Source organism: Pyrus communis, chromosome 11, assembly GCF_963583255.1.
Source record: "Pyrus communis chromosome 11, drPyrComm1.1, whole genome shotgun sequence".
Lineage (NCBI taxonomy): Eukaryota > Viridiplantae > Streptophyta > Magnoliopsida > Rosales > Rosaceae > Pyrus > Pyrus communis.
The window spans coordinates 12,695,879-12,767,967 of record NC_084813.1 but is presented as its reverse complement, the minus strand read 5'-3'; the positions used below and the strand labels follow the sequence as shown (position 1 = coordinate 12,767,967).

Sequence of the window (72,089 nt, the reverse complement as noted above, 5' to 3'; positions counted from 1 at the left end):
ATAAGGCATAGCTAAATCCAAGTAGGAAAGGGATTAGGCGTTTTGAATTATTTTAGGACTCTAAGAAATAGGTGGAGAGTGTTGGAATGTGACTAGGATTCTTCCTTGCAGCTGGAGATAAAATAAGATAAGATAAGATAAAATAATATAGGATAAGATAATGTTTCTCTCCAACTAGGATTCCTCTTTCTTGTGTAATTCATTGCCTTCCAAGGCTCAACTTTAATTTCTCTAAATTTTAGCACATGTTTAACATCTTTTAAACACCAAAAACGCCCAGCCCATATGTTATCCATGCATGCTATCCAATCAAAGTCCAAAATTGCTCCAAATTGCTCCATTTGACCATTTATTGTCTTCTTTACCAACTGGACCTACAATAAAACGAAAATAACTTAAATTACTATAATAAATGGAAATTAACCAAGTAAATGCAAAGAACTAAGATAACAAAGTTGCATAAATATATTCTTATCAAATTCCTCCACACTTAGCTTTTGCTAGTCCCTGAGCAAAACAAAGAAAACAAAACAAAACCTAAACCTGCCAGCAATTGCCTCAGGGATTTCCAATGAAACATGACATGTTAAAAATCACTACTTACATAGATTTTAGCCATCCTTACTCTTGAGCTTATACTTAACCGCAGTAACCACGCACTAGCTCGCATTTAATCAATTAAAACAACATTTGAAAGTAGTAACATGCCTTAGAGAATTCACTCAATTCCTCATACTCTCTATTTTCACACAAATTTTCTGAATACACTCCCTATACTAAGTATATGTGAGAAGATTGATGTAAACATGTAGACTAGCACTTACATATGTTATAACAAAAAAGGCACTTTCTGAAATTATTTATACTAACATGTATAGGATCTCATGAACGGAATGTCACTACTTAGAAGCGAGAACCAAGATTTTCATATGCTCGTAACAAATTCAAACTCCACATATTGAAACACATAATGACAATTAAGATAAAAGTCTATGGGTTGTAATGATGCTACGGTATTAGCTAGACCCGGCAGTTTCTAACACGACACGGTAACACGATACGAAAACGACAAGAAAATAACGGGTTTTAGGTCAACACGATAACTAATCGAGTCATTATCGGATGACCTGTTAAGAACCCGTTAATAACGGGTTCTTAACAGGTATTGACACACCCCGACCCGGGATGTCCACTAGGACCCCAAATCGAGCTGTGTTGGCCGACACCTGGAAGGTGACGAAGCCATAAAGTGTGATAGTGTATAAAATATGAATAAATTTGAACCTAAAAGAGTCTAAATACCAGAGTGCGCTACGAGTGGGAGCGAACCCATTTCACACGCGATGTCAGAGCATAAGTAAAGTACAGTAGTGCGGGTAAGAATCATACCCTTAAAAGTAGCCACCAATACTAAGATTAGCCATTATCCTCGTCGATACAAACTCAGCAGTTAAAACCTGAAGGGGTACAAAACAGAAAGTGTGAGTAATTAGTAAAACCAAGCTTCCCAAAACTATTACCTTTCTAACAGTAATAACCCCTCACTGTAATTCCCTTATCATTTTCTATAGGACAGTACTACATACACACACACACACACACACACACACACACACATATATATATATATATATATATATATATATATATATATATATATATATATATATATCCACCCATGCTCAAAAATGGCCAAAACCACAGGTATGCTATGTCCATAGACTCTACAATGCATTAACAAGTAGGCCAAATGAAATTAATCAATATAAAATGATACATCAGCCGGAATCACCTAACGTGACCCGAACGACTGTACTCATATCTCATCAATCAATGCTAGCATATAAGTCGGGAGTCACCCCTAGTAACCTGTACGACTTATCCATATCTCATCAATCATCCTTGCACACGAGTCGAAACCACCTCTAGTGGTCTGTACGACAGGACTGGGTGTAAATAAGTACGCTCAAGTGCTACGATCACGTGAAGACTGTGCGAATAATCGCGGGTCACCTACGAGTCGAAACCACCTATAGTGATCTGTACGACAGGCCTGTGCACCTACATTGAGTCCAAGGTGAGCGTAAGGTGCGGAAGGTGAACATCACGTGAAGGACTATGCCCTGGCCACGGGTGGGAGCACTAACACCGGGGTGCAGGTATCCATATCACATCAATCAATACTAGTATACAAGTCGGGAGTCACCTATAGTGAACTGTACGACTTAATCTATAGCTCATTAAATATCCCTGCACACTAGTCGGAACCACCTCTAGTGGTCTGTACGACAGGACTCGGTGTAAATAAGTACGCTCAAGTGCTACGATCACGTGAAGACTGGGCGAATAATCACGGGTCACCTACGAGTCAAAACTACCTATAGTGGTCTGTACGACAAGCCTGTGCACCTACCTTGAGTCCAAGGTGAACGTAAGGTGTGAGAGGTGAACATCACGTGAAGGACTGTGTCTTGGCCACGACCGGGAACATTAACATCAGGGTGCAGGTTTATGAGCTCTCAATGCATCTCAATATAACATGTACAACTCATGGCAACCAGTACGACAGTATCGGAGTTGCCTAACACATAAATGTAGTCATGCTATAACTCTATCGATTCAACTAAAACCATAAACTCACCTGAACTTACTTGGGTGTCCCGCGTTCACCTTTGCACTTGAAAGCATTCCCAATAATTATGTGCAAGTAATATACATATGGATATACCATGATGCAATCTAATACTCAACCATGTTGTAGCATTTTCAATTATATACAATACGGTGTAAAATGTACAATCAATAACGCCCTACTGCCGAACTACTTATTTTCAGGGATAATTATCCGTGACAAACCCAATTAATACTAATTTAACTAACTAATTCACAAAACTAAAACTTGCCTTTACCAATTTCCTTCACATTACTCAATTTCCCAAATAAGGCTTTTATCTCAAATATATTATGGCTGCATCTAACATCTCGTTAGACTGCCTACGTACCCTAAACAGGGATCAAGCCATTCGTAGTTCATATTAGTACTTCAAGCATTCACAATAATTATATGAAGGTAATATACCTAATCAATTTAAAAGTGTCGATGGAACTATCAATAATATGTACGATAAAAGGAAAATATCCACTCACTTGGAGTCCATGCTATGTATTCATAGCGCACGCATCGAGGCGTCCCGAATGATTGGCGCCTGTGACCAATTATCGAATCACATTTCGGAACTCTTATCAATAGAATACGTAATTTACGTAAAACACATCCTCAAGGACATTCTAAAATAGTTCGAGATCCATTGACCACAAGTCAACCGTCGATCAAAGGTCAACGGTAGGGTCTACACACTGTATAACTCGACTCGGAAGATCCGCATATCAGATTTCCAATCCACAACTCCCAAGTATCCACAATATGCTTCTAGAATAACATATTAAAATTTCATTACGATCCAACGGTCGGATCTCCGCCAATTGCCCAAAATAAGTGGCCGTGAACATTTATTTTAATAACTTACAAATCCAATTCGGGAAGATCCGTACGTCGGATTCCCGATCCATCTACGATCTTTAAATATTACGTATTATAATGTATCCAATTTTGGTGACGATCCAACGGTCAGATCATCGATTCACATTTTTATCAAGTAACGTATCGTAACGTATTTAGGTTCCAACGATCACCCTACGTCATTCAAATATCAAAACTGAATTCAAGACATTCAACATAGCCTAAAAATAGCATTGGCGGCCCACAGGCCACGCGCCGCAGTACGCGCCACCGTGGGTGGCGGTCGGCCACCCCGACTTGCCGGAAAATCCAATTATTTCCAAAAATTCTCAAACTTCACAGAAATGAAGATCTCAATGATTGGAGCAACTTTCATACCTGCCACGAAGTCCAAACGTGGACGGAAGATAGTCAATTTTGCCCAGAAAGCCGGCGGGTGCCTAAAACTTCCCGGTGTCGATTCGTCTTCTACAGTGGTCCAACGGGGTCAAGGTTGGTTGGGTTTTGCTCCTGGGATGATGGGCTACAAAGCTCAAGTGGTGGCATCGGCCATCGCTTTGCCGATTTGCCAGAAAATTGAAAAGAGTGGTCGGAGCACTGTTGATTTTCGTCTACTTTCGTGGCCTCCAACCGCCATATACCATGGTTAATCAAGGTGGTTCTTGGGTGAGTTTTGTAGAGGGGAATGAGAGCTTCAAGATGGTGGTGGTGGCGCCGAAAAACTCCATCGAAGTTGGCCGAAATCGGCCTTGGAAAATGGGTGGTCACATAGGGTTGGGCACGGGTGCACGGGAAGCTTTCCCATTTTTATTTTTATTTTCTTTCTTTCTTTCTTTTCTGATTGGGTCTCACCCTCTCCCTCTAATTCTAATTGGTTCCTTGACCTTATACTTGATTGGTCATTCCTTTTTGTGCCTAAAATTTGATTGGCCACTTTCCCACAAGGTGGGAATTCAAATAATTTATAACTAAACTTTAAATAACCATTTTCAAACGTCCATAACTATACCGTTATAATCCGGACTCGCAAACAGCTTTCGCCTATGCGTTCATACCAACGAGTACTACGAGAATATGTTAAAAGAATAAGTCATACGTCTCTCTAGACGATGGTCAACGTAAGTCAACATCTTTGCCTCTAGGGCATTTTCGTAAATTCACGCTTTTAAAATAAAATAAAAACGTAAAATTTGGAACGGGTTGTCACAGGTATACACACGGGTAACACGTTGGTAACCTGTTTCGACCCATTAAGAAAAAAATTGTTTTGATAATTTTTAAGTTTAATTACTAAAAGATTTATTATAAAATACAATAGCCATATTAATATATAAAATATATTCTATATTAAACATATAGTTTTGTATTATTATTCTATATAAGTTATAAAATAAATAAAATAAAAAAGAAGTTTTAGTCATCATTTATTTTTATTATGAGAGTTGCTTATTATCATTACTATGATAAATTTTACTTAACATGTTGTTGTCCAAAATTAAAATAAACTAGTATAGTATTTGTATAGGCAAGAACTAAGAAGACATACATACAAGTATGAAAATGTGAAAGAATATATAAACACTCGCGATTCATCATTATTCCTCTACGAGTAGATAATGGTTACACTTACATTATCATTTAGATTTTTAAAATCCTCCAAACCCTCATGAATAATGTTTTTTATTTGAGGGAAAAAATAATAAAAATAATAATAATTATTGTAGAAGTGTAACAAATGTAAAAAATATATATACAATCACTCATAGTTACATGCTTTACAACTTTCATGAAGGGGTCAGCTTTGAAATCCAACACTATAATCCATAAACCTTAAATTTATATTTAACCATTGATTGTCATTTACGCTTTATTCATCTTACTGAAATTCATTTTAAAAATTTTTCTTTTTTGAAAACATGATCATCTGGCAGATGTAAGAAGATGAACGGTTCATATTTTTGATATCACATTTCAATATTTACGGTTAACTGAAATATGAGTCGATGTCATATAGTTTGTAGAAACTTTATAAACATCAAGCCATATTTTCATTAACCGTAAAACTCTAAATATAATATCAACGATCCAAACCGTTCATCTTCCTGCATCCTCTAATAGATCATGTTTTCAAAAAATAAAATCTAAAAAATAAAATTTTATGAGAACAATGAAGCATAAATGTAAACAATAATCAATAGTTAAATTATAGTGACGAATTTCAAAGTTAAGCTCTTCATGAAAGTTGTAAAGCTTGTCGTTACAAGCGTTTATATATTTTCTATATTTTTTACACTTCTACATTAATTAAAAAATTATTAAAGACTTTACTTAAATAACAGCCGTAAGATAAATGAGAGTAAATCTATACCGTTGGATTTTATTTCACTTATATTATTTGAACTTTTTTTGGACGAAAAAAACCCCTTCTCTATTCCAATATTTTCCAATTTTACCATTTGATCAATTTAGGTAAGCAAAAATATACTTAAAAGAAAATTGTGTTTTTATGTTTTGGATGTGACAATATGTTATGTATATATTTATTTAGTATTATGTTTTTTTCATTTAATTATTTATTGGTTTAAAATATATTTTATTTAACAGTTAACAGGTCGGATCATATTACCTGTTAATATTATCGAGTAGATTTCGGGTCGGGTTATTTTACCTGTTTATTTTAACGGGTGTGACACGACATGACCCTTTAAGATATCGGGTATGACACAAAAATGACACGAATGCCAGGTCTAGTATTGGCGAACAAAGGAAGGTTAAGGATAAACAAGGGTGTTTAAAGTGATGGTAAGCAAAGTAATGAAATCAACACTCAGAATTCAATTTTTGATTGCAACACCAAACTATAAACACAAAAGGGAGATTCGTACAAACTTTAGGGTCAGATTCACATTTTTGGACCCTTCTTCAACAACCAACACTTATGAACTCATTCTCACTTCTTTTCAACCTTTTTTTCTTCTTTTTTCTTTTCTGTTTTTTTTTTTCAACGTTTTTCTTCTTCTTCCTTTGAAACATAAAACATAAACACTACTCCATTGGATTCAAAAGAACAATCCTTCCCCCAAACTTGTTTTTCTACAAATCGTAGATCAAAAGGAATTCCCAATAAGACATGCTTCACTATTCTTTAAGAACAAGGGTATGGGATATTCCTATACTAGGCTAGGTAGGGATAATGTAGACTAACAAAGAAAATAAGCTAAATAAGGCTCAAATGGGTTAAACCTACAATACAGATGCAATGGATAAGGCTTTTTGGCTCTGGTGGTAACTAAACACCTTCATCTTGTTATTTGTTATGCAATCAATTTTATGCTTTGAATGAAACGGGCCTGAGTTTTAGTATTTGGAACTAAAATGATGAAAAAGCATTCTAAGTAGCAACCAAGCAAAGAAATAATGAGATCATGCAACGACTTTAGAAAACAAGAATATCACAGACTAATAACTCTCCAAACAAAGAATAGGCTCAAGTCTCACGGGGTTGTAATGTTAGTTTGAATGTCTTCCCTCAAGCATGTTACAAAAACTATTTTTTTCATTATGATTACATGTGAATTCGTAAATGACAACTACAACTAAGTATTAACCAAAGAGCATATCAAACTTCCACCCATGTTTGTAACTTTCTTTAACAGTCATGCAATTAAAAACCAAATCCTCATCATTGTGTTGGAAGGTACCCTAAGACACAAACAAACATACAAACAAATAAAAAACTTTTTTTTATTATATTTTTCAAATTTTATTTTTATGATACGCAATAAAATACTTTAAAATAGTGAATAACAACATTAGTAGTGATAGGTGTGAAATTCAAAGAGAAATTATGAAAAGCAATCTATTTACCCCCCCTCCCCCCAACACTTAAACCAAACATTGTCCTCAATGTTTCAAAAATAAACTTAACCAAGAAAGCAATGAAAGACCACTAGCAAACAAGACTATCATGGCAAAGCAAAAACAATAAAGAGAATGGTAAAAGAGAGCAAATCTGGTTATAGGAGCCGAAAATTCATTGTCTCTTTATTTGAACACATGGGTTGCCTCCCAAGAAGCGCTTGCTTTAACGTCTTACAGCTGGACAATACCTCCATTTAAGCTTCACCATGGCCTGCAGCATAGAGGGCTACATCCGCCATGACATGCTCCTCAAAACACTCATAGTAAGGCTTCAATCGGCGTCCATTCGCTTTGAATTCGTTTATAGTCTTTAAACTTTGAATTTGGACTGCACCATGAGGAAAAATATTAGTAACAACAAAAGAACCAATCCATTTAGAATGCAACTTACCTGGAAACAATCGAAGGTGGGAGTTGAAGAGTAACACTTTCTGCCTTACATAAAATGTCTTACTATGGATCATCTTGTCATGGAAAGCCTTTGTTTTCTCCTTGTAAATCCAAGCATTCTCATAAGCCTCATTCCAAATTTCCCCAAGCTCATTCAATTGTAACTTCCTATGAAGGCCAACATCACCAATGTCCATGTTGAAAGTCTTGACTGCCTAATGTGCACGATGCTCCAACTCAATTGGAAGATGACATGGTTTCCCACAGTTTTCTCCAAGATTTACTTGATTTCCTAGTTAGAAACTTCGACTTGTCCACTTGTTTGAGGATGATAAAGTGTCAAAACCTTATATGTGACATTGTACTTTTTGAGCAGTGCCTCTATGGTACGATTACAAAAGTGAGAACCCCTATCACTTATATTACTCGCGGCATTCCAAATCTTGCAAATATGTTAGTTTTGACAAAATCAGCAACCACTTTGGAATCATTAGTACGGGTGGCTTTTGCTTCCACCCATTTCGAAACATAATCTATAGCAAGTAAAATATAAATGAGATCAAGAGAGGAAGGGAAATGACCCATGAAATCAATGCCCCAAACATAAAAAATCTCAACAAAAAATATAGGAGTCTGCTGCATTTGGTCTCTTGAACCTATATTTCTTGTTCTTTGACAACGATCACAGGTCATGCAAAAAAATTTAGCATCCTTAAATATAGTAGTCCAATAAAATCCACATTCTAAAACTTTAAGTGTTGTTCTTTGAGTACCAAGGTGACCTCCACAACTATAAGTGTGACAAAAAGTTAAAATTGGATTGAATTCAGAATCATGCACAAACCTACGAATAATTTGATTAGGGAAATATTTTCACAAATAAGGGTTATCCCACACATAAAAACGTGCTTCTTTTTTAAGTTTATCACATTGGTGCCCGTTTATGGTGTTTGGAACTTGTTTAGACACAATATAATTCACAATATCAGCATACCATGGCTCACTTACCTTAATGGTCAGCAGCTGTTCATCTAGGAATGCCTCTGGGATAGGTAATAGGTCTTCTCCAAACGACTCAAATGGTCAACTACTACATTCTTGCTTCCTTTTTTGTCTCGAATTTCCACATCAAACTCTTAGAGAAGAAGCATCCAACGAATAAGTCTTGGCTTGGCTTCTTTCTTCATAAGTAAGTACTTCAAAGTTGCATGGTTAGAGTAAATTATAACTTTAGTTCCAAGTAAATAAGAACAAAGCTTATCTATAGCAAACACAATAGCAAGAAGTTCTTTTTCAGTTATGGAGTAATTCAATTAAGCATCATTCAAGGTCCGAGAAGCGTAATAGATGAGATGCGGCTTCTTGTCCTTTCTTTGTCCCAAAATAGCCCCTAAAGCATAATTTGAAGCATCACACATAAGCTCAAATGGAAGACTCTAATCTGGTGGGACAATGATAGGGGCTAAAGTTAACATCTCTTTAAGGTGATTGAATGCCTTCTAACATTCCTCATCAAACACAAACGGCACATCCTTTTGTAGAAGTCAACACAACGGTGTTGAAATCGTTGAGAAATCTTTGATGAATCGTCTATAGAATCCTGCATGTCCAAAAACAGAACGAACCCCTCTCACCAAAGTGGGAGAGGGTAAGTAGCGTACAAGATCTATTTTAGATTTATCAACTTCGATTCCCTTTTTTGAAACTATATGACCTAAAATGATGCCTTGTTTTACCTTAAAATGACATTTTTCCCAGTTTAAAACAAGGTTAGTTTAGATGCAACATTTCAATATCAAAGTGAGATCAGTTAGACAATCATTAAAAGAATCACCAAAGACACTAAAATCATCCATGAAACTTCAATAATTTTCTCAACAAAATCTGAAAAGATACTCACCATGCATCTTTGAAAGGTGGTTGGTGCATTACATAAACCAAATGATATTTGACGATAAGCAAAAGTACCGAATAGACAATTAAAAGTAGTATTTTCTTGATCATCTGGAGCTATAACAATCTGATTATATCCTGAATAACCATCAAGAAAGCAACAAAAAGAATGACCAGCTAACCTTTCGAGCATTTAATCAATGAATGGTAGAGGAAAGTGGTCTTTCCTTGTGGTGGCATTGAGCTTCCTATAGTCAATGCAAACTCTCCAACTCGTTTGGGTATGAGTGGGCATAAGTTCATTCTCTGCATTCTTTACCACATTGACTCCAGATTTCTTTGGTACTACTTAAACCGGTGAAACTCAACGGCTATTCAAAATTGGATATATGACTCTACAATCAAGAAGCTTGAAGATATCATTTTTCACAACTTCCATCATTGGAAGGTTGAGTCGGCATTGAGCCTCTCAAGTTGGTTTAGCCCCTTCCTCTAGAAGTATGCGATGCATGCAAGTTGTAGGACTTATTCCCTTAATGTCGGCCAAAGTCCATCCAATAGCTTTTTTGTAGTCTTTCAACACCCTAACCAATTTATCCTCCTCTAATGTCGTAAGTGATGAAGAGATTGACCGGCAAAGTCTCTTTGTCTCCCAAATAAACATACTTCAAATGATTCGGTAATGGTTTAAGCTCAAAAGGGGGGGTGCCTGAATCACTGAAGGTAGCAAATTGTTAGTAGAAACGCAAATTGGAATTGGAAGAGTAGGCTTACAAATATTTTATGGCAAAGACTCAAGGGCAGCCACAATATCGAAAATTTCTACATGATTAGTCTCGGCCAGATTGGTTTTAAGTCCAATTCCTTAGGCCATGGTTGTCTCAAGTGCATCCCTATTTAAGAATTCAAGATATTCTTGCGGCAAAGAATCAAATATATCAATAGAAAAACAAGAATGATCATCAATAGAATACCTCATAGCTTCAGAAATATTAAAGTCAATGACATCGCCATGAAATTCCATTGTTAACGTCCCCTTGAACACATCTATCTTGGTTCGAGCTGTTTTCATGAAAGGTCTTCCAAGTAATATTGGCAATGATGTAGAGTGGGTTAAATCCTCCATCTCAAGCACATAAAAATCTGTTGGAAATATCAAGTGGTTGACCTGCACCAAAACATCTTCCAAAACTCCTTTCTAGTATACATTAAATCGATCAGCTAATTGAATAATAACACCATCGTTTTTAAGCTTTCCTATATTCATAGATGCATAAATAGAATAGGGCATGACATTAATGGAAGCACCCAAATCTAACTTAGCACATTCAAACTTGGTATTACCAATAAACAAGGGATAGTGAAACTACCTGGATTTTTGCATTTAGTTGAGAGCTTTCTTTGCAAAATTGCAGAGACATTCTCACTTACCCGTACCACTTCCTTTTTTGAGATCCATTTTCTTGTTGTACAAAACTCTTTAAAAAAAATTAGCATACTTCAGAACTTGCTTTATTGCATCAAGAAGCGAGATATTAACTTGTACCTTTCTGAAGGTTTCTAAGATGTCTTTTTCACTCTTTTCTTTCTTAGATTGCATAAACCTGGGAGGAAAAAGTACATTTGGTGGAATGGGGTTAGCAAGAATAGAATTTGGACCAACCTTACCTGAATTGGGTGGCATAAGGGCTTTAGAAGGCTGCGGCAAGGTTTGTTTCTTCCTTGTCATGGCCTTGTCTTCTTCCTCTTCTTTGGGCAGCAGCGGTTCGTCCTCTTTTTGGCTTTGTTTGGATGTTTTTGGTTCAGTTCCAACCTCCTTACCACTTCTGAAAGTGATAGCTTTAGCAATTTCAAAACCTCCATTTAGATTGACAATGGTTAAACTAGGAAGTTTGCCTTGTTCTCTAAATTGTCCCATGAATTCTACTATTTGTCCAATTTGATTCTTTATGTTGCCTATCTCTTTAGCTTGGTTTTATAAACCCTGAATCAAAGAAGCTAGTGTTTGAATAATTTTATCATAATTCATTAACGAACCTGAATTTGGATGGGAAGGTTGTGGGGAAGGATATGGTGGTGCAAATAGCCTTTGATAGAGCTCTGGAGGTGGCTGTCTATATCCGCCTTATTGTTGAGTTTGTTGAGGTTCCCTCTACTTCATATTTGGATGATCTCTCCAACCCAGATTGTTGGATTTTGGAAAACGGGTCACTCCTTGGTTGATTTTGGCCTTGGTAACCCACGACATTGGCATTTTCCCATCCCCCATTCTCTATTAATTGAGGACATTGATTAGTAGGATGTCCTTGCATAGAGAACACACAACATGCAGCTACAATTTACACTTTGGACCCTTCGACAACCTGTGATATAAGAGTAGAGAGATTAGCCATTTGAGATTGAAGTTCTGAAATAGTACTTACCTCATTAACTTGAATTGGGCGTGCATGTTCTCGTTCTCCAACTCCTTCATATTATTATGCATTCAAGCCATGATTCACTATTAAAATGTTCGCATGAACTAGGGTTTTGTCAACTAAAACACCTCCAACTGAAGCATCAAGCATTTGTCTTTCAAGTGGAAGTAATTCTTCATAGAAATATTGAATTAAAAGCTCCTCCTACATTTGATGTTGTGGATAAAATGCAACTGAAGTCTTGAAACACTCATTATACACTGGAAATGATTCTCCTGGGCCTTGTTGAATTCCACTAATTTTCTTTCTCAAAAGAATGACTCTTGAAGTTGGGAAAATTTTCTCTAAGAATGCTTTCTTCATGCTTTCCTAGGAAGTGATGGTTCCATGTGCTAATTCAAAGAGCCAATCTTTAGCCTTTTCCAAAAGAGAGAATGGAAACGCTTTCATCTTTAAAATATTCACATCCACATTAATTGGTTTCATGCTCGAGCACGCTACTTCAAATTCCTTAAGATGCTTGTTTGGATCTTCCATGGATAGCCCAAGGTATTTGGGAATGTGATGTAGCAAACTAGACTTCAATTCAAACTCATTAGTTTTGCCTTGAATTGTCGTAGGGTATTGAATGTGAAAGGGAACAGTATTGTCCAATCTCGAGGAAGAAAGTTCCTTGATTGTTCGATTGTCAACAGCCATATCTTGTTCCTCTTCCGATTTCGTTTCAATTTCAGTTTCAACTTCAAATTCGGATTTAGAACTAGAACTAAGTGGATTGAATTCTAGCTGCTTCCTCTTCTTTCTCAAAGTTCATTCAAAATCATCATCAAATTCTAATTTATTCTCACGAACATGTTGAGAACTTCGAGTCATAAACTAGTACCTAAAACAAAAAAAAAACAAAAGACACAAACAGCAACAAAGGGGAAGATTAGCAATTTTGCTAATCCCCGGCAACGGCACCAAAATTTGATGTGGTAGAAACTAGCATACATATTAAACCTAGTACGAGTCAGTAGTGATCGTTCTATTCCGGCAATTAGAAGGGATGCAAGTTAACACAAATAAAACTTATAAAACTGAAAACTAAGTTAAACTAACAACAAAACAATGACCGGGGATTTTGGACGAATTTAATTAAAACAAAATTAAATGACAGCAAGTAAATTAAGTTGTAAATGAAATATGGATGAAAGGATAGCTAAAAGATTCTTCTCCACACATGAATCATATGCATACAAATCGATTTCCAGTTATTCTTCCTACAAACCATGAGTTACAATGCCCCCAATTAACTGTGAACATCACTAATTAACTCTCAGATTTTCCTAAGTTCATTGAATTGGACTCAGCGACCCAACCAAATTATTCATCTCAAGTTCCCTAACTATGAAAAGTATGAGAGAGATACATCTCGAAGATCACTAAATTCTGTGAAAATCAAAAGCATTGACAAAGCATTCGTAACTATAAAAAACTTGATACTCTTGTCAAGGATTTACTTAACTCAATCATGACTAGTGACTTTTACTACTTACAAATATAAGTTCAAAACGATTAGGTGAAATTCTCTTATATTCTAGCATTAAATCCTTGCATGCAAACTAAGTATGCATCCTTAATAAACATACAAGAATAAGTTTTCTATAAACCGGATAAGTAAATCGCATTCATGTTTTATGAAGCAATAACTAGATGTAATCAATTTATATAAAACACATGATCATGGCTTCGAATTCACCTCTAACTAAAAAGAAACTTAGTTACATATGTTCATCACAATTGAAAAGAAATCTAAAATAAACATTGAAACTTAAAACAAAGATAGAAAGAACTCTGAAAATTCCAACAACTTTAATGAATGAATGGTAAGTGCGGCAAACTTATAAAATGTTGCAGGACACTTTATATATATACGGGGCACGGCTGAATCCAAGGAGGAAAGGGATTAGGCGTTTTGAATTATTTTAGGACTCTGAGAAACAGATGGAGAATGTTGCAATATGATTAGGATTCTTCCTTGCAGCTGGAGATAAGATAAGATAAGATAGGATAAGATAATGTTTCTCTCCAACTAGGATTCCTCTTTCTTGTGTAATTCCTTGCCTTCCAAGCCTCAACTTTAATTTCGCTAGATTTTAGCACATGTTTAACACCTTTTAAACACCAAAAACATCCAGCCCATATGCTATTCATGCCTGTTACCCAATCCAAGTCCAAAACTGCTCTAAATTGCTCCACTTGACCATTTATTGTCATCTTTACCAACTGGACCTTCAATAAAACGAAAATAACTTAAATTACTACAATAAATGGAAATTAACTAAGTAAATGCAAAGAAATAAGATAACAAAGTTGCATAAATATACTCTTATCACGTACCTCAATCGGCTCTTCTTTGAATGGTACAAGTAGTGGAAGAGCAACCTGCACCAGTATTTCAAGATGTTTGATGATTCGCAAGTCACTATCGAGGAGGGTTGTCTGAAGGAGTTCGAGGACTGGGAAGAAAGTTGGGTTTGGCTCTGCAGTTATTTTCAAGAGCCTACTTTTTTTGTGCTACTTAATTTATTTTACTTTTTGAAATTTGTTACGAATGTTTATTAATTTTTTTATATTTTCTTTAAATATTACAACTAATACGTTTATTTTTTGTATAACAGAAGAAGGCGAAAGGGAACAAGATCAATCCGGAGAAGAAGACTCTTCTCCACCATTCGGGTTTGAGGTCCTTCTCATATAAGATAGAGGCGCGGCGAAAGGTATATATTAAAGCTTTTACTTCCAATTTTAAAATGTCGCTCATAATTGTTGTTTTGTTTCTGTACTAACATTTTTCTTATTTTTTTCTATTCCAGGGGGTTCTAAATTCTTGAAGATCGACGTCTTTGCTGACGTTTATGTTTGGTCCGGGGATGAGTTGGTCGAGTCCCTTCATGTAAGTATTATTCAATTTTAATTAATGTCTTATGCATTCAAGTATTATAATAATTAATTCAAAATGTTTATTATTAATATTACATATTTTATTTCATTGGCGACTATGGTGGAGAAGAGCCAGTCGGTTCTTCAGGAGTCTGCCTCCCAGCTTCCCCAGAATATGCCGATCAAGTCTGTGGATCCTTCCAAGGATGTGGGCTTTCACATCCTTACAGAGACGTTGGACTAGACCCTCGGTTGGAAGCCAATGACGTATTGTCAGGGGATGGGGAATGCTAGGCGGTGGAAGAGTGAAGCCTCTTCATCCTTACAGTCGAAGGGCGAGGTCACGACTTTGACGCAGGAAGTTGCTGGTCTGAGAAGTGAGCTCGCATCGTGCAAGACTTAAATGTGGTTGATCATACAGGCCCTCAGTTCCTCCGTGATCCGTCTCCTCGATATTTCTACACCACTAATATTAGAGCCCCTCCATTCCGCGCATACCCAGTAATCAGACCTGTCGACCTCCGACCCCGTCCTCAACCCCTAGCCTATCCCCAACCCTGACCCCTTCCAGCAGCTTCCCGCTTTCTTTTTAAACTTTGTAGTTGTACATACATTTTCATTGATATTATATATAAATTGTATTTCTATTCATTAATTTTTATTTTTATTTTTTTTTGCAATTTTATTAAATTTTTTTTTATTACAGAATTGAAACCATAAAAAAATTTAAAAAAAAAAATTTCACTTGCACGACGAAAATAAGTCGTCGTGCAAAACTACATGCATCATAACAATTTCATTGAGCAAACATTAAGGCGACAAAAGTATGTCACTAAATTATTTCAAAATTCCGATTAATTTGTTGCACAAATATTTTTGAGACGAATCAAAGACGTCCCCAATAATTTCTCATCACGCAAAGTGTTTATTGTAGTAATATATACAGAGAAAATTGTGTATATTACTAACTTGCAAAACTAGCATATCTTCTTCACTCTCTATTTTCACTACAACTTTAGGCTGTGCACACATCTCCACCTGCGCATTGAAATAACACCAATACAAGAAACATAGAAAGGAACGCAAAATTCCACATTGTCTGACAGAGAAAAAAAATTAGAGAGAAGTGTGTTGCTTTACCTATTTAAAGCTTTTTGTGCTTGATGGAGGACCTTTGTGTACAGGCCTAAAGTCGCATGGCTAAACAATGAACAAACATTCTGATAACGAGTTTGAATAAAAAATTAATTCGATCAATAGAGAAAAAATAACTAGACAATAAGGGCTCGTTTGGAAGTGTTTGTAATATGAATGAAAGTGCTTTTAAAGAATATGTTTTTGGGTATCAAAAGTACTCGAAGTGTACCAGTTATGTACTTCTTGCATGAAGTATTTTAAGGGTTTTTTCATGATTTACTTGCATTTTAACTAAGTATTGATTTCAAAAACATTTTTACCAAAAACACTTTCAGCCATTTTAAAAACACTTCCAAATGAGCCCTAAAATTATTATTCAAGGAAAAGAAGTTAATCATTTAACAAACATAACACCAATAATTGCTCAATTTGAAAATATTTAAAAGGGTGGAGATGAAGGATTTGGCTTAATTTTACTGCACCAAACATAACACCTATACATGCATGATGCATATGAACTTGTTGCTATTTTGAATAATACTCATTCATCATCAAAATATGCACTCAATTAAGCATTCATATTAAGGAAAGCGGCTGAGATGATAGCCCTGGAAAACTCGTGAAAACCGATACGGCCATCATGCCAAACAACTCCTGAATTGTGAGTGGGTTGGCCCAGCTTGGCCATCGAGTGGGCCAGTTCCACCGGGATGATGTACCCGTTGCCGTCCCTGTCAAACAGGCTGAACATGTCCCTCCGCTGATCCTCGCTGTACTAACATGGGCAGCTGGCGTCGGCTTGTAAGAGTCCGTTGATGTCCCGCCTCATCAGCGCCACAAACTCCGAGAACTCGACCAGTACGTTGTGGTTGGTATCCGACTTTCGAATCAGAGCCTGCAGCTGCTGATGGCTCGGCTTCAGCCCAAACGACACAGCAGTGAGCCCAACTCCGACTCGGCCAAGCTGCTGTCTCTGTTGCCGTCAAACGATCGGAAGATCTCGCGCAGCTGTGCCATCTGCTCCTCCTCCATATTCGCCGCCGCCACCGATTTATATTGTTTGCTTCTAGTGCTACTACTGGTACTACTCATGATCTTGCATGAGTAGGTTATTGCGACGAGAGTAAATTGGGGTGAAGATATATAATGCATAATACGGCCATGGCCGCCACAAATAATTCAACTAACATTGTGATGTGGGTGAAGATAAATATAAAGATCACTAAACGACAGGAAATTAGGAACAAAGACTTATTAATTAAATATTTAATTTAAAAAATGAGCAGCCTGCAACATCATCAACAGTCGCCTTGGCCAAGTGGTTAAGGCGTGTGCTTGCTAAGTGCATGGGGATCCCCGTGAGAGTTTGAACCTCTCAGGTGACGATTTGTTTTTCATTTATTTTTAAATATTCTTTCCATAAATACTTGCCTCCTTCCTAAACATTATTTCAAATAGAAACAATAACTATGGCTAGACATTATTTAAAGCAGAAACGACAAATATGGTAATGTGTGATAGCCAGTGGATCAAATTTAATGCAAGCGTTTCACAGTTGTAGTTGTAATTTATGACAGCCATGCTTGTGGTGCTATATCAAGATCATGTAAATTGGAACAGCCAATCTCTGTAGGGAGTATAGGTTTTTTTTTTTTTTTTTTTTTTTTTTAATTTTTCTTTTGATAAATACTTGCCTCCTTCCTAAACATTATTTCAAACAAAAACGGCAAATATGGCTAGACATTATTGAAAACAGAAACCACAAATATGGTAACGTGTGATAGCCGGCGGATCAGCTTTAATGCAAGCGTTTCATAGTTGCAATTGTAATTTGTGTCAGCCATGCTTGTGGTGCTATATCAAGATCATGTAAATTGGAATAGTCAATCTCTGTAGGGAGTATACGTATATGTATATATATATATGACTATTCTCTGTAGGGAGTATACGTGTGTGTGTGTGTGTATATATATATATATATATTTTTTTTTTCTTTCGATAAATACTTGCCTCCTTCCTAAACATTATTTCAAATAGAAACGGCAAATATGGCTAGACATTATTTAAAACTGAAACGGCAAACATGGTAATGTGTGATAGTCGGCAGATCAGATTTAATGCAAGCATTTCACAGTTGCAGTTGTAATTTGTGGCAGCCATGCTTGTGATGTTATATCAAGATCATGTAAATTGGAACAGCCAATCTCTATAGGGAGTATACGTATTGTTTTTTTAATTTTTCTTTCGATAAATACTTGCCTCCTTTCTAAACATTATTTCTAACAGAAACGGCAAATATGGCTAGACATTATTTAAAATAGAAACGGCAAATATGATAACGCGTGATAGCCGACAGATCAAATTTAATGCAAGCGTTTCACAGTTGCAATTGTAATTTGTGGCTGCCATGCTTGTGGTGCTATATCAAGATCATGTAAATTGGAACAACCTATCTCTGTAGGGAGTATATGTTACGTTGCGGACGTGGTCATACATTATGTTCGCAACATGGCCACACAAAACTTTTTTATCATTGTCCAAAAACTTAACAAGAAACCAAGCGTCTCATGATAAGATGATGAGACAATGCTGCAAATGCCAAAACCAGGAACATGGTTTATGTTCTGAGTTTCAATTTCTCTGCCAAGTAATGGATGAATTCAAAAAAAAGTATCCTTACATTAGTACAGAATAAGTTTCATAATCATAATAAATGATGCAATTTCAGCGACTTTTCATCATCATCATCATCGTCATAATCAATCCTTGGGATAGAAGCACACGTAGATTTCTAAGTCAGGGCCTTCAGAGAATGGAAATTGACCATGAAATTGAACCAATTCTCTTCCGGTATGGTTGATGTTGCTGCCCATGGCATTGACTTATCCTTGAAACTCTCATCGCAAAACGATATGCACCATTGAAATCAAACAAACTACAAGAGCTTCAGTACACCTGTTACATCATCAACCACTTCAACAGGTCCTGCATATGAATGGGTTGAAAATTTGGGATAAGTGAAGTACAGGTAAAGTGATGAGGGAAAATCAAAGTTACATTTCGATATTGTACATTTTGCCAGACATAAGAATTCCATATGCTACATTCACAAGCTCAAAACCTCTCCTACCCAATATCCTACCAACATAATATAGAGGGGGTTGGCCTCCCAATCAACCAATCTAAGTCGACAACACCCCACGCATGGGGACTATGCTTAAGAAAGGCTCATCAACAAACAAGATAATGGAGATGAGAAACATACCAAGAATAGCCATCACTGTCCTTGAATCTGGAAGAAAACATAGGACCAAATAAGTAACTTTGGAAGGTCAACTCAATAAGAAACAAGTTAAGAATATAAATTCATGGCGCATATGGGGAACAAATATGACAAGTTAGAACGGATCAGTTTGCAGCAGTACTCAAAAAACAAGTAACACCAAAATACAATTACAAAATGTCAATGAGGATGGCGGTACACAACTTGGAAACTCTCATTCTTCAAGAGCATTACGCTGATCGACTTAATTCAATCTTTCTCAAGTTGTGATCATGAAAGCCTCCGCTTCTCAGTAATATATTCAAATTTTTGTGAGTAAAACTAGTTTTTTATTTGATTGACATTAGTGACATGAACATCACCAAAGGCTAAAAGAATTTTAAAATCAAGATTAACGTCAGCTATAGAAATGTAACCAAGCAACTCACTTGGTGCAATCTGAGTCCTGCCAGCATCAATTGTAATGTGTGTCGGTAAGTTCAGCAATTTAGCCCTTTCCTGTCAAAATCCACAACAATTTTTACATCAACCATAAAGTTCAACTCACGGGAAATATACAGAGAAATTTGTATATGATACTGACTTGCAAAAGTAGCATGTCTTCTTCACTTTCTATTTTCACAACAACTTTAGGCTGTGCACACATCTCCCACCTGCGGATTGGAAAAACACCATTACAGGAAACATAGAAAGGTATGCAAAATCCCATTGTCTGACGAAGAAAAAAACACAGAGTAGTGTGTTGCTTCACCTGTTTAAAGCTTTTGGTGCTCGATGGAGGACCTTTTTATAGAGGCCTAAAGTCGCATGGCTAAACAATGAACAAACATTCCGATACCAAGTTTGAACAAAAAAAAAAAAATTCGATCAATAGAGAAAAATTAACTAGTCAATAAAGGCTTGTTTCAAAGTGCTTTTAAAATGAATGAAAGTGCTTTTAAAGAAGTTAACCATTGAACAAACACAACACCTATAATTGCTCAATTTGAAAATACATAAAAGGGTGCAGATAAAGGAGTGGCTTAATTTTAGTGCCCGAAACAAAAAGATATAAAAAAAAAAGAGTATCTACAGCTACCTGCATTGAGCGGCAATTTTCCCTTTACCCATCTTTAGATCATTCCTGACCACCAAAACCTGAAGAAAACAATCAAGAAAGTGAATACAGGAATTCGGAATCACAGGTGCTTCGAAATCATCAAGTATTGAAGGAAGAGAGAGAGAGAGAGAGAGAGATGAAGCTTGAAGCAATACCATTTTGAAATCTTGGAGAATGTCGGCGAGGTTTTCAATCTCGAGGGGATCTTTGGGCTTGTCCTTGTTCTTCTTCTTCTTTCCATTGTTAAGATCATTGGCAGCCTGCTTAGCGAGTCTGGCTGAGAAAATAATGCGAGAAGGAGGGTAACGAGCGCCAAAGCAATAACCCAAAGCAAGCCAGCCCGCTCCTACCAAAATCGCACCCACCCACCCCAACCCCAACTCCAACCCCATCATCATTGATCTTGCATCTGAGTACCGATTTTCGGAAGTTTGAAACCCTAGATCGGACGGCTGTGAACGTGCTTGGGGTTTTGCAGTGGAGGAGGAGAAGCGGAACAACTAGTGCCAGATTCGCGTGGGTTGTATTTTCTTCTTATTTCAAAAAGACAATTGAGATTATTTATCTATTTTTTTGTATATTTGCTTGAAATAAATATTTCATCAGCAGTATTTAGTCAATAGAAATTTATTTTTCAACGTAGTTGACCTTGAAAATGTTGAGCTCGATTCCTAAATGTCCAACTCACAATAAATTAGAAAATTTGAGTTCGTTCAAGTGTTAATTTTAAAGAAAAATACTAAAAAAGATTTGAAAACTTTGAGTTTTAACGATAAGGACAAAATAAAAGGTAAAATGGATAATACCAGGTTTGATTTTTTAGTGTAAAAATGTAATTTTTCGTTAAAATGAACAGTATCGCAAATTTTTCGTTAAAACTCCCTAATTTTAATAAGCGAGTCTCATGAGTTTGACTGATCCTTATGTTCTCTTACAACTTTTAAACTCACACTACTTCAAAATCCATTCATACATTTAAGTAGGTGTGGTTAGGTATGAGATCTTAAACCAAAAAAAAGATGTCGAATCTCAGATTAAAAATTTTCGAGACGAGAATTTGAAGGCTAATCTTGAACCAAAATTCCTGTATTTCGAATTTTTAAGATTCCCGAAATATTTTCGGTATTTCAAGATGGTTCGATTTTCCCAAATTTCATACAAATTGAAAACCAATCATTTATACCAAGTCAAATTAACATGTAACCAAAATAAAAGTAACAAACCCAAAAGTAAAAAATTAAGTTACAAACCTAACATGTTCGAAAATTAATAATACAATTTTTTTTATTTCGGGTTGAAGAAATAGACACATTTGGTGGGAGGTTGGCGATAAAGGGATATGTTTACTATCTGTAGACCACACCAATTATATTGCTACTAGTAGTTAGCAACAAATCAAATGTATACACACACACACACACACACATACATATAAATATACACTAATATATATGTAATATTTATTTTCGGTTTGGTTTGGGATTACTGAAACATCGATGAGATAATGTCGATTCCTGTACCGAAATTTCGAGATTGGTTCAGTATGTCATCCAGAAAATTTCGGGACTTTTGGTTTGGGACTTTTTGGGGTTGGGATTGGGATTTTTTTTTGTTTGGATTGGGATTTTCGGGAATTTTTTCCAGCCCTACAGATTTGAGTCGAACTTATATAAACAAACGTAATAAGCCCTTATCATCATCAACTTTGGTCGACACCCTATTTACCAGTTTCCAATACGCATTACCTATTTCCAAAATACGAATTATCAATTAACAGTACGCAGATCTTAAAATATATATTAAGCTCATGAATAACAATACTGTCGGAATCCAATTTGTGCACCTCCATAAGCAGCGGTTGAGCACAATCTATGTAATCTTGAGCAACCTGCAAAACAATGAATGATCTTAAACTCAAGCAGTGGGCAGTATAGATTGTGTTACTATAGATGAACCCTAGATGAGTGTATTTATATCGTGGGAGAGAGACATTTTTAGGATAGAATCCTAGAGGATATCTAGTACGTACATATTGCATCATCTTAAGAGTTGTGATTACTTGTGGCACACGCCATCCCTAAATTATAGGGACTCCAAGACTTATACGATCTGTTTGTATCCATATCCAAATCAAGTCTCGTGTCTTGCGGAACAAGTATGGTCATCCAACGAAGCAACTTCACCTATTGCCCTAGAGTAGAGTGATGGTGGCACCTTGCTCCATTTGTACAGCTCTACCCTGAGTTGGCGAGTCCATGACAAAACTTATGAGGTAACTGTATTCAAACCAATCTTACTTCAGCCCTAGAAAATCATGGTCCCACAAATATCATGAATAACAATATTGGAGCTATCAAAACGATTCATCATCAAGAATTGAATAGTATAAGATAGAACGATCTTTTATCCATACTAAACTCAAAATTTAATTCCCAATATTTAAAAAAAAAAAAAAAAAAAAAAAAAAAAAAAGGGTAAACGCAAGTGCAAGATTTTGCCTTTTATTTTAGTATTATTTTTCGAATGGAAATCAAAACACTGTCATTAATGAATTTTTTTTTGTGCTAGCAGAAGACGACAAAAGCGAGCTACTGAGGAAACAAACGAAATAGCAAACGACAAAAAATATTAGGGAACTTTAACGAATAACTTCCGGTACTGTTTATTTTAACAAAAAATCACATTTTTACACTAAAAAGTCAATCATGGTACTATTCACTTTACCCTTTATTTTGTCTTTATCGTTTAAACTCAAAGTTTTCAAACCCTTTTCATTAGTTCTCTTAACATATCATCCAAAGAATAAAGAAACTTTTGCAATAAACAATCACAAGTAAATCATTTAATTGACACGTAGAGCAATTTTAGTTTCTTTTATGGAAGTGGAAGAAGAAGAAGGGGAGAGAGACAGATTGGGAAGTGAAGAAGGTGGGGTGACGTGGAAGGGTGAGAAAGAAGACAGAGATCGAATTTGTGAGTGCGTTTAATGCAAGGAAATTTGTCGTTCAACTCGCAAATTTAGCCGATACAACTGATAACATTCAAAAAAAAATTTATTTCAGTATTTGAATTTAGTAATTCGAATGTTTCTTTTATTAGTTTTAATAGAGGGAAAAAAGGGAATGAAGAAAGATAGAGCATTTAACATTAATGTTAGGGATATTAAATTTGTAAACTAAATTAGTAAACTAAATGAGGTGTTACTAATAAAAAATGAGCACTTTTATCAACGATTAAGTAATAATCTAATTACCAACCTCCATGTCATTTAGTTTACAAAATTTAATCTATAAATTTAATCTATCTAGTATTACTCTTCACCAAATAAGCCGACCCAAATGAGTAAGTTTTTTAGGGAAGAGAGAGAGAGAGAGAGTTTTTGAGAGGGGAGAGAGGGAGAGAGAGAGAGAGAGAGGAAGGCATGCAGAATTCAAAGCTTACAGCAAAACCCATTTCTTAGTTTCCAATCACTTTCACCATATATTATCTCAAAGCCAAAGGTGTCTCCTCTCCCTAACTCCCTGACTTCCTGTAAATTTCATGACTTTTTTTCCCTTTTCTGGACATGGGTTTGTTTTATTTTGTGTCAACTTCATTGGTTTATATTTACTGTATGTTAGTGAGCCTTTGGTTTGGTTGCATGTGGAGCTTAAGATGGTGAGGCTGATCTTGTAGTGCTTTTACTGGGTTCAGGTGAAGGATTTCTTATTTCGGTAAGACTTGTTTTTTATATCATTTTTCTTTTGATAATTATTTTGGGTAAAGATTTTAGACTCATATGTTTTGCTGATTTTACAGATATTCCTGTTCTTGGATTTTTTTTTTTTTTAGTAGAATTTATGTTCTTTGATTGTTTAATTGCATGTATAAAATGGTTTCCTATTTGAGGATGGGATTTTCTAAAAATCATGGAGCTTTTTGTCATTTCATAATTAGTGTAAATGTTTGATTTTATTACTTAATTTATAGAATCAAAAGAATTTTGTAAATGTAGTGATTTGATTGTGTTGTCTTCCTTGCTTTTTATGTAGTTGAGTGAAAGTTAATTTAGGATGGAGGGAGGGAAAAAAGGGTTTGTTAGCATGTACATTGAGTTTCTACGTTTTATGAATGATTCGAATTAGTACTGTGGTTTAAAAATAATCACTACCCCGCCACATTAGCCGTGATAATTGCTCGGGCCTTGTAGTGAGTGCTAATTGATAGGACGGAGGTCTTGTTATCAGTATCTTTGTTCAGTCAAGTAATTTTCTATTTGATTGAACAGTGAAGCATCAATACGTGCATAAAATGAGTGTAGAGGAGATGAGAATGCTTTGTTGGATGTGTATCGAGAAATGACAAGATTAGGAATGAGGATATGCGATGTGACTTAGGAGTAGCCGAAATTGAAGATAAGATGAGAGAAAATCGGTTAAGGTGGTTTGGACATATGAAATGAAGACCTACAGATGCTCTGGTTAGAATATATGATTACCAGACAAAGGCTTGGGGCCAAAGGGGTAGAGGAAGACCTAGGAAGACTTAGGAAGATTTGGAAGGAGACTCTAAGAGAAGACTTAGACTACTTGGATCTAAGGGAAGACATGACATAAAACCAAGCGCAGTAGCGTTAAAGGATTTATATAGCTGATCCACTAAGTGTGATAAGGCTTTATTGTTGTTGTTGCTGTTCTTTCATCTTGAATTGATTTCATTATCACAATTGTTCAGTGCATATAAAAAGTAAAATAGTTACTAAAGTTTGGTGCTGTACTTTTTTACTTAGGCATCATTCTTGGTTGCTGATGAGTCCGTCATTTAAGTGAACCTTCAGGTTTTTCACTTGAACATATTTGAAGATCTATGAAGCTTCAACGCCACATTTTTTTAGACGAGCCTGAGTAGTTGTTTTAGAAAATGCAAAATTGGGCCAAGAAAAACTCTTGTTTTGGTTCTGCCCACTCAACGTTTCCATTCATTGTTGGATCTTCATCTTGGGAGAATTCTACTGGCACACATGTCCAACACCCATCTACCTCCACAAGTTTAATCTTGAAGATGGGCGTGCCACTATATAATTATCACAACAGCAAGCAATCTGGAATTAACTTTCAAGATCAGGATTCTTCCTCAACTCATTCAACAAGTCAAACTCTCTCTGGAGTGAATAGTATGAAAGAAGATAACCCATGTGTGCAAGGCATAGATTCAATACAATCAGGTTGATGTATCTGTTGTCCATTATTTTCGTTCCCTTTTATCTTTCCCCTTCAGTTGATGCTTCTGTCGAATGTTGTTAATGTACCACTTGGAGTAGTGTTTACCAATCATGACTTGGACCTTATGTATTAGGCTTTTACTATGGTCAGAAATTGCACACACCCCTTATGCGTGATCGGCCATAGCACTCCTCTTCATAAGTTAATATTATGCTTCTTATCAATTTGCCAAAACTTGTATCAATGCGGTCGGACTTGGCATACCAAGATAGTCATTGGAGAACTTCCCCAAATAAATACATTGTTCTTCACATTGATTACTTTGTTACCAGAAAAGATCAATATCTTATTTGGTTTCTCTTGTTCTTGGTACAGGATATAATGAAACATAAGGGATGTATGTTGAGGGCCATATGAAATCATTATCACCAATGGCAAATCAGGGCTTTAATTTCCCTTCACAAATTGATTTTAGCTGTTCAATTGTAAGTTGTCACCTGCCTGTGTTTTTTCTAGTTCCAAATGGAGGTGGGAATCTTATGCTTTTCTGGTTACTAATTCAGGGTCATATTCCTTTCCACTCTGAGCCATACATAGGTAGCTTATTGGCTACTGCTTCTGGGCCACAAGATGCGGTAAGTGCTTATACCAATAGATCATCTTTACTTCGTGGTGTTTGTTTTGATAGTGTGTTGGCACTTTCGGATATTTGCCAACTTAATTATATCAGTAGAGCCCCAAGAAGTTGGTTGGTTCTTGTAGAACTTGCTACTTATTTAAGGTAATGAATGAAAGTAACCATGAAGACGAAGGAAGCACATATAATAGATTACTTCCAATTTTCAGGAGATTCAAAACATGAAAATCATTCTTCGAGGAAGTTTCAAATGGTTAATTTTCCAATTATGCTGCAGATGCTACAACAGTAGGTTCTTTTAACCAACTTTGAGGATAAATTAATAATCAAGTCTTCTTTCATTATGGCTGTTGCAACCTCAATACTACCACGAGCATAAAAGAAACTTTGGAGTTTTATATACGATAATGTTCATAAGCCTATCACTAAAAACTCTTCATTCTTTTTTCACCGTGTGACAGCTATGTATCTGTCTTAACTACGTAGGAGAAAACTCGTCAGAAATATTTTTGAGTCTGTTTATCCACGTAGCACCTTCCTAGGCATCTTGTCATACAAGTTTTTTAATGCCAATGTAACAAACAATTCGATATTCTTAAAGTAGGGTTGCAATGTATCTTTCCCATCTCTTATATTCCGGGATTCTGCGTTACTCTTTCTCCTTTGCTCTTACTCTTTTCTAATCTCTTTATGGTACTAAAGTTTCTTCTTGCTTATCTATTAACCCTAGGTTAGATCTTTATGAAGTTGAATCTTCGAGGCATAGATGCAAAACGAAGTGGGCTTAATCTTGAAGATTTATTCTTGTGAGGGTCAAAATACAAAAGTTGCAAGATTTGATATATAATTTAGTGGTATTGATACATATTCTGATTCTTTGTTCCATTAGTCGAATCGTGACTCGAAGTTCTATAAAATTCACCACTTCTCTGGCGGTTTTTCATAAAATGTGCCTCTTTTGTTTCCTTATTATGAGATATTTACCATGTAAATGTCTCTAGATTCATCATCCCCAGGTGTTGGGAATAACTCCTGGTAGGGTTCCCTTGCCTCTTGATCTTACAGAAGATGAACCTATATATGTAAACGCTAAACAGTACCGTGCAATTCTTCGGAGGAGGCAATTTCGCGCTAAGCTTAAAGCTCAGAACAAACTCATCAAAGTTCGTAAGGTATATGAAGGTTTGAAATTGATTTGTACTTTTTTTTACTGGTTTTCACTAAGGAAGGCCTTTATGAAATATATGCAATAGTATCTTTATGAATCTCAGCATGTTCATGCAATGAAGAGGGCTAGAGGATCTGGTGGACGCTTTCTCAACAAGAAGAAGGTCAAAGATTCCAAGCCTAACACTTTAAACCATAGAGTGAATGCGTCGGAAATACAGTTCACGAACCTGACAACTATAGAGATGGTGCTTCCATTACCTCTTGCTCTGAAGTCACAAAGACTTCCAACAATGGTGATAAATTTCCGCGGCAAGATTTCAGGTTCTCTGGCTACCCCTTTCACATTGGCGGCAACTTCCTTTTGTTGATTTGCGCAGTGGCAGGAACCAGCACCATCTTTCCATCCTCTAGTGAAGAATCATCATTCAGTCTGTGTTTAGTATTCTGTTGGAGAACACGACTGCAATTGTTCCCTCGGGAAGTCATCATTGGCTCAGTTAAAGTTTCCTTTTGAATTTCCTCAGGAAGTCATCCTTGGCTCTAATTTCTTCAGGAAGTCATCCTCGGCTTAGTTTCCTTTCCTGGTGTTCCGTTATCATCATTGTTAACCTTTACATCCCGTAGTTAACCTCTATCGGTCTATCTCCCATTTAGTTTTCGGGCAAATACAAAGCATTAAGCATGCCTGAGGAAGTATGATTAAATTGGACATGGTTGGTAAGAACTGAGAAGAACATAATTCTCTTATGTGTGTGGATTGATCTTTGGTTTTAAAGATTTAATGTGTCTGTATGTGATGATGAACTATAAAAGCTGTGTTGAAAGAGCACAAGTTTTCTAAATCTGTGTTCTTTTTTCTTTCCATCTTTTGGCTTAGTCCAAAGGTTTTCTAGTTATAAATTCTTGATCGCTACTATACATAGCAATTCTCTTGCCTTTTTGCGTACTAGTTTCGGCCACTTTGCTCTGTTGTAGTTAAAACCAGAAACAAAACAAATTGAGGGCTTTGTAGCTTAAGCTGTTAAAAGCGTTTTCGAAATTCCTAAAGCATCAAAGCTATTTTATTCAGAAAAAACAATGAAAGGTTCCTTCGCGGCTTTAAGATGAACCTTGATGCATACAACCGCGACATAGAAAGTAGCAATATCATATCATATATGGGGTCCAGTTTGACCAGGAAGTTTGCTTTATATAAAGAAAAAAGAAAGATTCAAATGTCATGGAAAACCAGGTTATGACCTTGCCATGGTTAAATCTGGTCATGGTAGTAAGTGTTATGGACTCATAATTGCACTATCATGTGACTTTAGAAAAATGCAAGTGTACTAAATTAGGGACCAAAACAGAACACAACCTAAACCCACAACCAAAAAAAAAAAAAAAAAAACAAAAAGTCTAAGAACACAATTGATTTGTGCTCTTTTCATTTTTTTTGGACACAAATGCATATTTTGTGCTTTTTACATTTCGTTGAACACTATCTCAAATGTGCCCTCTAAATAAAAAGACACATTAGTTTTTGTTGAAAAAGAAAAATAGAAACGTGTATTTGTGCCTACTAAAATTAAAACATAAAACTTCGTGTTCAGCTTGCGTGTGTTCTTTTAATGTTAGAAATGAAGATTTTTGATTAATTACAATGACACAATAAAGCTTTTCGTGCCCTATTATTTAATATATTTAAGTAAAAAGTAAAGATTCATGCCCTTTATATTTACTTTTTCCCAATTCCCAATTTCTCATTTACTCCATGCCTTACACTCTCTCTCCTCAGTCATCTCGCCTCTGTGAAATCTTGTTCCCATATTTCACTATTATAATTGGGGTGTGATATCCACACACCCTATTTTACTTCTCTCACATCTTTTTAACTTTCGATCATCGAATCGGATGAATTGAAGAAGATTAACGGACATAAAATATCAAGAGGTGTGTAAGAAGTAAAATGGGGTGTGTGGATAGCACACCCCTTATAATTTAAGCATTTCGTATTTGCGGAATTTTATATTACTTCTTTTCATTCATTGTAAAGTCTTAGTTAACTCGTTACAAAGTTTTAATTTTCATAGTAATTAAAAATTCATAGTCCTTTTGAGCTTATTGGGGGACTTTTAGGTCAAGGCGGACTTTGTCTTTGAGAACATCCTTTTGTCTCCCTTGGATTGGTTTCGTATCAAGTTCCGGAATATCTCAAAAAAATTAGCACGTCTTAGGAAATATTTATGTTAGATCAATGACTTGAAGATAACATGATTAGGCAAATAATGACTTGGTCAAGAGAAGCATGGTGCGGAAGCTAGAAATTCATCAGTTTAGCATGAAAGAGAGAGAGAGTTTGCATGGTTGTATGGTGTTCTAGGTTGGATAATTTGGGTTTCCTAGGGTGGTAACAAGGTTTCTGATGGCTGGAATGCTCAGAGGGAGGTCATGGAAAATACTAAGGTTGCAGAGTGATGCCTTCTAGGATTTGAGGTTCTTTGTGTTATGATGGATCTCTCCTCTAAAGCTCCTGACCTATATTTGTTGTTGAATTATTTTCCTAATGAATCTCTAATTATGGCTTGGTTCTTTCTTCCCTTTCTCCCTAGTTCCTTTGCCACCTCCCATTTTGGTGCAAGATGGCCAGGTGCTACCACCATGTGGAAACTGCATCATGCCTTCTTCCCAAGGCGCTGGCTTCCTAGGTTTTGGTTCTCTCCCAAGCTTACTAACATGGATCCCAGAGGTTATGGGCTTCGATCATTGGGCCCTCAAGCAGCCTAAAGTCTTCCATAATCTTGACTCCACATAGGTCTGATACACTTCTGTAACCATTCACACCACAATTCATTTGACAAGCCCCAAGCATGTGACTTAGGCTTATTTTAGCATGAATAGTGATTAGCGTGATAAAGTTTGGCGTGACGAATGTGCATGGGCATGGTGTAATTTATATAAATATCTAGCTTAATTGTTGTAGCCTGGCATGGTTGTGAATATTCCTTTTTGGATCCTACACCTTTGCATGTATTTAGACTTGACTTGACGCATGCATGACAATTGGCCTTGAGACTTGGTTGGGCTTGCACTTGACTTTTTGGGTCTCAACGGATGTCAAACTTGGTACTTTCAGATAGAGCTAGAAAACACAAGCATGTGGGCAAAAACCGTTTATGAATCAAAGCTAAAATGAAGAAGTTATAAGCGTTTCCTATGGAGGGCATTTTGGTCTTTTTACCACTTACCTTAATTACAAATTTTCATTTTTGAATTTCAAAAGGTTGCCATGTGTCAACTTTTCACATGTGGAAAGTCCACCTAGTATGGAGAAAAATAGGGTGCATGGGGACGGAAAAAGAGGGGAAAGAAAAAAGAGGAGTGGCCGTTGGAATTCCATGATATTTAGCGAATTCTGGCCGACTCTGGCAGTGTTTTTTGGTGCCACCACCACCATCTTGAAGCTCTCACACCCCTCTAAAAACTGCACCCAACAACCACCTTGGTGGACCAGCACACGTGGTAGTACGTGGCAACGAAACCGAGGTTTTTCAGCAGCTTTTTTTTCCATTTTCAAGTGAATCGACGAAGCAAAGACCAATGCCAGGATGTGGGCTTTGTAGCTCATCATCTAGAGTAAAACCCAACCAACCTCAACCTTTTTGGACCACCGTAGGCGACAAATCGACGTCGAGAGGTTTTAGGCATTCGTTGCCTTTATCAGCAAAATTAACCATCTTTCGTCCACAATCAATTTTTGGCGAAGGTATAAAGGTTACTCCCCTCGTTGTAATCTACGTTCTGGTAAATTTGAGCCATTTTGGTGATGTTGAAAGTTTCGGCAAAGCGTGCCGCTAGCCACCGTGTGTCGCGATGTGTGGGCTAGTGACTTGACCTTATCTTTGTAGACTAATTTCGATGCCCTGAATTCAATTTTGACATCTATTTTCATGAACAGGAATTCCTCCAAATCCCAGCTGGAGAATCCCTTGATTTTCTCTCTTTTTCTTAATGTGTTAAGTCTTCATTTCTAATTTCTATTGTTACAGCTACATCGTGCTTCTTTGGGTTAGTACTGGAGATGATTGGTAGCCTCGTGAGAGCTAGGTTGAACGCCCTGCTCAATATCCCTTCTTTTCTGCACCAAATCCACAACAAAGCCCCATCTATGGCTACGCCTTTTCTTTGTTTTCTTCCTCATTTTCATGTTTGAGCTTATAATGGTAAAGCTGTTCCTTCACATTAAAACAAGGCATGCGACTCAAGGTTTGGTTTGTAAAACATGATCTTAGTCAGCTTAGGCTTTGGTTTTTGGTTCGAATGCTTTTAGTTGGTTTGAAGTTGTGGACTTGAATTTTTGGTACTCCCAAGCAGCCCAAAATCTTCACAAACTTTAACTCCACTTAGGCCTAGTGAACTTTGGTAACCATCCACACCATAGCCCACTCGGCAAGCCTGTTATGTGGCTTAGGCCCATTTAAGCGTGTCACATGTTTGGTATGAATTCGAATTAAAATGTTAATGCATTAATATTATAATCTTGTTTCGATGTAGCTTGCCATAATGAATATGCGAGATTTTGCATGGGTTTAGCATGATTTTTCAAATGTCTGGATTATAAATTATTATTTCTATTGGTGTGGCATGAATGTGAATTTGCATACCCCTCATTTTGTACTTTACGCAAGAATTTAAGCTTGATTTGTGATGAATATGTAATGATTGAGATTCCGAATATAGTTAGGCTTCTTAATGAAATTTTTGAGCCCTGACACTCTTTTAGCACCAATTACAACTATATCTTAGTCTAGTGATACTTTCTTCCCAACTTTAAAATAAATTTGAGATTCAAACCTCCCTTTCGCCAACTACTCAGAAAAGGAAGTACAAATTGTCAAATCATATATAGAAAAAGCCTGACTTTGAGTGCCCTAAATCTGTAAACCTACTCCCTTCCCTTCTCTCTCTCTCTCTCCAAAAACCCTAAATCTGTAAACCTACTCCATTCCATTCCCTTTCTCCAAAAACCCTAAATCTGTAAACCTACCGCCGCCGGCCTCTTGTTCTAACTTGGGGTCAGCGGCAGCTCTTCCTCCCATTCTTCTACCCATGTGCCTTGCGTCCCTTACCCCACCCCACCTTGCATTTCTCCACTCCTTTTTCCTGACCTCGCGCATCATCTTCAACCCACATACTCTCTAACATCCCCTCCTTCCCTTACCTCGCATATGCCACCTTATCCCCTTCGCCATTCTCTCCCAATCGGAACACACCATTTCTGCAGGTTGCCTACAACCATGGTTTGATGAAATTATCCTTTTTTCTTTACCTCTCTATCTTCATGGAGTATGCCCTATCTCTATCTTTCTCTTGAACTGCGAGCTGACGGTGGTGAGCCCAATCCCAGAATTTCAGTGGTGGTGGGCTTGAGCTCGATTTTCAGATTAAGTGCTTTCTCCCCATTTTTTTGGTTTTTTGCTCACCTTTTGGAGTCTTTCAGCTTGCTGCACCAGATGTAAATTAGCCCCAAAATTATTTCTAATCCCTACCTATACAACTACTTAGATTTTCTTCCTTTGTGCTTCACACGAGAGCTCTCCTTTATCCTCCCACTCCTTTGTCTACAAATCCTTCAATTGTCTAATAAATGCTCGCTTTCGAATGAGAAGCCTCTACTAGCCATTGTATTTGCTACCCACCTCGAGAGCGAGTGGTCGCTTACTCAGATGAAGGTGTGCAAAGTTGCTTTGCAGCTGGTTTGGGTCTTTGCGCTGCCTTCTTCTACGATTCTGATGGTGTTTTGTCATCTTGCTTTGTTGGTATTGAAAGTTTACCTTTGATGTTCCTCGGCTGGTGGATATGGTTGCTGGTTCTGGCTGCTTTTTTCTTTGGTTGAGTTTTTAGAGACAACTTTTTATTTTCTTTGTGCATCTTTGTTGTTTTGAAAGTAGGGATTAGATTTGTTCTTCTTTTGGGACTTTTTTGCATATGTGCTTTTGTTTTATGGCCCTTGTCTTTTGTTGGTGTTGACAGTATCTTAGTTGATTCGAACGGCGAATTGGTGATTTACATGATGGTTGTGGCAATCAATAGACAAACTTCAATTAGGCTATCATGTGCTTTGCTTGAACATCTTTGTGACCCACTAGCAGCCTTTACTTAAGTTTATCTTTTACATTTTCTTATATGGATGAAGTTTATGTTTGACCAAAAAGAAAATTTGACAAATTTGAAAACACAAAGACCAATTGTAAAGCTGAACCAAACATGTGGAGAGAAAGTATTCAACCTTATACAAGGATCTAACTGCAAATATCAAGCACTAAATCCAAAATTAACACAAACTCCAGGCCCAAAACTGCAATTCCACCTTCATTAACATCTTCGCAAAACTCTCCCTCTCTCTCATAAGTTTTGACTTGGTTTTCTCACAGAGAGAGAAAGAGAGGGAGAGATAACAATGAAGGGAGCTGATGCCGCGCTCTACAATCCTCGAACGGTCGAGGAGGTTTTCCGAGATTTCAAGGGCCGCAGATCTGGAATGATCAAGGCTCTCACTTCTGGTAATTTCCTCTTTGTCTTTATCTATTTTACTTCGAATCTTTCATTTGTTTTAACTTTTTAAATTACTAATTTAAGTTCAAATTTAGTTCTGGAGGAAACCCAGAAGGGAAATTGGTGTTTTTTTTACTGATTAGTGGGATTATTTGGTTTGGGATTTGGAAATTAGACTTCGAATTTGGTCCTCCCCTTGTTTTTTTTAATTGAATTGACAAGTGGGTTTAAAAAATGGTAATATTTTTTACTGGGTTTAGCTTCTGTGTTTGGTTTGAGAGCAAATTTAGAATGCTAAAAGGCCGTAAAGTTTGAATATTTACGTTTAATGTTGTTTTGGGTTTGGATTAAATTTGTTTGTTTCATATTAGAAATTGAGTGATAGGGAATTGGCACTTTTCTCCCTTTTGAATATGGTTTAGCTCAGTTCTCATTTTCTGTTCGGTTTCCGAGAAAACCGAGGAAGAAAGGGATAGAAGACTAGTGAATTCACTGAATTGAGGGCTTTAAGTTCATTTATGATTGAAGTTATTCCCCTTTCTTTCATTTTTGTTATGTGCTTTTGAGTTTCGAGCAGGTTGAGGATGGTGAAATCAATTATTTTGGTTTTGGAATTCTACTTTGGTTTTCAGCTGTAGTGCTTGGGAGAAGCGAAAATGTGATTTCATGTATGGTGGTTGTGTTTGTCTATGATTTGGAAGTAATTTCAGACTAGTTTGTGTTTTATGTTTTGTTCTCTAACACATTTGTCTCTGCAATATTTTAGTGTTTCTTGTATTGGGACTGAATAGAGGGATGCCAGAAAATATCTTTCTGAATTTGACATTTTACTTTCTCTTGTGTAACGGGGAAAAATGTTTAGCTTTTGTGAGACAGCTGAAAAAGGATTAAAAACCTCTTCAGAACTGTTTGTTTGTTCATGAAATCTCTGTTTACTTGTCGAAAGAGTTGAGTAGAACAGAAGTGCTTTTGGCTTTATAGTTGTTCGGCCTCATTTTTTTGACTGAGAAAAGAAAATGCAGGTTTTTCCAGTTTGTGCGAAAATGAAGCTTTCTTAACTGGAGCAAATATTTGTTCCCTAATTTGTTGGAGGACGGCTTACCTTTACAGGTTTCAAGAACTCATGAACCAAAAAGTGAATGAATGTATTTCTTGTTTGTTTTTATTTTATAGAAGTGAACCTCTATTTTGGAAGTGAAGAAGCTTAGGGATACAGAAAACCAAAATGTTACGAACTAGATTTGAGTACTTTCGGACTAGATTAACATCTTGTGATTCATTGAATGGAGAGCCAAGACAAAAGTAAATCCCGTTCTGCATGAGTTTTGTAATTTTTTTCATATAATGGATCATTACAGTTTTATTTTTTAAGGGATTTTGAAAATTGTGTTGGACCTGTAGTAGTTTGCATTCAGAGCTACTTTGTTTTTGTTTGAATGTCGATTGATTTATATGATTTCAATTTTTGTTGCAGATGTTGAAAAATTCTTTCAGATGTGTGATCCTGGTAAGTTTTCTATGCCTTATAAAGTTCTGTCATGAATGTGGCATCTGTTTAACATGCGAGCTATGTATGAACTGTTCCTTTGTTTCTTGGACTTGTAAATGGAGATCTGCAACAAATTTGGAACTTAACTAGGTTGTCACTACATCTTTCCCAGTACTTTCAGGAATATATTGTATTGGTCATCTAATTTGCTGTATGCAACAAGGCTCTTTATAGAAGCCTTTCTTCAAATAAGTTAATGGAGTTGCTCAGTCTGTCACTTGTTGAAAAAAAGAAGTTAAAATGACTTTAGCATTTGCAGGATTATCTTTGGTCAATAATTTGGATTTTGGAATTCGCAAGTGAATCATGTTGTTTCATTCTAATAGGTGAAATAATGTATAAAGGGAAATAGCTAATTAAAGATTTTAGTGAGAACTAAGAAGAAACTCTCTTCTTTTCTTTGTGTGCACATGCTGTGGTTTGTCCAAGGGATCGTTTGTATAGAAATTTGTGCCATGTTGTGTTATGAGTTATATTTAATTTTCTTAAGAGCTGTACTCCAAGGAGAATTAACTGCCCTTTACAGTTTAAATATGTTGCATCCTGGACAAGGCTTTTGTGATATGGAGATGACAATGATGATTTATTTTTTTTGTTATGATATAGTGTTCCTGTTCTTTTTTCGGTCCTTTTGCATTTTTGTTTTAATGGTTCTGTATGGTTTCCATGAATCACTGGTAATTCTTTACCTTGAACGGGTTATACCTTCATATATGTTCAAGGCCTTATTAAAATTGGCCCGTGATACTTTACTGTTCAGATCTGTTTGGAAATTAAAGCTGTATTTAATAGGGTTTCCTACTCAGTTGTCATTTTTTTGGTTGTTACTTCCTATGTGTGGCTATGTTTATGCTGTCTGTTTCAACCATCATTATGAGCTATTTTCTACTTATAGAGAAGGAGAATCTCTCCTTGTATGGATATCCTAGTGAGCAGTGGGAAGTCAACCTACCTGCTGAAGAAGTGCCTCCAGAATTGCCAGAGCCTGCTCTGGGTATCAACTTTGCAAGAGATGGCATGGCAGAAAAAGACTGGCTATCTTTGGTTGCTGTTCATAGTGATGCCTGGCTAGTTTCTGTTGCCTTCTACTTTGGTGCCAGATTTGGGTTCGACAAGGCTGACAGGTAAGTTGCAACCGCTCTGTATACAGTTTCTCGTGATCGGATGCTGATGACTGTGAATAAAGTTCATTTTGTGTTTGCAAATGTTTTTCTCTCTAAAGTTATTGATAGATAATCATCGCTGTATCTTTCGCAGTGTATTTCCTTCAGAATGGATTGCTGAATTGGTAGTTGGCAGATGTATTTACATTAGTTGATTTTATTTTTGTTTGTTTTAATATTTTCATTGCCTTTGTAATTTCAGTATGATAGTGAACTATACTAAAACAGATGCTAGCCACTCCCTTTTTCTTATATTCGATTAGGTTTTCTGTTTCGTTTAAATTAAGCTGGTTTTCAGTTGCTTTTGTTTCCATGTCTAAAATCAAACTCTTTCAGTATTCCATGTGGTTTTGGGCTTCTGTTCCATGTATTGTTGTTTCCTTTTTGCTGCAGGAAGCGACTTTTTAATATGATTAATGAACTGCCAACAATATTTGAAGTCGTGACCGGTACTGCAAAAAAACAAGTAAAGGAGAAGTCATCTTCAAATCATGGCAGCAACAAATCCAAGTCAAGCTCCAAAGCGGTAAAAAATTTACATTCCATTTGTACTTACGCTTCAAGAAAATTACATATAAGGGTACCGTATTTATGGGGAGCCTAGGTTTATGGCTACCGTCTATATGTTGTTGCCCATCAGGGAAGGTCACGTTGACTATCTTTTCTTGTTCGGTGGCTTATATAACTTGTTTCTACATGTATCTGTTTCTGGCTTTCCCTTTATATCCGAAAGAGAATTCTGGTAACGTAGATATGTAGCCTCAATCAAAGATGCATTATCCCCTATACAAGCGCAAAGTTCTTTTATCATTTGTGAATTAAAATATGAATCTGTTTGTTGCTCAGTGGCGGCGTAACTGGTATTGGCCTTCTATTATATTCCCTGTTCTCGCAATTTAAGCATGGTTTCATTACTGTAGCAGCTGTGGATGTTATTTGAATAGGTGTTACTGACATGAAACAATTTCATTATCCATTTTTGCGACAAAAAAACAGCGAGGGTCCGAATCTCAAGGAAGACATTTGGAAGTATTGCAGCCTAAAGACGAAGACGAGGGCTTGGATGAAGAGGAGGAGGATGAACGTGAAGAGACATGTGGAGCATGTGGTGGAGGCGGACCATCCTCTTTGGACGAACCCTGGATTTTCTGTGATTTTTGTGAGACGTGGTTCCACATGAAGTGCGTGAAGATGACCCCTGCACGAGCAAAACAGATCAAGCAGTACAAATGCCCTTCATGCAGCAACAAGAGAGCCCGGCCTGATTAATTTGAAACGTCCCCCGATAGTTGGATAAACACTGTCCAAGTTTATTCTTGAAAATCCGATCTGTTTAAGACCATTTGTTGTAATGCTGCTTTCATAGTTTGCTTCTAGTGGCTGTCTTCCTAAACATGCTTTCCATTTCCAGGATACTACTACTTTAGAGAGAGATTTTTCAATTGTTTGTTCCTATGAAACATGTGTCACTCTTTTCATATATTTATCCGAGTAATTTTAGTGTTTCGAATGCTTTTATTTACATCACTAAATGCATTATATTGCCACTAATAATTATACGGGAATTTATTTGATGAAAGAATTTTGTTCTTTGGGGAAACAAATGCCCTTCGTGCAGCAACAAGATAACAACATACCTTCTGATTCCTAAGAAAACCTTGTGTGTATGTAATTTAAGGTGAGATACTAGTTGAAGGATCTCTGATATACAAAGTGGCCCGGAGAGTAATAACGAAATCAATTTCTCAATCATAAATATAGAAGATGAGGTCATCTACAACCCAAAGTTCAACAAACACAACAGAATAAGTAACGAAACTGTAAAATCTCACACAAAGCAAGAGGAATTGCTTCTGTGAATCACTTCAAGAATAGTCGAATAGTCTAATCCCTACAGGCTAAGATTATCGATTCCGTTGCTGTGTATGATTATCTACACACTTCTTCTGAATACAAATATTTTAATCACTATTATATATGAAAATCATGTATCAAAGAAAACCCTCGGAAGCACAAAGTTTCACTAGCAATCAAGACATGGTTGAAAATTATGCTATTGTCAATGATCAAGTGGGAGAGATACAATTAGTCATCATGATAACGATATGGTTAGTGATGTGCTACTAGGTAATAGTAATAACTAGAACAGTGGGAGAAAAAGAAAAAAGAAATTGTCTACAAGATTGAACGGTAGTTTGATTTTTCAATCTTGAAGAGACTAATCAATTAGTGGGAGACCCAAAGAAACACTGTTTCGGATTTCAGTGGGAGACTCAAACAAACTTTGTTTCGGTTTATGTTTTTAATTAAGCAAGTTGATAAGAAGTCTCAAGATATGTAATTTATTGAATCAAATAATAATCATGTGTTTTCTTATTACAATGCATTTTTGACAGAAATTTTGATTAAAAACATAATGGCCGCTTCTTGATTAATTAAGGAACAAAGTTGTGTTATAATATGGGCAGGTAATGACACACCCCGACCGAGATCGGAGCGTGCTGGCCGTCACACAAAGGTGACGTAGCCATGTGCACGTGCGGAAGCTAAAAAAAAAAGTAGTAATATAAAAGTACGAATAATTCAAAACTAGCATACAAGGTACTAATATAAGTGCTAGTAAGTGATATACAAAATCAGAGTAGGTCTAGAGCAGTCCAAACAAAAACGATAACAGTAGTACGCCCGAAGGCGACCCTACAATGTGGAGTGTCTGTCAGAACGCCGAAAAGCTCTCAAGGGAAACCACCGCAACGGCTAAGCAACTAGAACCTGGAGGGGCGCAAAACAAAAGCGTGAGTGGGCAAAAACAAAGCTCTTTGAAAACCATTTAGCAAAATACAATCTAACCCCTCGCCGTAAAACCTGTATACTTCCCAGAAAATAAACATATGTACGTATGTATAAACATGCACAACATGCTCAAGGGTATGTCAATCATGCTCAAGATATGCCATGCCAAAGCCTCAATATGAATGTAAGTGCCCAGGTATAAATCATATCAACATCATAACATCTGGCAGCCGGAGTCACCTAACGTGACCTGTACGGCTGCATCTAGAGCTCAAATCTCAACTCTAAAACTGAACCTGCCCACGAGTCGGAACCACTCAAGGTGGTCTGTACGACAGGCCTGGGTGTAACATATATATATACGCTCTAGTGCTACGATCACGTGAAGACTGTGCGACTAATCGCGGGTCACCTACGAGTCGGAACCACCTAATGTGGTCTGTACGACAGGCCTATGCACCTAACTTGGATCCAAGCTGAGCGTGTGGTGCGGGAGGTGAACATCACGTGAAGGACTGTGCCCTACTCGGGGCGGGAGCACTAACACCGGGGGTGCAGGTTATGAGCTCTCTAGGCATCTCAAACCACTACTGAAACATAAACGTGAATGTCACTTACCTGGCACTTACCTGCGCGTCCACAGCACCCAATATGCATATGTATATGTATGCCACTAATAAAGCATGCAATGATGCATAAACGATAATAATAAAGTGCATGGCATAAATCAATTACCCTTTTTAATCTATTTCTGGTAATATAAATGTATATAGGTATATACGGAAAAACAAAAGCCCACTCACTGGTATGTAGAAGGGTCGTAGCCCCCCTGTCTCGCGTGTGCACGCTCGTCCTCTGGGTACGTGTCACCTAAATGCGAAACAACTATAAAAACGTTAACTTTAAAGCACATAACCCGTTTCTCGTAATAACTTCTCATACATTGCTCAAAATGGACAAATGAATATACCAACGTGCTCTACACAACCTCAGGATTACAACCATTTTTTTAAAATAATTTTTGGACCCCACACGCGCCCCCACGCGCCAGCACAGGCACGGACCTACGCGCCCCCCACGCGCGGCCACGTGCCAGGCACACTGACGGTGTCAACAGACGCCGTCAGGAATATTCCGTTAAACTGACGGAATATTCCGTTAAAACTAACCGGATCCGTTAACGGCGTTAGGAATATTCCGTCAGAATTGACGGAATATTCCGTCGCCTTCTTCATTCGATCGCCGGCGACGTCGCCGGCGCCGGAAACTGGGAAAACCTGCAACTTGGGTTTTCTCGCTCATTTTTCATCCGTTTTTCGTGATTCTTGGACCAAATGAAAGCCCTAGACTAGTAGAACATGTCCCAACAAGTTTTAAGGGCTAAAACTAAGAGATTATACCTTGTCCAAAAACTCCAAGTTCGGCCAACTTCGAACCAGGCCTTCCCGACGTCCAAATTTGTCCAACGAGCTACTCCGACGCTCCTTAGGACTTCACCAACACACCTACAAGCTTCAAATGTCCAAAAACTAAGTAAATTAATGTTGCATGAACAGTGCTCAAAACGGACATCGCGATATCGACGTGAAAACGTCGAAGTTCTTACCTGAAAGTGGTATATTCGTGCTCCCCTCAACCTCACGATCACAACTGCACCCTTGGTTTCCTCGATCTGCTACGGTTTAATGGTCCTTGGTTTGTGTCCGTACGTTTACAGGGGAAGTGGAAGCTCGGGGGAGAGAAAGAGAGACACGGGAGAGAGAGACAGAGGGAAAGGGAAGGACAGAGAGTGTGCAGGTGTGTATTTGTGGCCCAACACATGCCACAACACCCAAAACAACCCCACAATGTGACGAAAAACACACTAGGGGAAAAATTGTAATTCCACGCGTACGTGTTAATAATCCCGGGACGGGATGTCACAGGTAAGTACTGCAGCATAGGCTAAATGTTTATTAATACATATCAATTGTATTCCTTGGAATTATGTCAATGTGTTTTATGATAACAAGTCCACCATCTTTTAGGAATTTTTAGTTCCTAAGGAGAACACATTGATGTAAAGTATCACTATATGGAATTATAGTGGAAAGGGATGAAGTGAGAGTCGACCACACACCCTCGACTAAGATGGTGGTCGATCTTATGACCAATTCAGAGGAGTATGTGACTACAAGTTGGAATCATCTCGATGTTGTAGTCGGCGTAAGCGGTATGGACATCATTGGAGGGATTTCGGGGCCTCCTGAAATGAACAATTTGATTTGACTTTATCTGATTGATTGGTCGGATAAAAGATAGAGGGGCACTAGCGAGGTAACATGGTTATAACAGACGTTCTTGTATGTAAAATCCGTTTATACGCATCAAGTTTGAATTTATTTAACATCTTGGTGCATAGTGTGTAAAGTCATTGATAAGGTGTATCCAAAAAGGCCTTTGGATTGGCACCCAGAAAGGCCTCTGGATTGGCTTAGGAGGAAGTACTTGATCTAAATTTCAATGCAAGTCAAGTTAGACTTGCCTAAAGTCGCCGTTAATATTAGGTACGGATGATATTTTCTTAGTAAAGAGTAATGGTGCCATTTTACTACAATTTACAAATGTTTGTAAACTACAGTAATAGTGGTCAAAGCATGCACATGTATAAATCGAACCACGAACTTACTACAATTTACAAATGTTTGTAAGCTACAGTTGGAAAGTCAAGAGTAAACAAGATTTGATACTCGGAAATGATATCCAACATATGTAGCCAACGAGATCTTACATCATTAAGATCAAGTGGGAGATGTTGGAATATGATCATGATGATGTTGGTTTTACTATGTGTATATTTGATGTATGGAGGTGCACCATAAGATTGGTGTATTGATATACACTTAACCGAAGGGTGTTATAAGAAGTATGACTTATCATAAGAGTTAGACCCTTCTATAAGTGTTGTGTCTTATCAGACCATTCAGAGAAATCTCACAACTTTCTGGAAATGGTACAATGAAGTCTTTAAAAGAAGGATTCATTCTTCTAGACAAATCAATCCAACGTGAAAGTTATTTTCTCTTCTTCCCTTTGGTGTGCTTTTTCTCCCTTGGCACTACCGCATAGTAATCAATAGTCTGATGACATTAGAGATTGATCCAATGATTTCTTACATGTATGACTCATGTACTGCTCTCGTTTCATGTACGCTTGTTAGCAACCAAGCTTTGTTCTTTGCGCTCTCGACGAACCTTCAAATTACGTTTGACATGTCACGAAAAACAATACAAAGTAGATAGAGAATCTCTCATATACCCAGGACACAACATGACCATAACAATCACAAGTTGGTATCATAGAAGAAGATATTGAAATGTGGTGGTTAGTGTCACAATTCAATTAATACTACTATGTATTTTTAACTGTACAAAGGTAGGTATTGTCTCGTATGACATGTCAATAGAATACAGAAGACGAAAATTACAGAAAAGGACTTGGCATACCAACTTCACAATTCGATATTTAAATATTTAAAAAATAAAGAAAAATATATAAGTTAGTATTTCAAAGCTACAAAGTCCAAACTTGCATGTTTTGTTTGTTTTTTTAATTAGGATGAGGATCCTCTTTAGATCCTCTTTGTGAAGATTTTAGGGGTTAATTCATCTTAGTCGTTTATCGTATATCGTGCGGTCAGCTTTCATCAAGTACTGTTTGTGTTAAATTTTAAATAAAAAATAAAAAATAATTTATGACCGTAAGACGACTGATGAACGGATAGAATGAATTAATCCCCATAATTCTCACAAAGAGGATCCGGATAGGATCCTGTTCCTTGACCCTTTATCAGAAGAGTTGCTCAATGTCTTGGTTGGCTATCGACTCTTGTCTTGTGTACAACATATTCTAAAAGTTCGAGCATATATATAATACAAAAATACTTTCTTGCAATTTACATATACCGTTATTTGTCCTATTTATTTAATAGAAATGACACTCACATGTGTTGATTGACCTTATTTTTATTAAAAGATAGTACAAATAATGGTATAAATAAATGATAAATGTAGCACTACTTTAAATAATATAGCCCGCATTATTAACCATCTTTCTGATTTAGGTAAGGTTCACCTCAGTTACAAGGGTAGGGTTCACTTTGATCAAATTACACATGTTTCATGTATTCAAGATGTTTTTATATAAGCGATTTAATTTTTTAGATCAAACATTTTTTTTTTCTTCCTTAAATTTGATCAAACATTTTTCTAGGTGATTGATTTTATTTTATTAGAAGTGTGCATTTTTCACGTTACTTCTTGGGAGTTTTACATATAGAGACAAAAATATATGTTATATTTTAAGGAACTACACTAGTTTTTCACATTTCAAGGAGAGACAAAAACATAAAAATACCTAAAGCCCACCAAAAAACATGGAAACAAGTATTTGTACTATCTTGGGAGTCTTATTGTTATATGTCGATGATATCATTCTTGCCGGTGATATTGATGATTGTAAACACAAATATTCATGCGATGAATGAGACAAGAACACGTGTACAAAATAATATTTTGTATTAATTTTGGGGTTGCAATCTCTTTTACAATTTGATCCTCTGATTCTATCTTTGTAAGGTGTAGATTTGTGGATGGGCTATTGATCCAAAAGGCCGTCGAGGCTTGGTCTAGGGATGAAAAGTGGTGCGTATTTGTTGATGTTGTTGATCAAAAGGGTTGTCGAGGCTTGATCTTAGGATGAGCGAATCTTCAAGGGCCTTTAGGGCTTGATCTTGATGAACAGTTGTGTGGATTTCTTCAAGAGCCGTTGGGCTTGATCTTGATGAACAAGGATGAACGGATCTTCAAGGGCCTTTGAGGCTTGATCTTGATGAACAATTGTGTGGATTTCTTCAAGGATTTGACGAAGAAACAAAGAGAGCTTTCTTGATCCTTTAGGATTCTTGAGAATTTGGGAGGTTTGATGCTTGAAAGCTTTGGAGTTTTATAGCTTCAAGGATTTGGGGAATTCTCTTCCAATTTGGGAGTAAAGAAATGCATATGTCCATTGGTCCCTTGAAATGGATGAAATGGCCTTGTATTTATAGAATTTTTCAAGACCTAAATTTGAATATAATATTCAGATGAAATAAATCATTTCTGCTAGGTGTTGACACGTGTCCTATTTGATGACTTTTCTGATTTTTTCCGATTTTTCGTTGAGTCACACGCTACTTGTAAAATTTATGTGACACGTGAACGTTGAAATTTTAATGCATTGATCAACATTTATTTCACCGAAATTTTGATGTCTACAATGATACCATTCAAGCTGTGATTTCCCAGTTAAAAAGGGAGTTTGGTATGAAAGATTTGGATATTTTGCACTATTTTCTTGGAGTTCAGATTAAGCATTCTACATAGATTTATTTTTCATCAGCCAAAATATGTCAAGGATTTGCTATGCAAAGCAAGCATGATGGACTGTAAGCCTTGTCTCACTCATTGCTATCCAAATCAGAAGTTGTTGAATTTTAAGATATCTTAGGAGCACATTGAGTCTAGGGTTTTCAGTCCTGTTCTTTGTATTTAAAAGCTTATATAAATGCAAATTGGGCTGGTGATCTTAATGATAGATGTTCCACTATTAACTTTGTAGTATTTCTTAGCTCCAATCATATTTCTTGGAGTTTTAAGAAGCAACATATTGTTACATCTCCCACAAAAGCAGAATACAAAGCTATGGCTGCTACTACTGCAAACGTCGTTTGGCTTCAACAACCACACATGGACTTTACACATCTTCAGTTCTGTCATTCCTTTACTTCATTGTGACATTTCTGCCGTGACATTAGGAACCAATTTTGTCTTGCACTCCAGAGCCAAACATATAAAAATTGACTGTCACTTTGCGTGTCAAAGAGTCCAACAAGGTATTATTCTAGTGCAGTTTGTGGCCTTTACAACTCAGTGACAGTACGCATATATATTCACTAAAAATGGGGATTAGTTGTGTGACCAATTTCACATTGAACTTCAACGATCCAAATAGTTTATTTCGTTAGTCTCAATCCATAGGTCATCTATACAAAAATTCACTGCAATACGAAATCATTTGCCCATTTAATTATCATGATGAAATTTTAATGTTTCTTAGAACATAGTGTTCGTCAATTTTCTTTGAACTTAATTAGATGCCTCAAATATTTCTGATTTGGCTAATATTTTGCAAAGATGATTTATGAAGTGCAACTGAAAAATAGACCGTTCGGATCATTAAAGTTCAATATGGTGTGAGACTCACAAATAATCCCCATTTTTTAAATAAAAGTAAAAATCTCTTCTCTTACAAAATCAGTATAAAATTCATCTCTATCAAACTCACACCCGTCCAATAATATTGAATTACTAATAAAACCAATGGTGCTTAGTAGGGGTGGGCATAGGTTGTTTTGGGTCGGTTTTGGGCCAACCAAAACCAAACCAACGTAGTCGGTTTGGCCAAAATTGCAAATCGAAACCGACCAAGTTGGGTTTAAAACCAATCAGGTCGGTTAATCGAATGTGGCAAGTTGGTTTGGATTGGTTTTCGGTTTGTGTGAAGAAGAAAATACATAATAAATTTATCTAACAAAAGCTATAGAACATAGAACCAATATGAATGATTGCTCAAAGGAAAATACAAATGAAACAGCCCAAGGAGAGCACTCAAGCAGCCGCTGCTGCGTTCTCCAAATAGTGCCCCCGTTCTTTTTCAAAGAGACTCTTAAGCTAATCATGTTTTGTTTTTATGTAGTGAAAACACGATAACTCATAAATAACTAACTATTTACATTACTACACGTATTAATAATGATTAAAAAAATAAAATGAAATATATGCGAGTCGATTCGGTTAACCGCCTAAGAATTTATAAGGACAATTGCCAAAATAATTAGACTCGGTGCATTCGATTTAACCATCGAAACTCACCTTAAGGCCTAAACGATACATCAGTTCAAACTTCAAACCAACCAGCCACCGGAGCGCTCTCTCTCTCTCTCCCTCCCTCCCTCCCTCCCACAATGGCCTCTTCCTCTCTCTTCCAATCTTCCCCTCTCTCCCTCAAACCACAAAACCCCACCTCCCTCCACCCCTCAACCAAACCCCATTTCGCCACCACCATCAAATGCGTCTCCACCTCCACTCCTCCCTCCTCCTCTTCTTCCTCCTCCGACCACCCTCCCCACAACATTCGCGACGAGGCTCGCCGCCACAACACCACCCACTCCCATCACTTCTCCGCCCGCTACGTCCCCTTCAACGCCGACCCCTCCTCCTCCGCCGCCGAGTCCTACTCCCTCGACGAGATCGTCTACCGATCCAACTCCGGCGGCCTCCTCGACGTCCAGCACGACATGGCCGCCCTCAAAAACTACGACGGCAAGTACTGGCGCGACCTCTTCGACTCCCGGATCGGCAAGACCACCTGGCCCTACGGCTCCGGCGTTTGGAGCAAGAAGGAGTGGGTCCTACCCGAGATTGACAGCGACGACATTGTCTCCGCTTTTGAAGGTAACTCCAATCTCTTCTGGGCTGAGCGTTATGGCAAACAGTTTCTAAGCATGAACGATTTGTGGGTCAAACACTGTGGGATTAGCCACACTGGCAGTTTTAAGGACTTGGGCATGACTGTTTTGGTCAGCCAAGTGAATCGGCTGAGGAAAATGAAGCGCCCCGTGGTCGGCGTCGGCTGTGCCTCCACCGGAGACACATCTGCCGCCTTATCGGCCTACTGTGCCGCTGCTGGGATACCATCGATTGTGTTTCTACCCGCAAATCGGATATCTCTGGCTCAGCTGGTTCAACCCATTGCCAATGGGGCCTTCGTGCTGAGCATTGATACTGATTTCGATGGTTGTATGCAGCTGATTCGAGAAGTCACGGCGGAGCTGCCGATTTATTTGGCTAATTCTTTGAACAGTTTGAGATTAGAGGGTCAAAAAACCGCTGCAATAGAGATTTTGCAGCAGTTTGATTGGGAAGTGCCGGATTGGGTCATAGTTCCAGGGGGAAATTTGGGTAACATATATGCTTTCTACAAAGGGTTTCATATGTGCAAAGAGTTGGGGCTAGTAGATAAGATTCCTAGGCTTGTTTGTGCCCAAGCTGCAAATGCGAACCCGCTGTACTTGCATTACAAGTCAGGGTGGGATCAAGAGTTCAAGCCCGTGAAGGCGAACACTACGTTTGCATCCGCAATCCAAATAGGTGATCCTGTTTCGATAGACAGAGCCGTGTATGCGTTGAAGAAGTCGAATGGGATTGTGGAGGAAGCCAGTGAGCAGGAGTTGATGGATGCCATGGCTCAAGCGGACTCCACTGGCATGTTCATATGTCCTCACACTGGTGTGGCATTGGCTGCATTGATTAAGCTTCGGAACCAAGGTATCATAGGCACAAACGACCGGACTGTGGTGGTGAGCACGGCTCATGGGTTGAAATTCACGCAGTCGAAGATTGATTATCATTCAAATGATATCAAGGATTTGGCTTGCAAGTATGCTAACCCGCCAGTGCAAGTGAAGGCGGATTTTGGGTCTGTGATGGATGTTTTGAAGAAGTACTTGTTGAGTAAGGTGCCGAAGAATTAGTTGCTGAGTATGCTCTGCTCTAGTAATAATGTAGTCTTATGTTATCGTCATTCGGTTCACGGAGTTAGAGCCTAATAGGCATTGGTGTAGTCTTTGTATTCAGTTTTTTGTTGGATTTCTCAATGGTTAGGCTGAGCAATTGTTTAGTTTGTTACGTAGAACTCGGGATCAAATCCTATGGCAGCATTGCCAATTTTGTACGAGTTAATTATCATTTGAATTCCATCACAGTTTTCTTCAGGTTGAGTTTCTTTGTGCCCATTTGAGATTGCTTCTCTAGAAAACATGTATGCTCATAAGTGCTTTTGCTAGAAGTGCTTTTATTATAAATACATTATAAAAATCCAATCGCCCCCAAAAAAGCACTTGGAAGTGTTTTGTGAAGAAGATCTGGTTGGTGCTTCTAAATTATTGTAATAGTTCCGAACCCTCCCCTTCCTCTTAATAATAATAAAATTAAAAAAAAAAAAATATCACTCATACTAAAAACACATAAAACTAAAATGGTAACATCACTTTGGCCCATTCATGTCAAGGAGTTGGCTAAAAACACATAAAACAAAGACAACCTTAGGATCATCACAAGACTGAAGCATCAGAGATTCAGAAGGTAACTGTCATTACCGGTTGGATTCGAGACAAATGCAGAGAAACGTGTGCTGAAGTTTTTCTCCGGTCACCACTCAAAAAATATGTCCGAACTCCTCCCTTGTTCAGCACTTCACTACTCACTGAGATGGAGTAAAAGCAAAGCACACAACACTTCAAAGGCCAAGCAAGGTTGCCAAATTTTGCAGTTCTGAAACGCTACGATCTTCATCTCAAGCTTGATATGTAGTCAGCAAGAACATTCTCCAGCGCTGCAGATCAATGTTAGCATAGTCCAAGAGACCAAGTTTCTTGTCTTGAACGCTCTTGAACTTGATGTTCATCAAGTTTTGTTCACCAGCTCTCAAGGCCAAGTAACTTATTCTTGATCAACAATGATTTGATTTTATTGGATTTTCGTTTTGTTGGGTTTTTAGTATAAAAGGTTTTTCGTTCTTAATTTGCAGCAGCAGTACCGCCCGTGAGATGTTGTTTTGGACGGTGATGATGAATTTCTTGTTTTGGTGTTGGATCAATCACTTGGTGTTGTTGAAAGAGTTTTGAGGATTGAGTTTTCTGCAGTCCTTAACGCGCACCTGAAAGGGTTCTATAAATGGTAAGAAAATTTGAATCAGTTAGTTGGTAAATTATAAGTTGCTGCAGCTATGGGAAAAAGTATTTCCGAACACAATGATTTGCTTATTGGATTTTGCGACTGTCAGGCTGCTGTCTGTTTGGTTGCTAAGAAAATAGAAGGAAAATTTTCTCATACAAAAAAAAGTGGAAATTTTGTTGTGCTTAATTTGCTTTTTTCCCCTGTAGTTTCTTTGTCACCAAACAAGGTTTTTAATGAAAGCATCTGATACTTTTTCCAGCACCAATATGGATGGGGGAGAGAAGAAGAATATGGCAGTTACTCAATTCGAACCTGTAGATGCACGGTGGAGCTTTCCATGTTGCGATGAACCTGCTCTGAAGGTACACTGCGCATATTTGAGAAGTTCCCGTAATTGTTGAAATGTTATAGATGCAACCTCTCAGTTTGCTTGTTAAAATTCCATGATTAAAACAGTCACATAAATTTGCTTAAATCCGACAATTCTTCTTTCTTTTGTTGGTAGGACACTTTCAAGATAGCAGTAGATGTTCCACTGGAGCTGACAGCTTTATCCAATATGCCAATTGTCAATGAGAAGCTTGATGCAAATGTTAAGAGACTGCTTATTTTGAGGAGTCTTCTATCATGTCAACTTATTTAGTGGCTGTTGTTGTTGGTGTATTCGATTATATCGAAGACACAACATCCGACGGTATGCAAATACGCGGACACTATTCAATTATGTAACAGAATTCGTTTTAGATATTACTTAAACTTTGTCTGCAGGGGTGCTGGTTCGTGCATATTGCCCTGTTGGGAAGAGTGACAAAGGGGACTTTGCTCTAAATGTTGCTGTTATGACGACCGATCTTTTCTCCAAGTAAGTTTTATTTCTTTCACTGCTGTTGTGGTAATTTTATTTAATGGAGTGATCGTTACATCTAGATACTTCCAACGTCATACTCTCTCCCCAAACTCGATGTGGTTGCGGTTCTTCAATTTTCTGGTGGAGCAATGGAGAATTATGGCTTGATCACATACTGTGAAAATGAACTGCTTTATGATCCTTTGCATTCCACGACGGCAAGGAAGCAAAGAATAAGTTTAATTTCTAATTCCGCTTTAAGCTTTGTTTCACTTTTGCTGTTGTAAAAGGCTCCACGGAATAGTCTGATGAAATATCTATCAACCCTTTTCTTGCTTTGTTAGATGGCAATAGTTGTAGCACATGAAGCGTCACATCTGTGGTTTGGCAACCTGGTGACGATGGAATGGTGGACCGATTTGTGGCTTAATGAGGATTTTGCGACAAGGGTATTTTTTCGGTCTTTCAGCTCTCTATACCTTCCAACTGGATGGCATTTCACAGGATATAGTTATCTGATCTTTGAGAGCATGCTTCATCTTATATTCATTTTAACATTTCAGATGAGGGAGGGGGTACAAAAACTGCTCTATGCAGCATATTTATCTGCTGGTTGGCAATTCTTGAAGTCTTAGATGATATCAGCTATAAAAAGGGATCTGCTGTTATGAATGCTGCAGGATTATCTTGGGGATGACGTATTCCAGGTACAAAATTGATGTCCCCCAAGCTAGATTACCTTTCATGCAGTACCAATAACTTAAAGTTTTCACAGTGAATACTGTGGGCTGAAGTACTCTTCTTAATCTCATCACCAAATGCACTGCTTGAAATTAGGCCTTGCAATCCTTGACAGTTTTCTGCAATTCCATGCGCAACGCAAATCCCAGCACCAAGCAATTTTGTTCCCTCAAGACAAATATAAACATATGAAAACTGCAATAGATAGTGTTTTGAACAAAAAGGACTGAAGGCCAAAGATGGGAAATCGAAGAGTTCTTGTTATGAAGACGTTCTTGTTTGCAGTACTTTGTCAATTTACTCTCTGTAATCAGTTAAATGTGTTAACATATATTCAGTTTGTTTATTTACTGTGGGGCTTCATTACCCAATCGGAAAATTGTTAAGTTCCTACATAAAACGATATTCTGGCAAAAATGCAAAGACAGAAGATTTATGGAGTGTTCTTTCGGAGGAATCTGGTGTCAAAGTCAGTGAAATATGGGTGGTTGGACAAAGGAAAAAGGATATCCTGTTATCTCCGTAATAGTCAATACCAAAATCATATTATCTGCAGAAATCTAATGAATTTTTTGTTTTGCAGACACGTTTCCTGTCAACCGGTGTGCATGGTGATGGGAAATGGATACTTCTAATAACTTTTTCACTTGGTTCGTATGAGAGGCACAGGACTTTCCTTTTGGAAACAAAGTCAAGAGAAGTGAACATTTCAGATCATGTCGATTCCTCTGATAATGGTTTAAAGAATCAACAGAAATGTGATGAACAACTGTGGGTCAAGGTTAACATCAAGCAGAGCGGTTTCGATAGCATCAATTATCAAGATAAGCTTGCACCTCGGCTTAGGAATGCTATTGAGCAAGCTTAGAAGCAACGGAGAAATTCGGTGTGTTCAATTTGTCACTTTTCAGATTGTTTTGATTCTGTGGTTTCGCCTTTCAGATTGTTTACTTGATTTTGAGCCATTATAAACCACTCATAATTAGACGGTTTATAGCTCCGAGTCTCACATTTCATGCATTCTGGATGATGCATATGCTCTATGTGAAGCTTATGAACAGTCACTTTTATCTTTGCTTTCCTTGATGGATGAATACAGAAAATAAGGAGATAATATTTGTCGTAACAAAATTGATAGATGTAAGTACAGATTTTTTTCTTGGTGAATATCAGTAGCCGTTTCAACTATTTATCGTAGCATTACCTTTTGCGTTGTATATGCAGCTGCAGGTTTGTTATAATGTTGTTGAAATCTCAAGTGAGGCCATCCCAGATTCGGAAATGAGTTGAAAAGTTTTTCATTAGTCTCCTCCTGTTTTCAGCTTAGTAGAACACACATTATTAGTATGGGAATACCATTTTTTCCTTTTAACTTATTGAATGAGTTGTATTTTGGCCAGCGATTGTGAATTCGACGCCTATAAAATTGGTTTCTCTCTCTTTTTTCCTTACCTAAAATGAACATTGTATGTTGTGATGTTTTGGATTCTCCTCGCGATCATGCAGTAATACTTTATTTAGGATTGCTAAGCAAGAGTTTAACGCTAACATACTTAATATATTTGAAAGCATTCATACAGAAAACTTGGTTGGGAATCAGTACCAGGAGAGAGTCACTTCAGTGCACTTCTGAGAGCAGAAATCTTGCAAGATTTGGTTACGTTCGGCCATTACAAAACATAAAAAGAAGCATTAGACTGATTTCAGACATTATTGAATGATAGAAACACTCCGCTACCTTCAACTTATACGAGAGGGGTTATAATCATTCTGTGTATCATTTCCTCATCCTTATTAGGCATTTTCGAGTCTAACAGGCAGAAGTCTGAACATTATTGTCCTGCAGGCTGTTTACATTGCCGTGATGAGGAATGCTAGCAGTTCAAATGGAGAAGGTTTTGACTCCCCATTAAATGTTTACAGATAAGTGAATTCAGTGCAAGGGAAGGAAAGGATTCTACGTAAGATTGAAAAGCTTGCATTTTCTGGCATTCCCCTATTCTCCGTCTCTTGCTTAGACGAAAGTAACTTGGACTTTTTTCTTTACGTTTTGACCTTGTATCAGGGTTTTTTTCCATCTTCTCCAGACCCGGTTACGGTTCTGGAGGTTCTGAACTTTTTTGCCAGTTTACAGCTACTTCATCTTAATTATTTTCTGGTTTGAGATCAATACATTATTTACGGACTTATTGGTATAAGCTTAGAATGCTGTGAAACAGCGTGGAGATGGTTAAAGGTACGAGTTTTCTTAATTCCTGGAAACATGTTTTAGATGAGCGTGGAATTGGTGAGTTAACTATTTTTGGCTATGAATGCAGAAGAACTGGGACCTGATCCTGACCAAATACAGCGCTGGGATGCTGCTCACCCATTTCGTGAGAGACATTGTGACACCGGTAAGCAGAATGATTTCTATCCTTAGGCTGGTTTGGTATTGTTGTGCTTTGAAAAAAAGCTGATTCTGCTGTGCTGTGAGAATAAGCAGCTGTGAAATAAAGCAGCAAAGTGTTTGGTAAACTTTTTTGTAAAAGTGCTTTTGAAAAAAAAAAAAGCAGTATTAGAGTGTTTGGTAAACTTTTATGTAAAACAGATGTGAAAAAAAAGCCGGTTTTTCAAAGCTGGGTTTTGCAGCTTCTTGTTTTTGGCTTTTTTCATCCAAAACTGTGAAAAAAAGCTAAAGCTGAGTGTTTACCAAACACAAAAACAGCTCCCAGCTTTTTTTTATAGCAGTTTTTTTCAGAATCACCTCAGTACCAAACCAGGTCTTAGCCCGGTAGGCAATTGTGTACAGTTTCTTCTGACAACCGTTTTTGTTACTTATAAAGTCTTTGCAATTTTGTAGCAACGAAAAGGCTGATGAAGTCGAAGTTTTCGATAGCCGAGTGAATCCTGCAATTTCTCTGACTTTGAAGCAAGGCATTGCTCAAGTCCAAATCAAGGCGGGGTGGTTTGAACACATGAGGCAACAGCAATCCCTTTTTGCGGTTTAGCGCAAATCCTCACTTCTAATATCGTTGTATGCAAGAGAAAAAAATGTCGACTTGGTATATAATACCATGAACATGTCCTTTTTTTTGGGTCAAGACTCAATGTATTGCAATCAAACCAAAAAATTTAAGGTTTTCTTGTTGGATTTCTAAGTTTCTTTCACTTGTAGCTTACTACTTTTACATAATTGTGTATATATACATATGTGTATGCATATATGGTTGCTACTTTCACTGCATGCACTAGTTGACCAATGTTTCAAGAAAAAATGTGTCTACTTTCGGTGGTAATTTTTCTTACTTTTAAAAAGCAAGAAATGTATATTAATATTTGGAAATCGATTACTTATAGCCGCCTTCCCAAACCCCCTCTGCAAGTTACCACCATCTCCATCATTGTCATCAAATTTATCATTAGCATGTTGCATATGCTATCCTTTTTCAATTTAATTTTATATCTAAAACCCGAGAAATTGTTCTATATTATATATATATATATATATAATATTTGTATATTTATATATCTAAACTACATATTAATAGAATTCCCTCTCAATCCCCTCTTCGATCCTTCGATCAATCCCAATTCCGTCATCTTGAAGCTGGAACAAGCGTAGGATCGCCAATTCGAATGGTAGCTATGCCGAGTTTGCTATTTTTTTATTTAACCCCACGACCATGTCACCCTATCAATACCCTCTAAACTTACTCTCTTTCTCTCTTCTTAACACCAACCCCTTTTTTAGATGTCTGTGAACCCCGTTAAGAACAAATAACTCCTCCCATAAAAAATTTAAAGAAAAATAAAGGAGAATAAAAATCATGTTTCTCATGCATAGTGTGTGAACTTTTCTAGTATATATAATACGTGATATAACCAATGTTATAATATATGAACATAAATTTGTCGTATATTATATATATATAGCAGGTAAACTAATTCTATTTGGCATATTCAATAATGCATAAGCAAGTAGCTATTTACCACAATGATGAAAATGAGTTATGGCATTGCATTTCGATGTAAGTTCAAACCTCATCGGCTCTCTAATCTAACAAAACAAATAAAATAATAATGTAATAATAAAATTTCCTGAAATTCAAAGTGTGGACAAGTAAAACGTATTATGTGGCTCAAATCACGGGAGCGTTAGTCCTCTTTCTAAAAGCAAGTGTTTTGTCATCCACCTGTCCAGTGCCAATCAAAGTCATATCAAGTTTGATGATTTTCACTTTCCCAATTCCATTATTTCTAAAAGCTCAAACTATTACCAAGTCTAGTGGACCTTGATACGTGGAGTTCAACTTATATTTGAGTAATTGACAAAAGAAAATTTTATATTGAGTAAAGTTATACGCGATTTGGTTTGGATTGATTTCACTTATAAACTACGGTTAAAATGATTAATCGTTTCATATTTGAATTAAAAACATGACAACAAATTTGTTATGTTTCAGTATTTTCTTTATTAATTATCAAAACTTGATCATAATCAAATCCAACATCTATTATGTTGGATCAAGTTAGACTGGATCCTCACTTCTAATTGGATCTAATTGAACTAGAAAAAGCACAATCCAATCTACATTGAACTGATTGGATGCGAACTGGCGAAATATTATTGGTTGCGATCGATGAACATCCTTAGTGGGGTTACCTATCTCTCTCTATCGCACGAATGGAGTGGAAGCGCTGAATGATCATTCTATTAATCTCTCTTCACTTCGACCGATTATTGAGGATTTGAAGGCCCTTCTTCCATCAATCACTAAAGCTTCTTTTTCCCAGGTTCGACGGCAAGCCAACGAAGTTGCCCACAGATTGGCTCGGTCCGGTCTCAATACTTGTCAATCCTGTAATTGGGTTTCGACCCCCTGTCTAATTATAGACCTTTTTTGGCGGAGATTAACTCTTGCTGACTTGTATTGATCGTTTTTTGAATATCAATGAAATATCTATCGTTTCTCTAAAATAAAAGGGAAATACCAAAAAATATGACATTTTCTTAAGGATTATTTTGGTTCTAGTCCCTAATCAACCTAATTGTTAGATTGAAATCTTGTTTATTTAAATATTTTGATCGAGATCTTAGCCTCATTTAAGAGATTTAACGCATGCATTTATGCATTTAATGTCCCACAAATTATGAAATTTAAACAAATTCAAATAATATTAAAAAAAAAGAAATACTTAAAAATCAATTTTAGAGTAATATTGTTCTTCACAAAAATTATAGAAAAAAAAAAATATACCCTCGTAATTATTAATATATTTTAAAAAATAATTGTTGATATATTTCAAAACATAAAATAAATACATATAATTAGTATGGATACATTTAGCAAAATTAAAAATGGGTACAAATAAATTAAAAAATATGGGTACAAATACAAATAAAAGTTAAAAAAATACATGCAAGAAAATGAATTAATATATGGGTACAAATTAAAATTGAAAAAGAAAATTGGTACTAATTGAAAAAAGGTTGCAATTAAAAATGGGTACAAACTAAAAATAAAAATATATGACAAAAAATTTAGCCATAAATATAAATATACCAAATGTAACGTTTTTAACACTAAATGAATATATTTAGAAATAAAAAATATTTTATCATCAAAATAATTAATGACATTTATTCAAATCTAAGGACCTTGATCAAAAATTGAAAAGGAATAAAGTTTTAATCAATGGGGTAGGAAAAATAGGGATGGTAACCTAATTTTTTCCTTTTCTTAGTCTTGGGACAAAAATAGTAATTTTTTTTTTTTAAATATGCACACGCAATGCATAACAATCGAACATAAATAAGATTTTTCCTACACCCTGAAATAACCAAATTGCCCTCGTATATAAATGGCGTATTTCATCCTATTTTCTTATGTCTCTCTCTACCCTCTCTCTCTCTCTCTCCCTCCCTCTCTCTTTCCCTACAAATGATATTTATTGGATGTTCTTAGATTAGTGAAAGATAATGGAAAACCCAGTTGGAAGATTTGATTTATTTGGAGATTGTTTGTGTTTGCTGATTGGCCCTTTTGGGAAATGAACACATTTATGTGCTTGCAATTGCAGATTGAGGATTTCTTTCTCAAATCATCATCTTCAACCCCAAATTCGAAAACCCAGTTGGAAGATTTGATTTATTTGGAGATTGTTTATGTTTGCTAATTGGTCCTTTCAGGAAATGAACACATTTATGTGCTTGCAGTTGCATATTGGGGATTTCTTCATCAAATCATCTTCTTCCCCAAATTCGAAATCTCATTCAAAACCTATATGGGTCCAAACCAATCTGCAGTCCAGAAAATTTTTAGATGTCGAAGAAAATCCATTATGAAAAACTGAAGCCACTCAGTCGTACGATCTGGTGATATTTCTCTTCACTTGGAAGTGAGAGGTCTTAGGTTCGAATCTCGTGAATGGTGAATTCAAATACCAAATTAAGCTACTTATTGTGTGGCTTAGCCGAGCTCCCCCTCCCCTTAGTGTAAAAATATCAATGTATTAAAAAAAATTATGAAAAACTAAAGACACCATTTTTTTCTACTGCAATCTGTCTCTCCTCCGCCAATGAACGCCTTCTCCTTCTAAGTTCGAAGAAATCCCAAATTGTTTTCTGTATCAATATGTGCAACGAAGTTGGTTTTGTTACGGACGTGCATCATGCAATTAATGGTGTTGGGGGATATGTGGTGGCCTAGATTCTAGAAATCCCTTGGAGATCTGTAGTTTACAAATCTTTGACATGAACCTAGATTCTGGAAATCCCATTAAAAATCATCTATTTCTAGTAACATACACACGACATGTACATGATATGCTCATAGATCTCAGTCAACCCAAAAACTCACAGCTCACAGCTCACAACTTTCTCTTTGAAATAAAAAAAATGACATCATCACCTATGACGTCACCACCTATGATATCACTACCATATACACTATATGCACACCACATGCACATCATATATACAGTACATGCACATCATATGCACATAACTGGAGATCGAGCAACGAGCTACTTTTCGTATTAATAAGAAACTTTAACATAAATCTATTGGTGTAGTGGATATAATTAAAACATAATTGTTACATATATAAGGTTATAGTGACAGTTTGAAAAGTCTTGTTACGTACATCAACCACCGCTTAATCGTGCATGTGGAAAACATGATACTCGTTGTCATTATTTCATCGACATGCATGACCCCTAACGTCCTCTAAGCTTTTTCTTAATTTTGTTTTTTGCCGAAGCCAACTAGGTTATTTACATACTCGCTAAATTCGGGGGCCCAACATACGTGCATTATAACTAGTGAACATTCCCGCTTCTTATATTAAGTTGTAGTCATGCACACCACATGCACATTACGGAAAAAATTTCACAAATTTTTGTAATTGAACACTTGAACCAGAAATTGTTCTATCCTAATTTTGTAGCACGTCAAAAAGTAAAGTATTCCACAACCCATAGACCTCAACATGAAACACAAACCCTAATTTAACTTCTAAGTATTAATCTTACAAACAACCCATTTATTCCATAAATCATTGATGTAGAAATTTGGAACCAAACACCCTACCTTACTATGTTTGCCAAAGCTTCAGTTGCCGAAAAAAATAGAACTTTTTTTCGGCCAAAACAAAAAATATGGTACAAAACCCAGCTCACTCCTCTCACCTCTCTCTTGCATCCCTTTGTTTGAAATCAGAAGTATGAGGTCAACCCAAAACTCAACTCACTCTACTCACCTCTCTTTGCACTTCTCTCTCTTCGAAATCTAAGCTTAGAGATTTGAGCTCAACTCAGAAACCCAGAGCTCTCTCCACATCCCTCTCTTCCAAATGAGAAAAATAATGCAATAGGCTGATAATTTTTAGTATTTATATTTGAGTATTTTAGTAATTATGGTTTTGTGCATGATGTCCATGGCTTGTGCATTGCCGATTTGTTCTATTTATATTCCAAGATTAAGAAAATATCCTATTTCTAGTTATTTCCAAAGAAAATGGACACAAATTGTATGGGAAAAAAGCAACCAATTAATTTAGAAAAAATAGTATAAAAATTGGCACCAGATATTATTTTTTTTTTTGGGGTCAAAGAGTAGACTTTATTAAATTATAATAGTAATGTTTACATCTTCAGCCAAAATATTAAATAAAAACTCCGGACCAATAGTATCCTAACGGAAAGCACCTCCATGTGAGGTTACATACGAGGCAATAGCGTGAGCAGCAGCATTACCATGTCGTTTAACACACGCAAACGTCACCCTTCCTAATTGAGATGCCAAGAACCTAATATTTCCAAAGTAGCATCAATCACATACTCCCTATTGGCCATATGAATAACCGTATGAGAATCTGACTCAACCCCCACCTCTATGCATCCTAGCTCAAGACAGACTTGTAAAGCCGCGCGAACTGCAGCTACTTCAACCATCATCGAATTGTTAAAAATTAGACCACCTTCCCCACCAGCCGCTTGCAACAACCCCGCAAAGTCTCTCAATACCCATCCATAGCCTTCCTTGCAAGTCTTCCCACACCAAGCCCCATAACACTCCAAAAGCAGGTCTTTTCCACCGTACCTGTTGACCCGCAAAGCATGTAGTCCCCCCAAACACAACACCACCATTAATAGCTTCCTTCATGTCATTGCATGCATGAAATTCAACCACTTACTGCCTGGCAATATTAATCATCTCCATAGGATTAGCCGACACACCTTTGAAGATCATATCATTGCAGCACTTCCATACTCTCCGCATAAGATAAACACTTTCCTGCAACAACTCCTCTTGCCACTCATTATCATGGAACCTATCACACAGTCTCATCCAGTACTCTCAGAAATCACTTCCTTTCAACGCCACAATGTCAAGCTGTAGTGAACATCCATACCACATCACTCTACGAAACACACATTCGAAGAACAAATGGTGCCCCGATTACTCCGCTTCTCCACACATCACACACCTACCATCCACCTACATCTGCCGCCGAATAAGATTAACTCTCACAGCTAAAGAACCATTACAACATCGCCAAATAAAGAACTTCAACTTATTCGGCACTGCCAATCTCCATATGTTCTTCCAGCAACCATCAACATATCGCGGCGCATCTCCATGGCAACTCCATATCCCGTACGCACCGTATATCCTCCATTCTTAGCATACAAATTCTGACACTCATGTGAAATCCAAATCCGAATACTAATGCACTCCCCTTACTCCCCTACCATATATTAACAAAATCAAATAAAAGAATTTTTCTAACCAACAACCATTAAATAATTTTAAATTAAATATAAAAACCCGATACACCCCTGTATACTATACTTCCTCAATGTATATGTCAGAAAAAAACTCATAAACAACCCAGATCAAGATTTCTATCTCGACAATCCTCAACTCCAATATTTAAGTACCTTCGACAAATCACGCACTGTTTTTTATTTCAACTTTTCTACATAGCAATTAATTACACAATGAGTTTTAACTTTCCCGCACAGCAATAAGTAACTAGTTTAGATATCCGTGACATCTTCTTCACTGGAATGTGGGCCTAGATTGGACCTTCCCCTCGCAGAGTTCATCTTCTCCAACTTCAAACTAGCTCTGAACCTTGCAATGAAGGTGTCAGCTTTGGTGTTCACATCCGGGCTCGGACAGAACATAGCTTTTGTCGGCGACTCTCCGCTCTCCGATGGAGTTTTACTACCCGTGGTCGGTGATGGAACTGAATCCTGATCACTGTCGTCCAAATCAGGTGAGCCGCTGAGTGAACTGTCGTTGCTTTTGATCCTCACAAAGTCCCCATGCTCTGCGTATTTCGTAACCGGTATACTAAATGGCGGTAGCGGCGGCGGCGGCGGTATTCCAACCGATGGCGACTCCCCGCCACTGTTCGCATTCTCATCATCTCTGTTGATGAAGCTGGTCACCTTAACTGGAGGTAGCGGCTTTTGAGTTGTCATCGTGGGCCTGATTTGGGATAATCTCCCGGTGGAATTGATCCGTGGCAGCGGTGGTGGCGACGGCGGCTGTGGAATTGGGTGAATAGTTTTCTTGGGTTTGTTGGATTTCTTTGAAGAAAACAAGTTGGGAAAAACCGAAGGTGGTGGTAGCGGTGGGGGAGGAGGCGGCGGTGAGGGCGGCGGAAGTGCAGACGAAGGAGCCGAAGAGGCAGAAGCGAGGAGAGTCTCGAAATTTTCGACACTCTTTTGTCTCTGCTTCTTCCTACTCTTCCTTAATGACGTGATCAAGAACTCTTTAGTGGTAGCAACTCCCTTCTTCTTCGCATGTTTCCCAGCTGGCGTTTTCTTGTTCTCAACCTCCTTCGACATCTGCGGCGGCGATGATGGCGGAGGTAACGGCGGAGAAGGCGGGGTCTGGGGAGGCGGTGGGGGCAAATTATTCTCCACTTCCAAATTGTCACTAGCATTCGAGTTTTCTTTTTCTCCAATAGCTTGGTACGTCCTCTTTGTCTTGCGCGGCGGCGGCGGAGGTGGCGGAGTTTGCGTCCGCGGCGGCGATGGGGGCAAAGAATTGGATTGAATAACCAGAATCTGTGCGTGTGAAGAACTAAGAGGATCGGATTGAATAACCTGAATCTGTGCGTGTGAAGAACTAAGAGGATCGGGTTGAATAACCTGAATCTGTGCGTGTGAAGAACTAACTTGCTCCGCAGGGATCACAAAAGTGTTTACTGGTATATTCTGGGTCCGTAGTACACATCCTACTCGTGCTTGAACCTCTGCCGGTTCTTCATGCGCTAGAACCTCTGCCGGTTCTTCATGTGCTAGAACCTCTGCCGGTTCTTCATGCCATGACCGGTGAGGGCGGTGGAGCTGATGCTGCGGATCCGAACCCGGAATCGGATAACCGGCCTCATGGGTGTCGTCGGCCACATGGGTATCGTCGTGGGATCGCCATCGTTCGTCCCTAACCACATTCCATGAAGGTTCCTGTTGACGCAGATCCGGGTACGAGCTGCTGGTCCTCACTCCTCTGTCCATCGTACTAGTAGCACCACTGCTCTGATTATCGACCGTCCGACTCCGATCTGAATACTGATCGTACCACTGACGTGGGGTTGATGGGTTTGACTTCTCAAATTTCTGCGGAGAAGAAACATCGTACGACATGGGACTGCTAACATTGTTGTCGTTGTAGCTGTTTCGGCTGAGAAATCCGCAAACAATTGCGAAGAGTACGAGGACGAGGTTGAGAGAATCCCAACTTTTTTTTACCAAATGGGGTCTAAAAATTTGAGAAGTGAAGGACGAGAGTGATGGGATTACGAAGAAAATGAATACCAGAACTATGACGATCAAGGCGAAAACGAAAGCGCCGGAGCTGAAGAAAACGGAGGAGGCAAAGCGGCCGAGGCGGCTGCTGCGATGGTTGGACTGCCGGAAAGAATTGGAGGCTTGGAGCCAAAATGGTGGCGACATGTTTTCCTCTTCTTCCATAGTGTTTTGGGCTTTTTGTTTAGAAAACGGATGAGAGATTGGGCGGAGGAGAGAGGTGAGAAGTGAGCTTTCCTTCTCACACCTTGGCCTTAGTTCTTGGCTTTTTTGGTTTTTTATGGGGGGTGGGTCGGTCGGTCTTTGCTTGTTAATGCTTTTGCTTTTTTGGTGGGTGCTTTTGCTGGGATTTGGATCATTTCCGCATTTCCGGATCCCCTCCATAGGAATTCTAGGGATCAAAAAATTCGGATAATCGATCAAAAGTCATGCGATCTCAATTAAATATTTTTTATATTTTTAAAAATAAAGTACTATCGTTTTGCGTAAAAAATATAAAATAAAAAAAAATTATGGCCGCATGATTTTTGATCAATGGTCCGTGTTTGTTGATCCCTAGGATCCCCAGAGAGGGGATTTGGTGAAGATCCAAATCCCTTTTGTTGGACGAGGATCCTCTTTGCAGGGATCTAGAAAATAATTCATTTTAGTCGTTAATCGTATATCGTGAAATTAATTTTTGTTTGGTACTAGTTGTGATTTCTGATCGCATGATGACTGATGAACATATAAGATGAACTTATTCCTCAGATCCTCATAAAGAGGATCCGGATAGAATCATGTTTCGCTTTTGCTTATATGAAAGATTATCTACAAAAGCATATTGAAATAGAGGAATGAGGATCCTCTCCAGATCCTCTTTGTGAGGATTTTGAAGATTTTCAAATCGTGTCCGTTCATCATACATCGTACGGTTATAAATGATTTTAAATACTTTTATTTAAAATTAAATATGAGTAGTACATGAAGAAAATTGATTGCATGATATATAATAAATAAACACGATTTAAAAATTATCAGAATTCTCACAAAGGAATCCGAAGAAGATCTTCATTCAAAATAGAGTGTTGTGTGTTGTGTGTTGTGTCATTTGCAAGAATGACAGCTAAATGAATTGTTAGATGATTAAAATTTGAGAGAAAACTATGTGCCTTTAGGCCATCTTTTCATATTGGTCACGGTCATACACTCGTACATTCCGCGTATGACAATCATGTTCACATATAATTGTATTTTAATGAAACCTACATAAATAAAATGACTTATTTTTAATTTCGCTATATGAAATTATTTAAAAAATTGTTACTTTACTTATTGAAATTCAAAATTCGTTTTATTTTATCTTTTGAAACTCGATTTTGATCCATTTGGCCCTCTAAAACTTAAAAGTCGTCATTTTATTTTATAAAACTAAATTTTTTTTCTCCACATTATCTTAATTTTGTTATGTAAGTTTGATTTAAGTGCATCAAGCTAATCATTTTATTTTTTTTCATCACTGCAACACAAGCACAAGAACCCAAAACAATTTCAATTTTTAATTTCTTCATTTAAACTTAATATTTTTTTTATTACTGTCACATCCCGACCAGGGGCAGATCACTTCCCAGGCCCACTCCACCACCGTAACACGATATTGTCCGCTTTGGGCTTACTATTCCCTCACGGTTTTATTTTTGGGAACTCACGAGCAACTTCCCAGTGGGTCACCCATCATGGGATTGCTCTAGCCCCCTTCTCGCTTAACTTCGGAGTTCCTACGGAACCCGAAGCCAGTGAGCTCCCAAAAGGCCTCGTGCTAGGTAGGGATGAAAATATTCATTTAAGGATCACTCCCCTGGGCGATGTGGGATGTCACAGTTATCACATAGTGGAGATTTATAATCAAATTCATTGGCATATGTGGCATAAATTTATTATGAGGTTTCAAGAGGAAGAGGAAGATGAGGCGGAGAAAAAGAGAGAGATGTAGTTAATAATTTAATATAAAAGGGAAGATATAATTAATAAAAACATATTACATTTTTTGTTAATCTATTATTAATTGTAAAAAACATAAATTTTAGTACTAATTGCCTAGACAATTCATTTTACGGGATGAAGATCAAGGTTCTAAAAAACGTTAGGCGCTAGTCGCTCAGCAAACCGGATCCTAGCGCTTAGGCCGCTAAGTGAGAATCTAGGCGGACTAGACGGATTTACATAAAATCATATAAATAAATGCCTATTTATACTAAAAAAAATTACATAATTATACTGAGATACATAAACTGCAAAATAAAATGACATATATATTATTTTAAGTAAATTTATTATATATATTACAAAATATGACTTGTGCGCAAAAGTATTGACACACCCCGACCCAGAAAGTCTACTTGGACCCTGAATCGAGCTGTGCTGGCCGACACCTGGAAGGTGACGAAGCCATAAAATGTGATAGTGTATAAAAAGTGAATGAATTTGAATCTAAAAGTGTCTAAATACCAGAGTGCGCTACGAGTGGGAGAGAACCCATTTCACACGCGATGTCAGAGCATAAGTAAGGTACAGTAGTGTGGGTAAGAATCATACCCTCAAAAATATCCCTCAATACTAAGATTCGCCATAGATTCTTGTCGATACAAACTCAGCAGTTAAAACCTGGAGGGCACCAAACAGAAGGTGTGAGTAAGCAATAAAACCAAGCTTCCCAAAGTTACTACCTCTCAAAAAGTAATGCCCCTAAATGTAAAACCCGTATCGTTTTCCATAAGACAGTACAACATATATACATATATCCAAACCATACTCAGAAATGACCAAAACTAAGGTTTGCCATCAACTCCACCATACATTAATAAGTAGGCCAAATGAACTAAATCAATAAAAAGTGATATATCAGTCAGAGTCATCTAAAATGACTTGTACATCTTATCCATATCTCATCAATCATGGCTAGCATATAAGTCGGAGTCACCTATAGTGACCTGCACGACTTATCTATATCTCATCGATCATGGCTAGCATATAAGTCGGAGTCACCTATAGTGACCTGTACGACTTATCCATATCTCATCAATCCTGGCTAGCATATAAGTCGGAGTCACCTATAGTGACCTGTACGACTTATCCATATCTCATCAATCCTGGCTAGCCAATAGCTCAATAAGTATACCTGCACACGAGTCAGAACCACCTAAAGTGGTCTGTACGACAGGACTGGGTGTAAATAAATACGCTCAAGTGTTACGATCACGTGAAGACTGGGCGAATAATCGCGGGTCACCTACGAGTCGGAACCACCTAAAGTGGTCTGTACGACAGGACTGTGCACCTACCTTGAATCCAAGGTGAGCATAAGGTGCGGGAGGTGAACATCACGTGAAGGACTGTGCCCTGGCCACGGGAGGGAGCACTAACACCGGGGTGCAGGTTTATGAGCTCTCAATGCATCTCAATATAACATGTGCAACTCATGACAACCAGTACGACAATATCGAAGTTGCCTAACTCATAAATGTAGTCATGCTATAACGCAATCGATTTAACTATTACCATAAACTCACCTGAACTTACCTGGGTGTCCTGAGTTCACCTTTGCACTTGAAAGCATTCCCAATAATTATATGCAAGTAATATACATATGGATATATCATGATGCAATCTACTACTTAACCATGTCGTAGCATTTTCAATTATAAACAATATGGTGTGAAGTGTACAATCAGTAACGCCCTACTCCCAAACTACTTATTTTCAGGGATAATTATCCATGACAACCCAATTAACTCTAATTTAACTAACTAATTCACAAAACTAAAACTTGCCTTTACAAATTTCCTTCGCATTACTCAATTTCCCAAGCAAGGCTTTTGTCTCAAATATTTTATGGCTACATCTAACGTCTCGTTAGACTGCCTACGTACCCTAGACAAGGATCAAGCCATTCATAGTTCATATAGTACTTCAAGCATTCACAATAAATATGTATGAAAGTAATATGCCTAATCAATTTAAAAGCGTCGATAGAACTCTCAATAATATTTACGATAAAAAGGAAAAGATGCACTCACCTGGAGTCCACGCTATGATTCTCTAGCGCACGCATCGAGGCGTCCTGAATGATTGGTCCCTGTGACCAATTATCAAATCACATCTCAGAACTCTTATCCGTAGAATATGTAATTCACATAAAACACAACCTCAAAGACATTCTAAAATAGTTTGATACCCATTGACCACAAGTCAACCGTCGATCAAAGATCGACGATAGGGTTTACAACCCTGTATAACTTGACCCGGAAGATCCGCATATCAGATTTCCAATCCGCAACTCCCAACGATCCACAATATGTTTCTAGAATAACATATTAAAATTTCATTACGATCCAACGGTCAGATCTCCGCCAATTGCCTAAAACAAGTGGCCGTGAACATTTATTTTACTAACTTACAAATCCAATTTAGGAAGATCCGTAAGTCGGATTCCCCATCCGTAAATTCCTATAATCTTTAAATATTACTTATTATAATGTATCCAATTTTGGTGACGATCCAACAGTCGGATCATCGATTCACATTTTATCAAGTAACGTATCGTAACGAATTTAGGTTCCAACTATCAACCTACGTCATTCAAATGACAAAACTGAATTCAAGACATTTTACATAGCCTAAAAATAGCATTGGCGGCCCACTGGCCACGCGCCGCCGCACGCGCCGCCGCGGGTGGCGGTCGGCCGCCCCGACTAGCCGAAAATTTCAACTATTTCAAAAAATTCTCAAACTTCACAGAAATGAAGATCTCAGTGAGTGGAGTAACTTTCATACCTGCCACGAAGTCCAAAAGTGGACGGAAGATGGTCAATTTTGCTCACAAAGCCGGCGGGTGCCTAAAACTTCCCGACATCAATTCGTCGTCTACGGTGGTCCAACGGGGTCAAGGTTGGTTGGGTTTTGCTCCTGGGATGATGGGCTACAAAGCCCAAGTGGTGGCATCGGCCATTGCTTTGCCGATTTGCCGGAAAATCGAGAAGGGTGGGCGGAGCACCATTGATTTTCGTCAACTTTCATGGCCTCAAACCGCCTCATACCATGGTTAATCAAGGTGGTTCTTGGGTGGGTTTTGTAGAGGGGAATGAGAGCTTCAAGATGGTGGTGGCGGCATCGAAAAATGCCACCGGAGTTGGCCGGAATCGGCCTTGGAAAGTGGGTGGTCGCGAGTGGGAAAAACCCACTGGAAAGCTGGGAATTTTTTTTTTTTTTCTTTCCTTTTTCTGATTGGGCTTCACCTTAAATAACCAATTTCTGATTGGGGATTTAATTTAATCAACATTAAACCTTGAATAACCAATTTCGAACGTCCGTAACTATACCGTTATAATCCGGACTCGCAAACGGCTTTCGCCTATGCGTTCACATCCACGAGTATTACGAGAATATGTTAAAAGAATAAGTCATACGTCTCTCTAGACGATGGTTAACAGAAGTCAAAGTCCTTACCTCTAGGGCAATTTCGTAAATTCACGCTTTTTAAATAAAATAAAAACGTAAAATTTGGAACGGGTTGTCACAAGTATAGGAATACTCTTGGTTTTGTAATGTTTTTTTTAAACCTAATATGTTTTAATCATTGTTGGGCCTTACTTTTTAGTTTTCATTAAAAAAAAGTTTGGGCCTTTGTTTTCACATTAAATAAATAACTTATTCCTTAATTTTAAAAGAACTATCAACCAACTTTAAAATCCCTAACTCTAACCTAGCCAACATAACCTCTTCTCTACAATTGCAAATTTACAGAGCTCTTTCTCCCTCTCTCTCTCTCTCTCTCTCTCTTCCTCTCTCGTCAAATCTTTGATGCCGACTCTTCTTCTACGCACGCAGACAGGGAACAAGGCGCAGTGAGACGCTGAAGATTCACAACCTTTGCAGCAATTTTTTTTTTAAGTTGGAAAACCGCCCAAAGGTCATTGAGGCGGCTTAGCTGGCCTAGTCCTCTTAGGTGGCCATCTAGGTAGCACTTAATAGTCTAGTGGACTTGTTCAACGATTTTAGGGAAATCGCGACAGTGGGCCACCGTTGAGCACTTAGGCGATCATCCTAGTGAAGATACACTTGTGCAATTACTATTCCCTCGAACAATAATTGCCTATTGCCCAATTGTATGGGTAATTATTGCCTTAAAGGGTGATGTGTGGAGTTGCTTTAAGGCGACAACGTATTTTTTGGCCCACAAGTTAAAAAATGTGTCAAACTAGAGCCGGTTGCTCTAGATAATACATACGTTGAAGTTCAAACTTGTGTCGAATATTTCAAACATTTGCTCGCTTTTAGAGCTGCTTTGGGCTCGGGGTTCAAATAAAAAAGCAAATCTCGAACCGAAATTTTTAGGACCTCGAAAATTGGTAATACTAAAACTTGCTTCGATTTTGGATCAATTCGAGAAAGTGTAGTGGTGGCAATGATTGAAATTCAGTGGAGTTGATGGCAGTGGTGATTTGTAGTGCTGGTGGCCAAAAAGGGGATGGGTTTTGGATCAATTCGAGAAAGTGTAGTGGTGGCAATGATTGAAATTCAGTGGAGTTGATGGCAGTGGTGATTTGTAGTGCTGGTGGCCAAAAAGGGGATGGGAACGGCAACAATCCTGGTGGTGGTGGCGAGAAGGTGGTTGATTCATGGTGATGATGAAATTCCACAAAGAACGAATTTTGTAGTAAAATCCCACAACAAATCACGTAGGCTTGGGGCATTTTGCCATAGTTTGCATAGAAAGCATTGAGGTTGGTGCTTAGATAGGTGGTGTTGATGAGATATTCACCTGTGACGGGGACGATGTGGAGCTCGTGGCCTTTTGAGAAGGATTTGGTTTTGATGAGGGAAGAGTGAATTATCTTATTTGATTCATAAAAAGGATGGTGACTAGGGTAATAAGGGTGTTTTAAGTTTAAGTATTTAATATTTATTAGAGTAAATAAATATACAGATTCTTCAAGCAAAGGGATCCCCATTTTTCCAAAAAAGATAAGGATCACACTCTCAGCCATTGGACTAGGATTAATGATAGTGTACAACTAAGATTAAATTGGTTTCTTTTTCCTTTCCCTTACCAATCTTCCTCAAGCCTATCCTAAACCACACCTTCAACCTCCAATCACAGCCTAACCAACCCCTCATCCAATCGGACCCCCATAAACACAAGCGACAACCCCAACCGCCCCAAATCTCCCCCATATTTCCCAACCATAAGACTATCCATGGGCGTATATATAATTAATGTATCCTATAATAGTATGCATACTTGTGCATCCCCGTAGGATTTACGATAATTTCATAATTCCCATCATTATGACATTTTTTTTATATAAGTTAATTTAATTATGTCATGACGTAGAAAATGCATTATCAAATAAAAGGAAAGACCCACTCACAGTTACTTGCTATGTCACATCCATTCAAGCCAGGAAAGTCTGAGACTCCATTAGTTATCACACCTAAGCATAATATTAGGGTCCATTAGTAAAACTCAATTAAAACATTTGAATTTGGAAAGATGGATGGCGGATTTGGAATCAGCACATTGAAATACGCTAAGAGGGGTCCCTAACAAATTTTGTAAAAAGTCAACGGCCAACCAAAAAGTCAACCAAACCAAGAGGTGGTCGACTACGTTAAAACTTCAAAATTTCACTAAACAGATGCCAAAAACAAACTTAGGGCATCGAAATAAGCCTAGTAGGAGTCTCGGAAAAACTCAAAAAATCAACGCAAGGAATATTCTCTAGAATATTATGAATCTGGTTTCTTAATAAGGTCGGGTTTGGGTTTGGGTTTGGGTCCGTTTACGGATCCAGGTTTGGATTTGGGTCCCAGGTATTCTGGTTAGATCTGGCTATTGGGTTGGTCAACCCGAATCGTCACCAGTTGCTGTTGTAACCATCGGTTTCTAGTAAATTTGATGGAAACTTCCCGAGCTCCGTTATGGGTCCAAATCTTAACCATTTTCAACATACTATGTATGAATTTAAAGCTATGCAAGAGTAGATTAAGAATATAAAAATATGGGGTCGAGTAGTGGCAAAAAAAGGCTAGGAAATAACCTACAACTTGTGGCGTGCAGGAAAACTAGGAAAATCTCCGAGTTAATTTTTGCACTAGATCATCACCAAAACACGCATGTAATGAGTCAATCTTTATCACAATGTCAAGGAGAAGGCAACCCAAGTGGTATAGACCCTTACCTTAGTTGGATTCATCAAGCCCTCGCTGAAATCCTCTCGAATTTGAATGCAGCTCGGCTCGCCAAGTGCAGATGACAAGAAGGAGAGAAAATGAACCTAGTGGTGGTTTGGTGATGCTCGCCAGAGAAAATGGTGAATTGGTGGTCTTTTGGGTCTCGGCTTGACAGAGAAGACGAATGAGTTTGAGAGAGTTAGAGAGATGGCGAGGGAGGAGAATTCGAGAGAGTCCTCGAAGTGTGGGGTGGGGGGGGGGGGGGCAGAGAGACACACGAAAGAAAGGAAGAGGGTGAGTAAGTTGTGGGCCCCAAAGGCAACAAAAATCCTACTGAAAATAATAAAATAATGGAAAAGAAAATCTAAAATATACATTTACTAAAATACCCTTAAGGCTTTCTAGAAGAGCTTAGGCTTTCTTTTTACTTGTAGAGTAAGTAAGCCCATTATGTTTACTATAGATAAAGGCATAAGTTAGAGGGAAAAGACAAACACAGAATTCCTTACACTTCTTTTTTTTTTCTTCTCTCTCTCTTTGCAGCTACACCCAGGGACAAATCTATTATTGGACCCATGTGGTAATCTAGGAAGCACCTAAATTGCTGGTTTTAGGACTCCTGAATTGCAACACAGCACCCAACAGTGGTTTAGCGAAGAAGATGAAGAAATTTTAATTTTGTTCTTAATGACCTAGTAAAAAACGACGTCATTTTGAACCAGGGCATTAAAAAAATTAAAACTCTCTCTTTCGTTTGCAAACCCAAGGCCTAACTACTTCTCATGCAGTCCCTTCACTTAATTGATACAAAGCCCTAAATCCATCCATACAATCCAACCCTAACTGCCAATGGAACCCGACCACAACTATTCCACCTCTCTCTATCTTTCTATCATCAACTACTTAAAATATTGAAATTAAATAAATTTTCTAATTTTGGTCTTATGTGTATTAGATGAAAATATTCATATGATTATTGTGATACAGTGTATGATATTTTTTTTTATAATAATTTGGTCATTGTTAGTTAATTTATGGGGAACTGTTATTAGCATTTTAAAAATCTCATTTTGCACTCCTCAAGAGTGTAAATTTCTTTTTAATTTTATAAAGGTAGAAATGCAAAATGAGACTTTTAAAAAAAAAAAATTTACAATTAGTTAGGACCACCTAATGTTAAAATCCTGGATCTGCTATTGGCCACATCCCTCTATCTCCTTTAGTTGAAATTTAAACCACAACAAAAAAAACTCATTTATTAAATTTAAGAATGTAGTTTTCAACTTTCATTTTTTGAAAACTAAAAACTAAAAGTAGCTACCAAACGATAACTAAAAGTGAATGGTTATCAAAAACCCCTTCGCTTTTCATTTTCTTTAAATAAAAGTATTATTAGGTCAATTGATCATAATAGTATGTATAAATCTATTTTTTTCATGGAGTAATTTAAATATCGCATTTAGCCACAAAGAAACGAGAGTTGAAAATAGGGCTACAGAGGTAAACTAAACTCATGTATCAAGATCTTGTGTTCAGATT

At 37.5% G+C, this 72,089-nt stretch overlaps 4 protein-coding genes, 1 non-coding gene and 3 pseudogenes across 5 annotated transcripts; 5 read left to right on the top strand and 3 right to left on the bottom strand.

Moving 5' to 3' along the window:
• Positions 1 to 16,656: 16,656 nt before the first annotated feature.
• On the bottom strand, positions 16,657 to 17,352 carry LOC137749296 (probable calcium-binding protein CML18; annotated as a pseudogene).
• Positions 17,353 to 17,507: 155 nt separating this feature from the next.
• TRNAS-GCU (transfer RNA serine (anticodon GCU)) lies at positions 17,508 to 17,588 on the top strand. The gene has a single exon. It is a non-coding gene; the product is annotated as a tRNA-Ser (tRNA).
• A 1,209-nt stretch (positions 17,589 to 18,797) lies between these two features.
• Positions 18,798 to 21,081, bottom strand: LOC137708020 (uncharacterized). Its single transcript, XM_068446982.1, has 7 exons — positions 20,741 to 21,081; positions 20,565 to 20,623; positions 20,238 to 20,297; positions 20,070 to 20,139; positions 19,915 to 19,984; positions 19,469 to 19,495; positions 18,798 to 19,188 (listed from the first exon to the last, which is right to left on the bottom strand). The coding sequence occupies exons 1-7, from the start codon at positions 20,981 to 20,983 to the stop codon at positions 19,139 to 19,141; spliced, it is 579 nt and encodes a 192-aa protein (XP_068303083.1). The 5' UTR covers positions 20,984 to 21,081; the 3' UTR covers positions 18,798 to 19,138.
• Positions 21,082 to 25,484: 4,403 nt separating this feature from the next.
• Positions 25,485 to 28,117, top strand: LOC137749392 (nuclear transcription factor Y subunit A-3-like; annotated as a pseudogene).
• Positions 28,118 to 33,751: 5,634 nt separating this feature from the next.
• LOC137707925 (PHD finger protein ALFIN-LIKE 4-like) lies at positions 33,752 to 38,342 on the top strand. The gene is made up of 5 exons (XM_068446868.1): positions 33,752 to 34,132; positions 35,599 to 35,631; positions 36,569 to 36,797; positions 37,230 to 37,362; positions 37,833 to 38,342. The coding sequence occupies exons 1-5, from the start codon at positions 34,030 to 34,032 to the stop codon at positions 38,103 to 38,105; spliced, it is 771 nt and encodes a 256-aa protein (XP_068302969.1). The 5' UTR covers positions 33,752 to 34,029; the 3' UTR covers positions 38,106 to 38,342.
• An 8,291-nt stretch (positions 38,343 to 46,633) lies between these two features.
• LOC137708554 (threonine synthase, chloroplastic-like) lies at positions 46,634 to 48,480 on the top strand. Its single transcript, XM_068447653.1, has one exon. The coding sequence runs from the start codon at positions 46,672 to 46,674 to the stop codon at positions 48,238 to 48,240; it is 1,569 nt and encodes a 522-aa protein (XP_068303754.1). The 5' UTR covers positions 46,634 to 46,671; the 3' UTR covers positions 48,241 to 48,480.
• Positions 48,481 to 48,976: 496 nt separating this feature from the next.
• On the top strand, positions 48,977 to 54,140 carry LOC137749144 (aminopeptidase M1-like; annotated as a pseudogene).
• Positions 54,141 to 60,557: 6,417 nt separating this feature from the next.
• On the bottom strand, positions 60,558 to 62,504 carry LOC137709025 (uncharacterized). The gene has a single exon (XM_068448172.1). The coding sequence runs from the start codon at positions 62,502 to 62,504 to the stop codon at positions 60,558 to 60,560; it is 1,947 nt and encodes a 648-aa protein (XP_068304273.1).
• Positions 62,505 to 72,089: the final 9,585 nt, after the last annotated feature.

Coding starts and splice junctions, on each gene's coding strand:
- LOC137707925 (XM_068446868.1), top strand. CDS start 34,030: ATGAAGGGAGCTGATGCCGCGCTCTACAATCCTCGAACGGTCGAGGAG. Junction 34,133..35,598: donor GATCAAGGCTCTCACTTCTG/GTAATTTCCTCT, acceptor TTTTTGTTGCAG/ATGTTGAAAAATTCTTTCAG. Junction 36,798..37,229: donor GGGTTCGACAAGGCTGACAG/GTAAGTTGCAAC, acceptor TTTTTGCTGCAG/GAAGCGACTTTTTAATATGA.
- LOC137709025 (XM_068448172.1), bottom strand. CDS start 62,504: ATGGAAGAAGAGGAAAACATGTCGCCACCATTTTGGCTCCAAGCCTCC.
- LOC137708554 (XM_068447653.1), top strand. CDS start 46,672: ATGGCCTCTTCCTCTCTCTTCCAATCTTCCCCTCTCTCCCTCAAACCA.
- LOC137708020 (XM_068446982.1), bottom strand. CDS start 20,983: ATGATGATGGGGTTGGAGTTGGGGTTGGGGTGGGTGGGTGCGATTTTG. Junction 20,140..20,237: donor GCACCAAAAGCTTTAAACAG/GTGAAGCAACAC, acceptor TCCAATCCGCAG/GTGGGAGATGTGTGCACAGC. Junction 19,985..20,069: donor AAGACATGCTACTTTTGCAA/GTCAGTATCATA, acceptor GGATTTTGACAG/GAAAGGGCTAAATTGCTGAA.